General features: G+C 40.4%; 5 protein-coding genes across 5 annotated transcripts in view; 3 read left to right on the plus strand and 2 right to left on the minus strand.

Annotated features, from left to right (window-relative positions):
* Positions 1–9,141: 9,141 nt before the first annotated feature.
* Positions 9,142–10,898, plus strand: bglapl (bone gamma-carboxyglutamate (gla) protein, like). The gene is made up of 4 exons (XM_034188172.1): positions 9,142–9,324; positions 9,404–9,730; positions 10,206–10,299; positions 10,381–10,898. Exons 1-4 carry the CDS (start codon positions 9,264–9,266, stop codon positions 10,481–10,483), a joined length of 585 nt encoding a protein of 194 aa, XP_034044063.1. The 5' UTR covers positions 9,142–9,263; the 3' UTR covers positions 10,484–10,898.
* Positions 10,899–14,442: 3,544 nt separating this feature from the next.
* LOC117526617 (sodium-dependent phosphate transport protein 2B-like) lies at positions 14,443–22,022 on the minus strand. Its single transcript, XM_034188672.1, has 11 exons — positions 21,959–22,022; positions 21,412–21,540; positions 21,144–21,287; positions 20,941–21,052; positions 18,913–19,105; positions 17,549–17,644; positions 17,333–17,453; positions 15,999–16,166; positions 15,766–15,882; positions 15,402–15,526; positions 14,443–14,973 (listed from the first exon to the last, which is right to left on the minus strand). The coding sequence occupies exons 1-11, from the start codon at positions 22,020–22,022 to the stop codon at positions 14,443–14,445; spliced, it is 1,800 nt and encodes a 599-aa protein (XP_034044563.1).
* Positions 22,023–36,913: 14,891 nt separating this feature from the next.
* Positions 36,914–44,012, plus strand: LOC117526878 (OCIA domain-containing protein 1-like). Its single transcript, XM_034188954.1, has 8 exons — positions 36,914–37,084; positions 41,260–41,344; positions 41,460–41,513; positions 41,619–41,666; positions 42,334–42,463; positions 42,617–42,789; positions 43,591–43,758; positions 43,834–44,012. The coding sequence occupies exons 1-8, from the start codon at positions 37,034–37,036 to the stop codon at positions 43,869–43,871; spliced, it is 747 nt and encodes a 248-aa protein (XP_034044845.1). The 5' UTR covers positions 36,914–37,033; the 3' UTR covers positions 43,872–44,012.
* Positions 44,013–50,797: 6,785 nt separating this feature from the next.
* LOC117526618 (rhomboid domain-containing protein 2-like) lies at positions 50,798–51,489 on the minus strand. Its single transcript, XM_034188673.1, is given in 3 exon segments — positions 50,798–51,238; positions 51,241–51,291; positions 51,294–51,489. Coding segments are annotated over 3 exon segments (603 nt in total). The 3' UTR covers positions 50,798–50,882.
* A 20,288-nt stretch (positions 51,490–71,777) lies between these two features.
* LOC117526619 (OCIA domain-containing protein 1-like) overlaps positions 71,778–72,089 on the plus strand; it is a 1,699-nt gene continuing 1,387 nt past the window's right edge. Inside the window, exons 1-2 of the mRNA XM_034188674.1 lie at positions 71,778–71,926; positions 72,083–72,089. The exon at positions 72,083–72,089 is cut by the window's right edge and continues 166 nt beyond it. Of these exons, the coding sequence (XP_034044565.1) occupies positions 71,778–71,926; positions 72,083–72,089 (156 nt within the window). The remainder of the gene's footprint in view (positions 71,927–72,082) is intronic.

A 72,089-nucleotide genomic window follows, 5' to 3' on the forward strand; every position in this document is an offset into this window, starting at 1 on the left:
CGACGAGGCCGAAAACCAGCATTGAATGCTCGTGACCTTCGATCCCTCAAGTGGCACTGCATTAAAAACCGACATCATTGTGTCAAGGATCTTACTGCGTGGGCTCAGGAACACTTCAGAAAACCATTGTCAGTTAACACGGTTTATCGCTACATCTACAAGTGCAAGTTAAAATTCTACCATGCAAAGTGAAAGCCAAACATCAACAACAACCAGAAATGCTGCCACCTTCTCTGGGCCTGATGAGTCCACATTTCAAATTGTTTTTGGAAATCATGGATGTCGTGTCTTCCAGGCAAAAGAGGAAAAAGACCATCCAGATTGTTACCAGTGCAAAGTTCAAAAGCCAGCATCTGTGATGGTATGGGGGTGTGTTAGTGCCCATGGCATGGGCAACTTACACATCTGTGATGGCACCATCAATGCATCCAGGTTTTGGAGCAACACATGTTGCCATCCAAGCAATGTCTTTTTCAGGGACGTACCTGCTTATTTCAGCAAGACAATGCCAAGCCACATTCTGCACGTGTTACAACAGTGTGGCTTTGTAGTAAAAGAGTGCGGGTACTAGACTGGCCTGCCTGCAGTCCAGACCTGTCGCCCATTGAAAATGTGTGGCGCATTATGAAGTGCAAAATATGACAACGGAGACAACGGTCTGTTGAACAACTGAAGTTGTACATCAAGCAAGAATGGGAAAGAATTCCACCGATAAAGCTTCAGCAATTAGTGTCCTCAGTTCCCAAATGCTTATTGAGTGTTGTTAGAAGGAAAGGTGATGTAACACAGTGGTAAACATACCACTGTCCCAGTTTTTTTGAAACGTGTTGTAGGCATCCATTTAAAAATGAGCAATTATTTGCACAAAAACAATAAAGTTTATCAGTTTGAACATTAAATATCTTGTCTTTGTGGTGTATTCAATTGAATATAGGTTGAAGAGGATTTGCAAATCATTGTATTCTGTTTTTATTTACATTTTTCACAACGTCCCAACTTTATTGGAATTGGGGTTGTATTTGCAGGTTTTCCCACCTACAAAGAATGGAGAGGTCTGTAATTTTTATCGTAGATATGCTTCAACTGTGAGAGACAGATCTAAAAGCAAAATCCAGAAAATCACATTGTATGATTTTTAAATAATTAATTTGCATTTTATTTCATGATATAAGTATTTGATCCCCTAGAAAAATAGACCTTAACAATTGGTACAGAAACATTTGTTTGCCATTACAGAGGTCAGACCTTTCCTGTAGTTCTTGACCAAGTTTTCACACATTGCAACAGGGATTTTGGTCCACTCCTCCATACAGATCCTCTCCAGATCTTTCAGGTTTGGAGTTTCAGCTCCCTCCAAAGATTTTCTATTGAGTTCAGGTCTGGAGACTGGCTCGGCCACTCCAGGACGTTGAAATGCTTCTTATGGAGCCCCTCCTTAGTTGCCATGGCTGTGTGTTTGGGGTCATTGTCATGCTGGAGGACCCAGCCATGACCTATTTTCAGTGCTCTTACTGAGGGAAGGAGGTTGTTTGCCAAAATCTCGCAATACATGACCCCATCCATCCTCCCTTCAATACGGTGCAGTCATCCTGTCCCCTTTGCAGAAGAGCACCCCCTGAGTATGATGTTTCCACCCCCATGCTTCACGGTTGGGACGGCGTTCTTGGGGTTGTTCTCATCCTCTAAACATGGTAAGTGGAGTTGATTCCAAAAAGCTCTATTTTGGTCTCATCTGCCTCCTCTGGATCATCCAGATGGTCACTGGTGAACTTCAAACAGGCCTGGACATGTGCTGGCGTGAGAAGGGGGACCTTGCTGCCCTGCAGGATATTAAACCATGACGGCATCGTGTGTTACTAACGTAATCTTTGTGACTGGTCCCAGCTCTCTTCAGGTCATTGACCAGGTCCTCCTGTGTAGTTCTGAGCTTTCTCAGAATCATCCTTTCCCCATGAAGTGAGATCTTGCATGGAATCCCAGACCGAGGGAGATTGACAGTCATCTTGTGTTTCTTCCACTTTCTAATAATTACACCAACAGTTGTCTTCTCACTAAGCTGCTTGCCTATTGTTCCGTAGTCCATCCCAGGCTTGTGCAGGTCTACAGTTTTGTCCTTGATGTCCTTAGACAGCCCTTTGGTCTTGGCCATGGTGGACAGGTTGGAGTGTGATTGATTGAGTGTGTGCACTGGTGTCTTTTATACAGGTAAGTTTAAACAGGTGCAGTTAATACAGGTAAAGAGTGCAGAATGGAGGGCTTCTTAAAGAAAAATTAACAGTTTCTTGCTGGTTGGTAGGGGATCAAATACTTATTTCATTACTTATTTCATGCAATAAAATGCAAATCAATTATTTAAAAATCATACAATGTGATTTTCTGGATTTTTATTTATTTATTTATTTATTTAGATTCTGTCTCACAGTTGAAGTGTACCTACGATAAAAATTACAGACCTCAACATTCTTTGTAGGTGGGAAAACCTGCAAAATTGACAGTGGATCAAATACTTATTTCCTCCACTGTATATGCCTGATCATAGACGTTTATATCCAAACAATGTGAACAACAGCACATAGCTACAGATAAACTTAAAAAAACCAACAACAACAAAAAAAACAAAGGTTCCAGTATAACAGCATCTACATATAACACAACTCAACCACATTCATCTAATACATATCTACAACCCCTGGCAAAAATTATGGAATCACCAGCCTCGGAGGATGTTCATTCAGTTGTTTAATTTTGTAGAAAAAAAGCAGATCACAGACATGACACAAAACTAAAGTCATTTCAAATGGCAACTTTCTGGCTTTAAGAAACACTATAAGAAATCAAGAAAAAAAATTGTGGCAGTCAGTAACGGTTACTTTTTTAGACCAAACAGAGGGAAAAAAAATATGGAATCACTCAATTCTGAGGAAAAAATTATGGAATCATGAAAAACAAAAGAACGCCCCAACACATCACTAGTATTTTGTTGCACCACCTCTGGCTTTTATAACAGCTTGCAGTCTCTGAGGCATGAACTTAATGAGTGACAAACAGTACTCTTCATCAATCTGGCTCCAGCTTTCTCTGATTGCTGTTGCCAGATCAGCTTTACAGGTTGGAGCCTTGTCATGGACCATTTTCTTCAACTTCCACCAAAGATTTTCAATTGGATTAAGATCCGGACTATTTGCAGGCCATGACATTGACCCTATGTGTCTTTTTGCAAGGAATATTTTCACAGTTTTTGCTCTATGGCAAGATGCATTATCATCTTGAAAAATGATTTCATCATCCCCAAACATCCTTTCAATTGATGGGATAAGAAAAGTGTCCAAAATATCAACGTAAACTTGTGCATTTATTGATGATGTAATGACAGCCATCTCCCCAGTGCCTTTACCTGACATGCAGCCCCATATCATCAATGACTGTGGAAATTTACATGTTCTCTTCAGGTAGTCATCTTTATAAATCTCATTGGAAAGGCACCAAACAAAAGTTCCAGCATCATCACCTTGCCCAATGCAGATTCGAGATTCATCACTGAATATGACTTTCATCCAGTCATCCACAGTCCACAATTGCTTTTCCTTAGCCCATTGTAACCTTGTTTTTTTCTGTTTAGGTGTTAATGATGGCTTTTGTTTAGCTTTTCTGTATGTAAATCCCATTTCCTTTAGGCGGTTTCTTACAGTTCGGTCACAGACATTGATTCCAGTTTCCTCCCATTCGTTCCTCATTTGTTTTGTTGAGCATTTTTGATTTTTGAGACATATTGCTTTAAGTTTTCTGTCTTGACGCTTTGATGTCTTCCTTGGTCTACCAGTATGTTTGCCTTTAACAACCTTCCCATGTTGTTTGTATTTGGTCCAGAGTTTAGACACAGCTGACTGTGAACAACCAACATCTTTTGCAACATTGCGTGATGATTTACCCTCTTTTAAGAGTTTGATAATCCTCTCCTTTGTTTCAACTGACATCTCTCGTGTTGGAGCCATGATTCATGTCAGTCCACTTGGTTCAACAGCTCTCCAAGGTGTGATCACTTCTTTTTAGATGCAGACTAAAGAGCAGATCTGATTTTATGCAGGTGTTAGTGTTGGGGATGAAAATTTACAGGGTGATTCCATAATTTATTCTTCAGAATTGAGTGAGTCCATATTTTTTTCCCTCTGCTTGGTCTAAAAAAGTAACTGTTACTGACTGCCACAATGTTTTTTCCTGATTTCTTATAGTGTTTCTTAAAGCCAGAAAGTTGCCATTTGAAATGACTTTAGTTTTGTGTCATGTCATGTCTGTGATCTGCTTTTGTTCTACAAAATTAAACAACTGAATGAACATCCTCCGAGGCCGGTGATTCCATAATTATTGCCAGGGGTTGTAGAAAATACTATTTCTTTGTATAAATATTTTAACTGGTTGATATCTGGACATCGCTTAAGTTTCTCCTGTAAATTATTCCATTTTTAGGCCACAAATGGAGACACAGAAGCACCTCCTAGTTGTCCTAGCACCAGCAATTTTAAAATAACATGAACCCCTTAAATTATATATTCCTTCTCTCTGCGTAAAATATTCTTGAATTCTGAAAGGTAATTGTTTATTTTTTTGCTTTATGCATCAACTGAACAGTCTTAAATGAAATCATATCATAAAGTTTTAATATCATTGATTTAATAAACAACGGATTGGTATGATCCCGAAATCCTGAACTGTGAATTATTCTTAATGCTCTTTTTTATAGGATGAATAATGATTGCAATGTAGTTTTATAGTTATGATCCCAAACATTTGGATATGTATGTTTTTGGATATGTTGAATATGCGCTTTCCAGTTAATTCTATCATCAATAATCACACCTAAAAACGTATTCTCCTTGAAACAATCTGTATTTACCCCAAGTATATTTAACTGTATTTGTACATCCTGTTTAAAATTTCCAAATAACGTCATTTTAGTTTTAGACCAATTTAGTTTGTTCATGTCAAACCAGCTCTTCAATTTTATCATTTCAATTCTCAAATAAAACAATAACTGCTGCAAATTCTTTCCAGACCAAAACAGGTTTGCGTCATCAGCAATGAGAACTGCTTTAAACACATTGGAAACACATTTGGTCCCAGCACAAAGCCCTGGGGAGCCCCGCAAATGATGTCCAGATATGCAGAAAAGTAGTCTCCGATTTTAACTGCTTCTGGTTTTGCAAATAACTTTTAATAAAATTTAGAGCCACTCCTCTAATCCCATAAAGTTCCAAGTTTTGAAACAATATGTTATGACTGATTGTGTCAAAAGCCTTTCTTAAGTCAATAAATAGACCTATTACTAATTCCCTTTGGTCCACATGTTTATTGATCTATTCAATTGCATTGCACAAAGCCAAAGCAGTGGACCTTTTCTCTGTGAACCCATATTGACTGTCATCAAGCAGGTTGTGTAGTTCATTAAATCTATTTAGTCTGTTATTGTAAAACAGAAAATTGTTCAATGAAGACACAGAACTGTAATTAGTAAAAAGATGTTTGTCACCAGATTTAAATAAAAGTATCACCTTTGCCACTTTCATACCATTTGGAACAATTCCCGTTTGAAACGATTTATTAAATATATATGCTAATGGTTTAGCAATTTCTGTAATTATCTGCTTTACTAAGGTCATATGTACATCATTATGATCAGTTGACTTTTTACTTTTACATGTGCTGACTAACATAATAATTCCCCTATCATCAACCGGGCCAAGAAACATCGTATATGGATTTCTCTCAATTAATTGCTGGTTTACTTAATTACTGTTCACTACTTGGTTCATGTCATATTCATCTTTATTATTATAAGTAAAATAAGTTGGGTAATTCTTTGATTTGGGTTTATTTCTTAAAATACTATTCAGTATTTTCCATGTTTCCTTTGTGTTATTTTTATTATCGTTTCAAATTTTTCCAAAGTATGATTTTTTACAATTCCGCATAATGGTTGTTAATTTATTTTATAGTACTTATATTTAATCTCAGCTTCTCTTGATTTACTTCTAATAAACTATCTATATAACATATTACATGCCTTTTGCAGTCCCTTTGTTATCCATGGATGGCCCTTATACTTGTTATTTACACTGCAGTGTAGAACTGGACAATTTTTGTCATATATATCAAGAAATATATTTTCAAATTCAACATATGCTAAATTAGCATCGTTCTCTGTATAAATGGAATTCCATCCTTCAGTGGTAAATCATTTTTTAGGGAGGTAATAGCTTCTTCAGATTGCAAATGTTTTCGATATTGTATTGTCTCCTTCCATTTAGTATTCAAATTCAGCTCCATTGCTATAAAAAATGGTAAGTGGTCACTGATATCATTGATCGATAAACCACTTATTGTTTTGGTATTGTATCATTTGTACGAGTAAGTAAGTATTAATAAGTATATTAAATAATAATTAATATATTAATAATTAAATTAAATTAAATTAATTAATAATTAATAATTGATATATAATAATAAGTACATTATTATACTCGTAAGTATATTAATCAACAAAGTATATTACACAAAGTAGGCTGTGAAAATACCCCAGACTGTAGCCACGGAAGGCACAGCCCTGTAAATAATAATAAAATAAAATAAATAATAAAATAAATAAATAAAATTAAAATAATAAATGTCTACAGTGGTTCCATGGAGAAGGAAAAAACAGGTAGACAAGTGTGGACAGTGCACTCACTGACTTACAGAATGATGTCCAGGAGCTGTGCCTTGTCAATATTATTGACCCTGATGGATCCATAGTCCTCTCCTCCTCAGAATGACCAGTATACAGTAATCCGCTTGTATGAGCCTCCTCTCCTCAGGCGCTGGGATCCACTCAAAGTGCTCCTCAATGCACTGGAATGTCCATGTCCGTGACATTGTATGATGTCCAGCAGCAATCCGGGGGGGTGTTCTATTGATTTGATTTGATTTATTCTGCAACAACATACATGCTTTGTAAAATAAACAATGAACTATATAAAATTGCAGAGGATACCACAATAAAGCATTAAAGTTATTTACACTGTATTCCTCAATAACAATAAAATAAGAGGAAAAATCTGGATAACGCAACTTCTCAGTCATAGGACAGGTGTCATCCAAGCTGTTGACTGTACAGATACTGTAAGATTTTTCGCGCTGAAATTTTTGGTCTGTTCAAAACTCAATGCCTTGTGACTCACGCAAGGGTATAGCAACGCCCCGCGAACATCGAGCGAAAATTTGCAAAATCCCTCACAAATGTCATTTGTAAACTATCGCAGTCCGGTGAGCACCCTAACTGGTGGAGTTGCAGACTTTCCTCTGCTAACAGTATTTATCAACCACTGGGTCTCAGCTCATTAGCGAGCCATGATTTTTTCCAACCTGAACCTAATTTTAAATCTTGTACAATATTAGTAATATTTACTGTATCTTAAAATATTAATCTAATCTATGGTGGAAATTAGATGTTTTAAAAGTCATATAAAACTTATAAATAACTACTAAAATGATAAATAAACCATATGTGATTGGTTCAACTTTAAAATTCATCTACTTGACACCTACTTATGTAGGTGTAGTGACCTAGGAAGTAGGTCACTACATCAAAGCTGATGAGGATATATGGCTGAATGTTTAGACTTTTACATTTTTAATTGTGCTAGTTCAATTAGGAGCATGATTATTTTTAATAAGTTTTAAAAAAATTCAGTTTGTAAAGGCTGACTGCAGATATGAGCATGTGGATGCATTTGTCCCCTCTGTGACCCTTCTTGGAATAAGACAGTACAGGAAATGAATGAATAAATGAATGAATGAATCTGTAAAGATTGTGGTAATGGTCAAAGGTCAAATCTGTGTTTTATGCTGAAATCAGTGAGACTACGCACGTACATTTAAGTCACACCTGGTGTGCTTCTCATGCAGGCGGTGCATAAACTTTAGCACTGTTAACGTGCTATAATATAAAATCAAGACTCGTGCAGCACATCTGGTGTGAAACAACCTTTAGATCCTGAATGCTGATATTTGAGCCTGATTGCTCAACTTTCTTTGTTACTGACATGTGACCTTAATCCTGATCTTTGTTCCTGCTCACTCATCTTTTATTTCTGATCTCTTGATCCAAATTGTTGACCTGTAATCCTGATCACTGATCTTTGATTCTGTTTGCTGGCCTTTGATCCTGATTTTTGATTCTGATTACTGACCTTTGATCCTGATCACTGATCATTTATATTGTTTACTGACTTTTTAAACCTGAACCTGATTGCTGGTCTTAGGTCCTGCTTGATCATCTGTGATTGCTAAGTTTAGGTCATGATTGCAAAACACTGAGTCTGATCTTTGATCTTGATCACTTTGATCCTGAATGATGATGTTTGGATATTAGATCCTTGCCCATGTGGCTGTGTTTTCACTTCCATCTGTCTTTCATGTTAAACTAGCAATCAGCCCCTTGATCCTGATATTTTAATCCTGTAATCAAGATGAAAGGTGAGGTAAGGATCAAACAATCATGATCAAAGCTCAATGGCAAGTTCCACCCCTTGATTTGCATATGTAGTGAAATGTAATCAACTCTTCAAACCTGACCTTAACAACAAATTGAATAGAAATCTGTTCGTAACCTTCATGATATGATAAAGCTGTCTGACAATCAAACAGATGAGCCAAAAACTGCAAAACTCACCTTGATGGTGTTCAGGGAGGAAATATTTGGCCAATATTGTTCCGAACTCAGAAAACAAAAAGGTAATATCACAAAAAATTACATCAAGATCACAAGCCGACAGTGTAATTCAACATTTAACCCGAAATCCTCTGAATTACTATTTTCAGAAAAAAATGAGCAATTTTTTTTCTGTTTGCACATTACTGTCTGCGGCCACGTTGTATTTATTTTATTTTAGTCTTTGACAGGCTTTATTGCCTCACATGTGCTATACATAAAGTGTAAGTGTGTTTGTGGATGAGAAAGTTTGTGTGAGGGTGAACGGGTTTTTGGGTCCTGTGCCAGAGGCTGCGTGGGTGTTTATGGAAGCTTCACAACAAGCCAAAGCGGAAACGTTTGACATTTGATTCCCCAGCCAATCAGAGACCTGTGTCATTGTCTGGGTCTGGTTTGAATAAGGGGGTGGACTGCAGTATATATTGACCCTGAATACTGAGGAAAGGAACTGCAGGAGCCACCAAAGAAAGGACAGCATCTGATCATCAAGTCCACAGAGACGCACTGACTCCAAGGCATCATGAAGACTCTGACTCTGCTCGCCATCTGCGCTCTCCTGTCGGTGTGCTGGTCCATGGGAGGTATGGTCATGTTTGTCTCCTGATCACTTTGTGTGGAATGCATGCAAAAAACTGTACCTAATCTCTTTTCTGTGATCAGCCGTGGAACCCGAGGTTATTGTGGACTCTGACGCCGACGTGGCTGCTGAAGCTGCACCTGCTGACCCCTCCACCACCTCTGACTCAGACTCAGCACCAGCCTCTGAATCCGATTCAGCTGCATCCTCCGAATCTGATTCAGCTGCTTCTTCTGAATCCGATTCAGCCGCCTCCGACTCTGATTCTGGCTCAGACTCTTCGTCATCTGAATCCTCTGAATCAGCCGAGTCCGACGCTGCTGACTCTTCAGCATCCGACTCTGCTTCTGATTCCAGCTCATCTTCTTCCTCCTCCTCTTCATCTTCATCTGAGTCAGCCAGTGCTGAAGGTATGCTGTTATTTAAAGGGGTCACATTCTACCAAATTACATTTTGCTAACTTCTTACAATTAAATATAGTCAAGGTTTCTTGTTAAACATCCTCAAATTGCCACAATTCTACATTTATGCGTAGAGACACTCCCTGCTCTAAGCAAACTTTAGGTGTGAAACGGCTCATTTTAGTCTTTTGTAATGTATGTCACATCTACACATCTGCCCAAACGAGCCAGTTTGCATGCAACCTGTGAGGGGGAGCTGTTAATAGACACTCCAAGGGGGCGTGGCATACAGCAGCTCCTTTCCATTTAAAGTGACAGGCACAGAAAAAGGTCACTTTTCAAAAATGTCAAAATGGATGTTTGAACCATGACATGTTTCAGAACGGGCACAGAATGTGACCCTGTTAAGACAGAATGACAGATTAAATAAAATTTATGGTCTGTGCACGCTTGCTGACATGCATCTGTGATCTGTCCACCTCAGAAGCTTCTCACGTCGTCATGAAGAGAGACCTGGCCGCTGCCCTCCTTAGGAGGAGAAGAGCTGCAGGAGAACTCACCCCTCTCCAGCTGGAACGGTAGAGTCTTTTTCTTCATATTTGTCAATGCAAAAACGTAAAGCTTCTGTTAGTAATAACACTGTGTGAATTTCTCTGCAGCCTCAGAGAGGTGTGTGAGCCGAACCTGGCGTGTGACGAGCTGGCCGACACCGAGGGCATCGTCGCAGCGTACACAAAATTCTACGGCCCCGTCCCGTTCTAAGACAATTACAGACTGTTTCAAAGACTTCACAAAATGCTTTAATGCAGAAAAAAAAAAAAAATGTTGAATCATTTTTTTTAGGCATAACTCCAACTGACACAAGTTGCATGAAAAGCCTCTTCATTCATTCATTCATTCCCAGAGAGGCACATGGATACACAAGCCTGCACAAATGTAAATTATTCTCCACATATAATGGTGCTACGAGTGCAACTGTATTGTATGATAATGTATAAATAGTTTTATATGCTTTATTCTGACTACAGCAGTAGCAGCGGTTTTAAAGAGATAGTTTTAGTAGTACTGTAATCATGACAGCGGTAGTGTACAGTGTGTGAAATTCACATCAGCTATCTGTAATGACTGTAACCACAGATTGCCTCTCGATTTCAAAATAAATTATTTTTTGTTGTTGAAAATGTCACATTTCTTTCAAATGGCCCCAAAATAAATCTGACTTGTAACAGTGTAACTAGGTTTGGAAATAAGTTTGGACGTGTTGCATTATAGGATCAAAGTGTGGTAGACAAGCAGAGCATCATCGTCATCAAACACCAGTTAGGTGTTGCTGCCTGTCTAGAAGGCCCTCCATTCTACCTGGTCATCGTTTTGGGCAGTACTCTTGGCGTTGCCCAGTGACAGCCGTCTAACATCAATAACATCCCTGATCCATCCACCTCTTCCTTGGTCTTCCTCTGGGTGTCATTGCCATAGGTCTCCAGAGAGCACAGAGCAATAAAACTATAATGTCTTGGGTGGGGTTCAGAAATCACAAATCATCGTCAAAAATGGCGATTAACCATCAAGATGAGTGGCAAGGATAAAAGTTTGGCAAAGATCAAAGTCAACAGGATCAAAGGCAAGTGGCAAAATCTGGACCAGAATTTCAGGTTAGCATTCAGAATCGGCTTCCGATTCATTTCATTGGCTCCACAGTTGAACAGCAGTTAGCATGGTTGCCTCAGTGCAATAAGGACGTGAATTTGGCTTCAATACCTGTCTGTATTGGTTTCATCAAAGCACTTTGATTTCTTCCTACCATCAAAACATACACATTAGATTCAGGAGTTGATGGCAGCAGTTTCTTTAAAAACATTCACCCAGTTCAAGACCCCATGAAGGTAGAGACTGGTGTGGTGCTGAGGTGCCATCCTTGTAAGGATCTGGGAACATGAAATTGAGTCTACACTCTCTAGTCTGATCTGATCAATCACAATCCAAAAATCAGTTGCAGTTGGATTTCTATTTCCATTGTCATATGTGGGAAAATTTATTAAACAATTTAGATTTATTATTTTAGGCTATGGAAGAAGCCACAAACACCTAGATGTGATGGAACACCAAAAGCGTGAAACATGTTGATAACTGAAATTTAGACTTGCAGTTCTTGGGCAAGTTATATTCCTAAGGATTCATTTTATTGTTGAATATATGCAATGCTCTCAGTCCGTTCAAAGTGTTAATAAATCTCAAACCTGAATGTTTTTACCAAGGAAAACTAAGTTTTGCATTCTGAGGGGATCATTTACAGTGGGTAAATTAAGTATTGAACACGTCACCCTTTTTTCTCAGTAAATACATTTCTAGAGGTGCTACTGACATGAAATCTTCACATCAGTAACAACCTAAGTAATCCATCCATCCAAAGAACCCAAAACCAATAAGTAACCACAGCCTTCCAAATGCTGTTCAAAGAGGTGTATTATTTTCCCTCACTGTAAATCTCACATTTAAAAAATCCCACACGATCTTATTTGAGTTTAAGTCAGGTGAGGAAGCGGGCCATATTATCATTTTGCCATTCTTGAGACCTTTGCTGGGTAATAAGTAGTGGAGTACATGGATGCAAAGGCAGATCCAGGATTTTGTAAAGGGGGGGGAGCATGGGTTTGCGAATGAGAAAGATATGAATATGTTTTTTTAATTAATCTGAACTTGTATTGTACAATCTTGAATGTGATGCTATGACATTATTTGGAAAATTAACAGAAAACATTTGAAATGTCTGTAGATAAAAAGTATATGATAAAAAGTGAACAGCTGTGCTACACTTTGCTGAATCATGGTCTGGTATAAATGTGTGGCCTTGACCAAAATGATTGAGATTCAGTAAAAATGTTTATCATATACCTATAAATGATACGCCAATATGACTGGATAAAACACTAAAGAATAAATAGCAATACACCCTTTTTGCGGACGGGTAATACTTTTCATACCACCCAAGTAAAACCCATAAAATGAATGTCGCCTTGGTAATCAGCCAATCCGGACAGCGGAGTGGCGCCACGATGAAGAGGCGCGGTCAGAGGAACTGCGAAATACTGGTGAGTCACTATTAATTTCTTACGTGATCGTTAAAATTAAATTTGTTAGTTCTAAAAGCCATCATAATTATTTATAGGAAAATGTTCTATTTTTTTCTACTAAGGTTTGAACTTTGAGTGTTTGCACAGGAGAGAAAAGTGAGAAAATGTTAATGCCTGTTTGAGAAAAGTGTATAAAGTGTGTATTGAGGGGTTTTACAGCCTTAAAACATCTATAATAATTGTAAAAAATAACGCTGACTACTTCGCGGATTTTGCCTATTGTGGGTTATTTTTAGAATGTAACTCCCGCGATAAATGACGGACCACTGTATATGATAAAATCGTTATCAAGTTGTTCACCAATGAATATGGCTTTTTACACCCTTCAGAAAACCATACAACATTTATCATTTATAGGTATATGATAAAATCATTATCAAGTTGTTTACCAATGAATATGGCTTTTTACACCCTTCAGAAAACCATACAACATTTATCATTTATAGGTATATGATAAAATCATTATCAAGTTGTTTACCAATGAATATGGCTTTTTACACCCTTCAGAAAACCATACAACATTTATCATTTATAGGTATATGATAAAATCCTTATCAAGTTGTTTTACCAATGAATATGGCTTTTTTTCACCCTTCAGAAAACCATACAACATTGATCATTTATAGGTATATGATAAAAATCCTTATCAAGTTGTTTACCAATGAATATGGTTTTTTACACCCTTCAGAAAACCATGCAACATTTATCATTTATAGGTATATGATAAAATCCTTATCAAGTTGTTTTACCAATGAATATGGTTTTTTACACCCTTTAGAAAACCATACAACATTTATCATTTATAGGTATATGATAAAATCCTTATCAAGTTGTTTTACCAATGAATATGTTTTTTTACACCCTTCAGAAAACCATACAACATTTATCATTTATAGGCAAAAGTAAGTCCCTTCAGCTGCTCCCTCGTTTTGCACGCGGGGTCGCCACAGCAAATCCAAGGTGGATCTGCATGTTGAATTGGCACAGGTTTTACGCCGGATGCCCTTCCTGACGCAACACCACATTACATGGAGAAATGTGGCAGGGGTGGGATTTGAACCCGGAACCTTCTGAACTGAAACCAAGCGCATTAACCACCACCCCTACGTATTTATCATCATTTATCAATATGCATTTATCATTTATAGGTATATGATATAATCGTTATCAAGTTGTTTTACCAATGAATATGGCTTTTTACACCCTTCAGAAAACCATACAATATTTATCATTTATAGGTATATTCGGCCTCAGGGTGTATGGTTTTCTGAAGGGTGTATAAAGCCATATTCATTGGTGACCAACTTGATAACTAACATTGCCAGGGTAATTCCAGAACCTGCCTACGTACATGTGCCACTTTGGTGGACATGTGAGACGTAGGAGAAGGCGAACCCAATGACCTTGACCTTTTTCAAAACAAACCCATTCACATATCTAGTTTGTTAGAAGTTAGTCAAAGGACCTGGGAGGAGTCGGAGATTTCTCAAATTATAGTACACATGATTTGAAACATTTCTGTTTATTACTTCAGTGCCGTCATTCCTGTAACTGTTTCTTTGCCACATATACATATAAACACAGTAAATGTCAAAGTCGTGTTAATCTCAGAATCTTTTGTTCTATTGTTATCCCATTTTCACCCTCTTTTTCAAGGTTATCATTTGTCTCTGCTTGTAGTTTCTCAGGCTGCACTGATTCTTTGCAATGATGCTCATCAGCAGCAACCAGGCAACAGCATTTGGCAGTAATCCCACCAATCAGTCTGTCCCAGGGGGCCAGCGAACGGGTCCAGGGGGGCAGGAAGTCCCAGGAGTGCAGCGCTGCAGGCAGACACTCTGGGTTTTTTTTCTGCAACAAGTTGATCACCATTATGAGCGTCGTCATGACAATGAGCAGAGTTCCCACACTGACCAGGACCTGCCAGCCGGCCAGCGTCAAGCTGAAGATAATTAGGGGCAACAGGAAGAAGCAACCGACGATGTAGACCACAGCAAACCAGCGGTAAGTGGCTGTGGTGTTTCCCAAACCTTTAGCCAGCCAGATAGGAACGCGGGTAAAAGGGATCGGATACCACAAAATGATGCCAGAGATGTTGAACATGAAGTGAACAAGTGCAATCTGGAAAAATCGTGACCAAACATCAGTGTCATTAATGACATTAGAAAATAAGTCAGCTGTTTTGATTATTCAAAATGAGAGGTGAAAAGGTCACTTCATCTGCCTTCAATTCCACATTCATTTACAATAATACTAATATTTTCACCTGCCTCCATCCCGTTTGTCTAGCTAGCATGTGTTTCATGCAGTATTACATTACATTCCTTACCTGTGGGTGCAGCAGGTTGATAAATAATAGTATTTGAAGTATCTATATCATGAGACATTATTTATCTGTAACAGTTCTAATGCACTATAATGGTTCATTCTACTTAGATTGGTTTTATTATAGTTGTAGTAAATACAGAAAATGTGTGGTCTTAAATAAGAGTGAGGTGGCATACAATTTCTGCCAAAAGTATGCATTATTATTTGTGTGAATTGCTAACCTGTAAAGCATTAGCCAGTGTTTCTCCAGGACTACCCATAGCAGCCACGACAGCTGTGGTGGTTGTGCCAATATTTGATCCCAGTGACAAAGGGTACGCACGCTCTATGCTGATGACACCAATACCTATTCAACAAACACACCAATTTAAATACAAAACTCAAGTTAAAACTTGTACTTTCCGAGAGTTTTCCCCCCCAAATATCCTTCCACTTTCCACTGACGATTTTAATAAAAAAAACCAAAACAAATCAGAGCAATGTTATAAATATGGGTTTCAGCAGAAATATGGATGGATGGATGGATGGATGATCTGATGTATGTTGGTCTAACAGATGGACAGTTGGATGGATGGTCTATCTCACCAACAAGTGGAGTGATAGCAGATGTAAACACAGAACTGCTCTGGACAATGAAGGTCATCCCAGCACCCACTAAAATGGCAACGTAACCTGTGATCCAGCCAAGTGGAAATGGGAAATCTGCACACGTGCACACAAACATGCATACATGCAGACAAAGCACAGATATTAGCATGGAGAACGTGGCCTAATATTCAGTTTATTGCACTTGAATGTGTGATACGTAGATCTCTGACCTGTGTTGAGGGTTTTCTTGATGACTGCTGCCACCTGTCCCTTCAGCATGGAGTTGAGCAGCTTGACTATGAGGACGAGACAGGAGCAGAGCACCAGCAGAGAAAGGAGAAGCAGGATCAAACCCGCCTCCAGGTCAGACAGAGACACATCCACAAAGAGATGCTTACCTGAAGACACACGGAGACACAACTGAAGTTTCTACATTCAAATCAGAAATGACAAAATATCCATACAAGCAGGTGTTTTTATTATCACCTAGACTTTTTAGTAAAGATAAGAGGGATCAATACATGAGAGGATCATTGAATGAACGAATAAATGAAAACATAATTAAAAGCACGAGAGTGACCTTCAGCCTAGTTTTTTTTTTCTTATTATGAGAGGGTTATTCATTTATTATTTCTCTAGCGTTTTTATATCTTGATAGCTCACCTTTGGTTTTGATTTCTGACTTTTGAGCCTGATCCAGTTTTTGATCACTTAATGTTAGATTGCTCATCTTTGATCCTCATCATCTAGCATTTGGTCCTGATTAGTTACCATTTATCCTGGCCATCTTTTATCCTGATCTTTGATTTGGAGTTCTGATCATGAGTGCTGATTTTATTTTTATTATTATTATTCAAGTCACTCATATTTGGTGTTGAACTCAAATCCTGATGGCTGAATTTTTATCCTCAGCTTTGATCTTGATCTCTTTTTTTTTATCTTTGAACCTCATTGAGGTTATATTTTGTTATTCGTCTATTTTTGTCCAAAATCAAAGACAAGATCCATTGCTCCATGAAAGTCGTGTCTAAGATCTTTGATCTCTGATCAGGAATAATAGGGCAATCCTGATGTTTGATCCTGAAGACTAAACTAATTAGCAATCTTGTTTACAGAATCAAAGGAATCAAGCGTTCAAAAAGGAAAAAAAATCCACTTGTTAATCTGGAACTGCACAAAAATTGAATGAACTCTTCCTTGACTGAATGTTTACCTCAAATTTAATTTGAAATCCATTCATGTCCTTTTGAAATATCCTACTAATAAACAACAATGCAACAGCAATAAAAACACAACCACTTTGGCAGAGGTAATAAATTAATTTATCTCACAAGCTTGTGTCAAAAAAAAAAAAAAAAAAAAAAAAAAATATATATATATATATATATATATATATATTTGCAGTTATTCCAGCAATCACTGGGCAAGACACAGAGTAAACCCTGAACAGGACATTAGTCTATCGCAGGACTTAAGCCGATCATGTGATCAAATTATTACAATGATAACATATAAATTAAAATACTCTAACAAAGCACAAAAATAAAATAAAAAATTGCCATACATTTCTGGATGTTGTATGTCTCCGAAATGTTCTTCATTGTGAACGTGAGGTTGCCTTCAACCCAGCAGAAAGTCAAAGAGCTGCAGTTCTCTGGACCAGGTACTGTAACGTTAACTGAGGTCTGAAACATAGTGACAGTTTTAAAAGAAATGTTTAACTCTTTTCTGACGTTATCTGTAGAATATTTGACAATTACTTTACATGATTTGGCCTTACTGTGTTAGTGAAGGACTGGCACCATATCTTGATGAGACTCTTATTTCTAGCTTCTGGATCTCCAATGGCAACCCCACTGATGACAGACTCATCCAACTGACACAGAGAGTCAGACAGAGATGGGAATTTAATACAGACCAAAAAAAAAAAAAAATCTATAAAAAAAATACAGTACCAGGACGTACTGCACACTGTGAGAAGACAACACAACAAGCCAAACACATCAACTTCTCAAAAGGAAACACCACATCTCATCTTCTGCTATGTGCAACTGAAAACCACTTTCATCCCCTGCTGGCCAAGGGCCCGAGGGGATTATGTTGTGGTGATTTCCATCTGTCTGTCCCAAAAAGGGTATAAGCGTTCTGAAATCAACTCCTCTCACACTTTCAGGACAAATTTCTGTAAACTTGGTACACATCCTTGTTATAGGTTGGTAATACTCATATTATCATATTGTTCAAGTTGAGCCCATTTTATCAGAGTTATGGCCTTGAGTAACAAATATAGACTCTGTCAGTTTCATGAGTGTGTTCCTGCATTCTGAAATCAGCTCCTCTCACACTTTTAGGAGGGATTTCTGGAAACTTGGTACAAGTCCTTGTTATAGGTCGGTAATACTCATTATCATATCCTTCAAGTTGAGCCCATTTGACCAGAGTTATGGCCTTGAGTAACAAATCTAGACTCTGTCAGTTTCATGAGTGTGTTCCTGCATTCTGAAATCAAATCCTCTCACACTTTCAGGACAAATTTCTGTAAACTTGGTACACATCCTTGTTATAGGTTAGTAATACTCATATTATCATATCGTTCAAATTGGGCCCATTTTATCAGAGTTATGGCTTTGAGTCACAATTCTAGACTGTCAGTTTCATGAGTGGGTTCCTGCATTCTGAAATCAAATCCTTTCACACTTTCAGGACAAATTTCTGGAAACTTTGTACACATCCTTGTTATAGTTTGGTAATACTCATATTATCATATCGTTCAAGTTGGGCCCATTTTACCAGAGTTATGGCCCTTGATTTGCAAATCTAGACACTGCCAATTTCATGAGTTGGTGCCTACATACATAAAACTTGATACAAAGTCAGAATGTAGCAAATACTTGTTCCAAAGCAGCATTTACCAGTGGGTGATAGTGTCTCAGTGCACTCTTGTTACTTTTGACTGCTCTATGTTTGCACCATGATAAAAAAAACAAACAAACAAAAAACCTGACATTAGCTCCTGCATCTACATGTCTCCATATCACCATCAATATTGAACTTGTCTCACATTTTCAGTAGTCATGCTTACAATCAGACAACGTGACAGATGTCACCTCCTTGTTGACGTCACAGTGTTATGGGACAGCCTACCTGGATGACTGACTCGGTGAGGACATCAGTGATTACGTTTAAGAGATCTGGAGCCTCTCCCTGCTGAATGTTAAAGGAGTCAATGATGAACTTGGTGATCCTGTACAAATAACCCGTGGCCACCTCCAGAGGCAGCAGCACCAGCACAGAAAGCCAGTTGAAGAAGTCGTGCACTGTGGCTCCTGCAAAAGCCCTGAAAGCATTGTGGAAGGTTGCAGCATGTTAATACGCAATCAGTAAAATATCTACAACTACTCCAAGGGTGTCAGTTGATCATTTTTGCATAAAAAAAATATCATAAATCATACCATAATTTGAGAAACATTTTACTGTCAAGGCCAAGGTCAAGGTCATTGGGGTTAAATGTCAAAATTTATGTTTTCACTCTAATTTGCACCAACCTGACCCATATAAATATATCTTCTGAAATTGCCCCTGTGAGGTTAAATTTGTTGAAGCTCAATGGGTCAAGGTCATTGCGGTCAAAGTTCAAAAGTTCAGTTTTTCACTCCAATTTGTCCCTGACATGGCACACATGCGGAGCTGACTTCCAGAATAGCGCAGCAATGTCAAATTTTCCAAAGGTCAATCATTTTGGCCTATTTAGACCTTTGGACCAAGGTTATGTCTGACTGTCTGTTGCCCTACTCCTCCTTGGTCATTTTACTGATTTCTACCAAATTTGTTATGTTGGTGAAGATTAACCCCAAACTTTACAATAAGAATTAATTTTGGCAATGGTCAAGGTCAAGGAATGTAATTTTCAACAAACAGACAAGCAGACATGACCTCTATATGTGTGCTACATTTGGTGGACATCAGAGAGAAAAATATAAAAATAAAATAAATAAATACATAACCTTTTATCTCAATAACTTTGACCTTTGCAAAAAAAACAAAACAAAACAAAAGCTTTACGGTCAGTTCTTGGGTCGACCATCACCCACATAACAAGTTTGGTGGAAAGTTTCCAGAGAACCTTGGAGGAATCTGTGAAAAGACCGACCAATAGACACACAAACGTCTCTCAAATTTCAGTATAGCCCTGGTCAGACCAAATAATGAATGATGAATAATGAGCCACGTAGCATGATTTCTTTGTTCGAGTTGAGGTATTCAAGAAACGTTGGAAAATAGTGGCTCTTAGAAGCAGATTATTTGGCTAACGAGGCTCATCTCTGAGCGTGACGCTAATTTTGTAAAGTTCAAAATTTAGCAAAAATAGCATGGGGCGATTTGTGTCCGAGGTACTATGAGGAGAAACGAGGATGTTAGAGGCATGTTAGTGGTGAGTACGAGGCTGTTAGAAGTCCATTATCCGAGTACCTGGCGGCTACGAGGACAGGATAGGTTACATGCAACAGAGCAGGTTCCACTCTGAGAAAGCCCTTGTAGCCTTTTTAACATCTGTGTCCTGCAATTCCTTCAGAAGAACATCATATATATGTGGCTCATTATTCAAATAATCACTGAAATGTCTGGCAAATCCATATGTGGCTCATTATTCATGGCTTTATTATTGGGTCTAACCAAGGCTTTAGTTGCGTTTGTGCTCCTGATGTTGTGTTTCTCTAAAATTGCTGCAGTGCTTCCCTGTCCATAATGTTCTCGCAGGTTGTGGACAATAGAACCCCCCCCCCCCACCCCCCGATACTTTACAGTCAACAAAACAAATCAAAGGAAACAGACACACCAACAGTTCAGTTTGATTGATTTATCTCTGCTCTCTTCCACAGCATGTCTTTTTCCTGGTTCTCTCCCTCAGCCCCAACCAGTCCCAGCAGAAGACTGCCCCTCCCTGAGCCTGGTTCTGCTGGAGGTTTCTTCCTGTTAAAAGGGAGTTTTTCCTTCCCACTGTCGCCAAGTGCTTGCTCACAGGGGGTCGTTTTGACCGTTGGGGTTTTTCCGTAATTATTGTATGGCTTTGCCTTACAATATAAAGCGCCTTGGGGCAACTGTTTGTTGTGATTTGGCGCTATATAAATAAAATTGATTTGATTTGATTTAGTTTTAGGGCACAATGATTACCTGCGAAAGGTACTGCGGTCACCTGCCTGCATCATGGCAACGAGAGTATTGGTAACGGAGGTGCCAATATTGGTGCCCATAATAACAGGAACTGCCAGCTGGACTGATAGCACTGCCAAGGCATACACACACACCATCATCATCATGAATGCTAATGTGCGACATTTGTGTGTGTGCATGGGTGAGCAGTGTCCTGCACTCACATCCAGAGGAGACCATGCTGACAACAATAGAGGAGGACGTGGACGAGCTCTGGACCAGCAAGGTCACTAGGACACCGATGACCAGACCGGCCAGGGGGTTGGACAAAACTGTGTCATCATGAACGATATCACCTGCTGTTTTACCTGCACAACAGAGAGCAAACGGGCTGTGCGCTTTTTCAGAAACTGTATTTGCATGATCACACTGGTGTTTTGTAGCATCATTTCCTACGCATGAGAGGAGACATGCCATGTGTAATTTGCTTACCTCCAACTAGTTGGAAGGCTGAGCTGATGACATTGAGGGAGCAGATGAAAATGAACAGAAAACCCAGCAGGAGGATAAGCTTCATTGCTGACAGCACAACTGTCAGCATTTTCTCTCGACGGTCCAAACCTGAGACAGAAAAAGGAAAACCAAAAACAGACAGAGGGTCAAGTAGCTGGACTCAACTGATCATTTATTATTCATATTTATGCCGCTGAGGTGATTTTGTTCCCAGCTGTTTGTCTGCTAGTAGAATTTTGAGGAAAAAAATTAATTTCATCCATTTTGGAATAAGACTGTAACATAACAAAATGTGTAAGAAGTGTAGCGCTGTGAATATTTTCCGGATGCTCAGTATCTCAAAAGGACTAAACAGATTTCATTTCAATTTGGTCTGGAGACAGATCTTGGGCCAAGGAAGAAATTGTTAAATTTTGGTGTAACTCTGGATCAAAGTACAGATCTTGAATTTAATTATTTTATTTTATCTTTGAGTTTTGCTCTTTGATCATTATTCCTTTGGTCATTTTGTTTCTTTGATCCAAACCCAGCATTTGATCCTTGATCTTTGAGCTTTTGTTCCTTTGATCCTGGACCTGCATTTGATTCATGATAGCTAAACTTATGTTCCTTACATCCAGAACCTCCAGAATCTTGATTTTTGAGCTTTTCTTCCTTTCATCCAATCTCAACATTTGAACCTTGATCTTTGAGCTTCTGTTCCATTGATTCTGACCCTGCATTTTAACTTTGATTTTTGAGGGGGAGGGGGTTTCCCCTTTGATACTGACTCTGCATTATTTTGTTTCTATAATCCAAACCCAGTATTTGATCCTTGATCTGTGAGCTTTTGTTTCTTTGATCTCAACTTTGTATTTGATTTGAGATCTGTGAGCATTTATTCCTTTGATCCAAACCCTGTATTTGGTCCTTGATATCTGAGCTTCTGTTCATTTGATCCTTACTATGCATATGATCCTTGATCTTTGACCTTTGTTCCTGATCCTGCCTTTGATATTTCATCATGACTCCTTTGATCCTGATCAAAGATGTAACTTGCCATGATTGTTGCTCTTTGACCTTTTATCCAAATTCCTTGTATTCTGATCCTGTCTATTGGTTACTGGGCAGTACGTAAATGTATCTCAGCAAAAAATAATAAGGAAAAAAAAACCTTGACTAAATGTAATTGAGTGAGTCAGAGGAACCAAGGAGCTAGACCTAACAGCAAGATGGGTAGATGGTGATGAAATCATAACCTCCTTTAAGACGTTCAAAACTCAGTGACCAGGCACAAGTGCATAATATGACATGTTAAAGGCAGATCAAAACTGACTTGTTGCCATGTGACCCCTTTAGGGCCTTACAAGTCTTTACCTGACCAGGAGATCCCTCTGCCCTTGAGTTCTGGCAGGTCCCACAGGTTGACCTCCACAAGCTCCTGCTCTGTTAAACCCACGCTGGAATGTGCCGGACTGCCTTTAGGTAGGAAACAGTTGTGCATACGTGTCATATTCATGCAATTCTATAAGAGGTGTAGCTGTAGATTTCTGTTTGTACCCCACAGAGTATAAAAGTACCTTCACTTTGCTTTCTCTTCCTCTCACTGCAATTGTGGTGAAGAGCCATTGGCTGAAATAAACGTCAGATCTGTAGGGTTGTACTCCAAATCATCTATTGTAGAAAAAGATTTTATTTGTCAGTCTAGAAATTACACAGATTAAAAACATACATTTTTAACGGACATTTGGAAGTTGTATGGGGGGGCTGATTTTTCCAATTAAATACTCTGTAAATACATTAGACTCATGCTAAAATTATACTGTACGAGTATAAACACTACTGATGACAGTAATGATGAAAGTATCTGTTATGTAGCTGACATTTCTGAGTACATTGTCTTTAATGGTCAGTTGGCTACAGGTCAACACTCAGTCACAGGAGAAGGTATTGATTATATATCGTCACTCGGCTTCGCTGCAGTAAAATTCCATTTACACATCATCTGCACAGATGAAACAAAAACCACATGCAATATAATCTAATAACTTAATACTGTTACAATATGTTGATTAGGAATTATAACATTGTTATGTCTGTTAGCCAGTTCTTTTTCCTTTCAATGAAGTATAGTTTATTGTTATTGTTGAAAGATCTTATTTCACTATTTCAAAAATTCACCAGCAGATTTCTTTTGTCATTGCAACAGTGTTCTATATTACAGTCACATTAATAAATGGTCTGTAAGTTATTCAAACATCCAGTGCTACAGTATCTTTATATATACAGTAAGAATTGTACATCCAAAGCAATGCATTTTATTATGTCATTTATGAGAACACACAACTTTAAGACATTATGTATTACATTTAATTATAGGTTGCTTCCTTATAACGCTACATCACAATATTGTAACTGAATATGCATAAAGACTTATCTTTTATGATTACAGTCAACAGAAAATATGAATTTCAAATACCAAAAATAAAAGAAGGAATCATTAATACCATTTAAAACAGCAACAACAACAACATTATGGCCTGGGCCACATTCCATCCCTTCTCCAGTCTAGTGAACCATCCCTGTCTGAAAATATGCTCTTCAGATCCGGATCATTATCTGGAGCGGAACCAAAGTACAGCTGAGGATAGACAGTCATAGAGTTCTAAGCCTCCATCTTTCTTACTGATCTTGGGCTTTGATCCTGATTGCTCAGTTGTGTTCCTGATTAATGACCTGTAATGCAGATCATTGATCCTGACCACCTTTCTTTGGTCCTACTGATTGATTATAATCACTCTTGTTTCATCCAATTGTTGATCCTGATCTCTAATTTTGAATCCTACTCTTTGATATTGATCACTCTTTGACCATGCTGTTTGATCCTGATCACTCAGCTTTGATCCCAGTCTTTGATCCGAATCACTCACCTAAGATCCTACTGTTTGAGTCTCATCCATCATCTTAGATCCTAGTGCCACTGCTGGATCTTGATCATTAATATTTGATCCTGTCAGATCCCGAGGATATATGTTTGCTTCCACTTTTGCTTACAATCACACAGCTTTGATGTTGTCTTTGATCCTGACCACCTTTCTTTGGTCCTACTGATTGATTATACTCACTCATGTTTCATCCTATTATTGATCCTGATCTTTAATTTTGAATCCTACTCTTTGATATTGATCACTCTTTGACCATGCTGTTTGATCCTGATCACTCAGCTTTGATCCCGGTCTTTGATCCAGATCACTCATCTTAGATCCTACTGTTTGAGTCTCATCCATCATCTTAGGTCGTAGTGGCACTGTTGGACCTTGATCATTCATCTTTGATCCTACTGTCTGATCCTAAGGATGTATGTTTGCTTCGACTTTTGATTACTTTTGGGGAGGTGATGGTCTAGTGGTTAAGGTGTTGGGCTTGAGACCAGAAGATCCTCGGTTCAAATCCCCGCCTGACTGGAAAATCACTAAGGACCCTTGGGCAAGGTGTGTAGTGAGCACCATGTATGGCAGCACCCTGACATCGGGGTGAATGTGAGGCATAATTGTAAAGCGCTTTGAGCGTCTGATGCAGATGGAAAAGCGCTATATAAATGCAGTCCATTTACCATTACAATTACAGAGATTTGATGTTGCCTTTGATCCTTACTGCTGATCTTTGACCCTGTCTTTTGATCCTGATAGCAGAACTTCTGTTGTGTGGCTGGGGTGCCTGGCTGGCTTTTGTTTCTGTCTTCTGTCTTTCCTTCCAGGTGGCATGCGTTCAGGACTGAGTGGCTGATGTGTGGCTGAGTTATCAGGACCTCACCCTGATCACCTGAGGCTTGTCATGTGCAGCTCGTCAGGACTCACAGCTGTGGTGCATCTGTATGGATTGGGGCATGGTTGCATTTAAGTCTGGAGTACACAGTGTGTATTTGCCAGAGACTCGACCTTGTGACCAGACGGGTGAGATCGACGTTTGGAGAACCATCTCATCATTATGGACGCAGAGACCGTACCAGGTTTGATGCCATGGTCTGTGAAAGAGGAGGGGGTGAGGTCTCACGCTCGTCAGCACACTTCCTGAGGTACTTTAGGTTTTGTGACTAACATGAGTACAGTCAGTAGATGTGGTGTCCCTCACACCTTATTATATTGAGCTGTTATGTTAGTCGTTTAATCAGCTTCCACTGCAGTGGAGAATTGAACTGGGTGTTCCATGCCTGCAGGGTGGGAAGCTGATTGGTGATTAAGCCAGGAAGTGTTTGCTGATTATGTACACCTTTGAGTGGTCTCTCTGTGTGGAGTGGTGGACTCACATTATGGTTTCTTCTTTCACAGACTCGGTTGGTCGCGGCCACCTGGGGGGTGTCGGCGGGGTCCTTGGGTCCGAACTGTTCTGGCTCCGGACCGTTTGTGCTGCTGGGAGTGCACCGTTTTTCCACCTCGCCAGACCGCGCACTTATTTGTTATTAATTGAGCACTCACTGTTATGTCATTAAATTCTGTTATCCTTTGAACCATGCTCTGTTTCCTTTATGCTGGGTCCTACGTCAAACGCTGGTCGGTTCTCCGCCCGCGTCCGACACATAACAGTAGTCTCTGGCCAATACATCACGGACCCAGCGGTAGCAGAGGCGGTACTGTGCCGGGAAGGCGGCAGCAGACGTCAGAAGTTATCCGGATCAGTTGCGGGTGCTCTCCGCCCGGATGGTGCGTGTCGGAGAACCGATTATTGAATAGTGATTTGAGCTCTCTTGCAGCCGTGTTCCTGTGGTGTTGCCTTATCTGTGGGTTTGTTGTGGAGTGTGAATAGCATTTTGGTTATGTGTTACACGTAGCTGCGCACAGGGAAAGCAGCGTGAGTTGTTTTCTCGGTTACCAAAGGGGTTTTTTATTTTTAGCACTTTGGCTCCCCCTGTTGGTGACTGAGTCACATTACCGTCATAGCTCTTAAGGTGGAACAGGTGTGTTCCATTTGTTTGAGCTTAATGGTATAAGTCACTTATTAGTTTTGTGTTGGTTCATTTTTTGTGGGGGTTTTTTGAGTTGGTTTTTGTGTGGGATGTTCAGCACTATTAGTGTTCTGGGGTCGTGAACGTGCAGGCTGTCTGGAGCATAGAAAGGACCCAGGTGACTTTATGTTAGTCTTTCTTTTTTATTTCTTTTGGTTTCACCTCCCAGGGTTTGATGGGACGGTCCTCTGGGGGGTGATAGGGGGGTAATTGGGTTGTTTTTTCTTTTTTCTTTTTTTTTTTTTTGTTTTTGTTGTGCCCTCTCTTCTCCTCTGGCTCCAGCCGTGTGAGCCGTACGTTATCGGCGTTGCTGGAGTGGTGCAATTTGGTTATGCTGGGCGTTTCCCAGGTAACCTCTGCATCCGGGAGGGGGGGTTCGGGGTGTTTTTTTTGTTGATTCCCTGTTCCACCTCCAGCTTCAGCGCGCCTTTGAGCCGTATGCCATCGGCGTAGCTGAGGTTTGGGGCAGTGGAATATACCCGCAGCTGGTGGCTGGTATAAAAGTCGGAGGGGTGGCGCCGTTTTGTGCCGTATGCCATTACCGCTGTTCCACTCCTCCCGGTTGACTTTTGGGGTATAGTCGTGGTTGGTGACACTGGACGTACTTCCAGTTTCCACTGCGCTGAGGGGGTGGGGTTGGGGTTGTTTTGTTTGTATTTTTTTTTCTTTTGTTTTTCCCCCCAGTTTCCGCCCTCAGGGTGTGACTGTGGTGTCCTCTGGGGGGGAAAGGGCTGTGGGTCCATCTAGCCATAGACGGCCGGGGCTGGGTCTGTTAGTCATGAGGGGGGGCGTCTCCTGGGGTTTGATGGAACGGTCCTCTGGGAGGCACTGGGAGTCCCCGTGGGTGACTTTGGATCCCAGAGGGACCTCAGCTGTGGTTATTACTCCACTCCTGGAGCTGGCGGGATGTCCTCTGGGGAGTGTTGGTCCCTACATGTCGTCCGGGGGGGGGTGTTAGCGTTTTTTTGTTGTTGCAAGCTTAAGTTTGGGTTGTGTTTTTCTTTTCTCCTCTTCCCGGGGTTTGATGGGACGGTCCTCTGGGGAGGGGGGGGGGTGGTTTGGTTGTTTGTGTTTGTCTTTTTTGTTTTATGACTAAACAGACTCTAAACATGGTCGGACAAAGGCTGACCGCACAGGTTCAAGAACTCCTGGCCACACCTGTGCAAATTGAATGACAGAAACAAAGGCAAAGATGCAGTCAGAGGAGAAGACATCAACAGTTCTGGTAGATGAAGATTCAGTTGGAAGATGAATGCAGATACGGTTTCCAGCCATGGTCCCTGGAGGGGGGTGTTTTTCCTGGGCCAGGTTTGTGTGGTCGCCGGGAGGCTTCCCGTGAGGGTGGGGTGCTGTTGTGTGGCTGGGGTGGAGCTGTTATGTTAGTCATTTAATCAGCTTCCACTGCAGTGGAGAATTGAACTGGGTGTTCCATGTCTGCAGGGTGGGAAGCTGATTGGTGATTAAGCCAGGAAGTGTTTGCTGATTATGTACACCTTTGAGTGGTCTCTGTGTGTGGAGTGGTGGACTCACATTATGGTTTCTTCTTTCACAGACTCGGTTGGTCGCGGCCACCTGGGGGGTGTCGGTGGGGTCCTTGGTCCGAACTGTTCTGGCTCCGGACCGTTTGTGCTGCTGGGAGCACACCGTTTTTCCACCTCACCAGACTGCGCACTTATTTGTTATTAATTGAGCACTCACTGTTATGTCATTAAATTCTGTTATCCTTTGAACTGTGCTCTGTTTCCTTTATGCTGGGTCCTAATGTCAAACACTGGGTCGGTGCTCCGACTGCGTCCGACACATAACTTCAATATTGATTACTGATTGCTTTGATTCCTTGCCCGAGGTAGGTGATTCCATTGCCATCTGTCGTCTTGAAAAACGCACCACTTGATCTTCATCAACACCAAAATTTAGGCAACTCTTCTGTGATCCTAGGCCTACCTCTCCACCAAATTTAATTCACTGTAATTTACTACTATATCATCCTGACAGAAAGTGTAACTCCAATAAAAACATAATGAGTTCCTTGACAGCAGGACATTGAAAGAGCGTCCTCACCTGTGGTGGATGTTGTACTTCCACTTGAATGTTGCATTCACAGCAGCTCGCCTGTTCTCTGTTCTGTAGAATTCCGAAATATCCAGGGCCGAGCAGTTCTTCCTTCTCTGTTGTGAATTCCAACAGTTGCCTCTGCACTGCCAGGCTGCACATTGTGAACTCTGAGGTTATCCATATGATGACAGAGGTGAAGACCAAACAGCCCCTGGCAAAGGTTTATTCCACAGGAACACAGACCACGTGGTGCTGCTGAAGGCTGCGGGGGTTCCGGATGTGCGGCATGTGACTCATGTTGAGCCTGTGATCAATACAACTACGCACTCATCAACACTCTGCAATATTGATTCAACCGTCCATAAGACTTCACATGACAGCAAATTAGATTTGCACAGACTGACCTTGATATATGAGGTTACGAAGGGAATCGAATGGTGTCTGTAGAATGCCATCAGTCCTTCACAAACATTTCTCTCTCACACAAGCAGAATTCAGAGAATATAATTTGGTTTTTTAAGAAGTGATCTGTGTCACTGGTTGATGTTGAATGGATGACAAAGGGACCAGCATAGGAAAGGTTTCTATTTTTAACCAACCTATAAATTCCAGGCTATTGATTGTGATGTCTCTCTCTTCCATTTACTTCATTCAGACATGTTTTGTATTATGTATCACAGTTTTTCACAATTGCTAAAACACATTTTGTGAAAACCATTTACCCTTTTCTCAAAACTCTAAACACAAAACCCATTTTTCAAACCACATGCACGAAACCCTAGATTCTTGTTACAAAACTGACCAATCTCAAAACCCTTTTAACTTTTCCCAAAACAACTAATGGTCTCAGAATCATTCTCTTAGCAGTCAAAATGAAAATCCTGCTGAGCAATGATTACACAATACATCAAACAATGGAAGACACAGTGTGCAGGACATATAGCTCCTGAAGTCTTTTTATTCATTGAAATAGGGTAAATTTACAATAAAAAAATAAAATTACAATATAAAAAAAAAAAGCTCACTGAGCTTCAGCATGCCTTTGGCCTGGGTCAGGCCACAAGACTTCCTCAACATCACAAGCGATATTCTCTCTTCTGAGGCAGTGGGGGAAGAAGGCTCTTGTGTGGTGTATCCAGCCTTGGCATGACTCCTCAGTTATGTCACCACAAGATAACTCCACGGCCCGCAGGAGATCCACTCTGATATAGGGTTGCCGGTCATATACCTGCCACCTCCATCTTGAAAAAAAACTCCTCTATGGGGTTCAGGAAAGGCGAGTATGGTGGGAGGTACAGTAGTGCTATGTGACTAAAAAGACTTAATCCAGGTTTTGAGTATATTTCTTATTGTTACATGGAAACAAGGTACCAGTAGATTCACACAAATCCAACAAGACCAACCCATTCATGATATGCACACTCTTAAGGCTATGAATTTGGGCTATTAGTAAAAAAAAAAAAAAAAGTAGAAAAAGGGGGTGTTCACAATAATAGTAGTGTGGCATTCAGTCAGTGAGTTTGTCAAATTTTGTGGTACAAACAGGTGTGAATCAGGTGTCCCCTATTTAAGGATGAAGCCAGCACCTGTTGAACATGCTTTTCTCTTTGAAAGCCTGAGGAAAATGGGACATTCAAGACATTGTTCAGAAGAACAGCGTAGTTATTGATTAAAAGTTGATTGGAGAGGGGAAAATGTATATGCAGGTGCAAAAAAAATTATAGGCTGTTCATCTACAATGATCTCCAATGCTTTAAAATGGACAAAAAAAAAAAAAACAGAGACGCATGGAAGAAAACGGAAAAACCACCATCAAAATGGATAGAATAACCAGAATGGCAAAGGCTTACCCATTGATCAGCTCCAGGATGATCAAAGACAGTCTGGAGTTACCTGTAAGTGCTGTGACAGTTAGAAGACGCCTGTGTGAAACTAATTTATTTGCAAGAGTCCCCCACAAAGTCCCTCTGTTAAATAAAAGACGTGCAGAAGAGGTTACAATTTGCCAAATCAAATTAATTTTATTTATATAGCGCCAAATCACAACAAACAGTTGCCCCAAGGCGCTTTATATTGTAAGGCAAGCCATACAATAATTACGTAAAAACCCCAACGGTCAAAACGACCCCCTGTGAGCAAGCACTTGGCAACAGTGGGAAGGAAAAACTCCCTTTTAACAGGAAGAAACCTCCAGCAGAACCAGGCTCAGGGAGGGGCAGTCTTCTGCTGGGACTGGTTGGGGCTGAGGGAGAGAACCAGGAAAAAGACATGCTGTGGAAGAGAGCAGAGATCAATCACTAATGATTAAATGCAGAGTGGTGCATACAGAGCAAAAAGAGAAAGAAACACTCAGTGCATCATGGGAACCCCCCAGCAGTCTAAGTCTATAGCAGCATAACTAAGGGATGGTTCAGGGTCACCTGATCCAGCCTTAACTATAAGCTTTAGCAAAAAGGAAAGTTTTAAGCCTAATCTTAAAAGTAGAGAGGGTGTCTCCCTGATCTGAGGAGCCTGAAAGCTGAAGGCTCTGCCTCCCATTCTACTCTTACAAACCCTAGGAACTACAAGTAAGCCTGCAGTCTAAGAGCTCTATTGGGGTGATATGGTACTATGAGGTCCCTAAGATAAGATGGGACCCGATTATTCAAAACCTTATAAGAAGAAGAATTTTAAATTTTATTCTAGAATCAACAGGAAGTCAATGAAGAGAGGCCAATATGGGTGAGATATGCTCTCTCCTTCTGCCAAAGAACACATCAACTGGCCTAAAAAGAAATGGAGGAATATTTTGTGGACTGATGAGAGTAAAATTGTTCTTTTTGGGTCCGAGGGCCGCAGACAGTTTGAGAGACGACCCCCAAACTCTGAATTCAAGCCACAGTTCACAGTGAAGACAGTGAAGCATGGTGGTGCAAGCATCATGATATGGGCATGTTTCTCCTACTATGGTGTTGGGCCTATATATCGCATACCAAGTATCATGGATCAGTTTGGATATGTCAAAATACCTGAAGAGGTCATGTTGCCTTATGCTGAAGAGGACATGCCCTTGAAATGGGTGTTTCAACAAGACAATGACCCCAAGCACACTAGTAAACGAACAAAATCTTGGTTCCAAACCAACAAAATTAATGCCTCGCAGATGTGAAGAAATCATGAAAACCTGTGGTTATACAACTAAATATTAGTTACTGATTCACAGGATTGCAAAAAAAGCAGTTTGAACATAATAGTTTTGAGGTTGTAGCATCAACAGCAGATGCTACTATTATTGTGAACACCCCCTTTTCTACTTTTTTTTTTTTTTACTAATAGCCCAATTTCATAGCCTTAAGAGTATGCATATCATAAATGCTTGGTCTTGTTGGATTTGTGAGAATCTACTGAATCTACTGGTACCTTGTTTCCCATGTAACAATAAGAAATATACTCAAACCTTGGATTAATCTTTTTAGTCACATAGCACTACTATTATTCTGAACACCACTGTACATATTGATGAATTGCTCATTGATGTTAAACCATTCTCTAATTTGAGCAGCACGATGGAAGCTTACATTGTCCCATATGATCACATATGTGTACTGGTCATTCATCTCATGCTGCCGAGCCACCAAAACATCCCAGAGACCTGCTAGAAATGTCTGTCCATTGCTGCAATGAAACTCCAACCAGCCTGTTTCAACTCTGTTAACAGTTTTGACTAGTAGTGTCTAATTGGTGACATCTGTGCTTTAATTGTGTTTATCTTCTGCTTTGTTTGGTTAGTAATATAATTAAGTGAATTATGCAGAATGTGTTTTATAGTATGAGAATGTGATTAGAGTTTTGCAAAAAGAGTGAAGGAGTTTAGCTAAATGTGTCTACCTATGTGAAAGTTGTCTACGGTTTTGCCAAAATGGAGATTAATTCAATAACTGTGTAAAGGCATTTGAGAATTTTATTTAGGGAATAGGGTTTTGTGTTTTAGCAACTGAGAAAAACTGTAATGATTATATTATTTTGACGAATAGATTTTAAAGTCATTCGTTTGTTTATTGTCTAACAAACAACCAGTGGTCATCTAACATTGCGTAAACGTAAACATAACAGCGCCATCTTTGTGCCATGCAGGGATATTACAATACTATTTGATTGTACATGTAAAGAGGGGTGGTAGAAGAATTAAGTCCTGTATAGGCCCTGAGGCCTGTTGGCAGCGGTGCTCATCTCCAGATTCCATGGCAACAAATAGAGGAGAGTCTACGACTCCCCGTGGATGGGATGCCAGTCCAACACAAGTTACTTCCCCAGTGCAGTTGGGTGAACTGAGACACTGTAGCTTAAGCATATTATCCAAGGACACAGACAGCTGGCATGAACGGGTTTTGAACCAAGGTATACATTTTGGCAGGCCAGGTTCTTATCCAATCAGCCACCTGCTGTACAAGAGGGGCACTGTTCAAAAAAAAAATTTCTATCTATATATATGCTGTGTATAATACTTGTGTGGGTGCCACACAAGTATTGAAATTCATTGCTTAGCTCTACCACAGGTGTCACCATTGGGAACAGCCATATTTGGTTTTGGCGCCGAGATTTCACCCCATGAGGATTCCCCAAAATGTTAAGATACTCCCCACACATGGAAGAGTTCATTGGGGCTACATGCTACGGAAATGATATAGCACAGAAAATATGTTTTTGGACTACCCTACATACTTCAGTGGCTATCTGTATGTAGCTGTATTCATATAGTAGAATTCTATTCATATGTAGTGTCTCTCTCTCTCTCTCTCATTGGTCAAATATAGGTCACGTAATTAAATACTACATACTTGCACATGTACTTGCTATTGATATGGATCTCTAAACTACATTATGGAAGCAGCTACGTATCCTTAACCACAATCCGTAACTCTAACCATAACCCTAACCTACAACCATAACATGGCTGTGCTATGTACAAAAATAATTTTGAATTATTAATATGGCTATACTATGTACAAATGGCCATTTTGTACTTCAATTTGCACACCAACAGAGTGGACTCACATAACACTAGATACCAGAAAAATGGGTTTCTGGTTACAGGGCAACGGTAAAGGTCTAATCTATGCTCATTCCAACAGGTGGCGGTAAATTGCCTAGAAGCTGTGGTTGTTGGTCAACTGCCATTAAACAAATATGTGAAAGAGGAAGAATTCAGTGCTAGCGTACTGGGTCAATTTACAAGGGCATTAGGCTACACATCCTCCAAAGCAGGTGTTAGAGGATTGCTGGGAATATGGGCGCACTGTGACTTATAGTTTTGGATGGAACAGCAATAAAGAGGCGGATGATATGGGAATCAGTACAATACCATGCAACAAAACTGTTAACGTCCACCTTGGTTCTTCTGCTCACCTATCAACCTAGACACTAAAAACATAGCCAAGACAACCTCTTCTGTTCAACAGTATTTAGATATCTTGTATGATGATATGGTACACAATGTACACGGATGCATCCAAAGACCCATCAGGTAAAACAGGGTTCGCTGTTTACATTCCAAAATATGATATTTCGATTTAGAAAAGGACCTCAGATCACCTTTCAATATTCTCTGCAGAAATGATGGCCATTATTATGGCGCTACAGTGGCTGGGGGAAGTTAAGCCATGTAAGTCTGATTTGTACAGATTCTATGTTCTCTTTAATGAGCATCCAGACTGGGAATTCTGCATGTACAACCCCTGGCAAAAATTATGGAATCACCGGCCTCGGAGGATGTTCATTCAGTTGTTTAATTTTGTAGAAAAAAAAGCAGATCACAGACATGACATGAAACTAAAGTCAATTCAAATGGCAACTTTCTGGCTTTAAGAAACACTATAAGAAATCAAGAAAAAAAGATTGTGGCAGTCAGTAACGGTTACTTTTTTAGACCAAGCAGAGGAAAAAAAATTATGGAATCACCCTGTAAATTTTCATCCCCAAAACTAACACCTGCATCATATCAGATCTGCTCGTTAGTCTGCATCTAAAAAGGAGTGATCACACCTTGGAGAGCTGTTGAACCAAGTGGACTGACATGAATCATGGCTCCAACACGAGAGATGTCAGTTGAAACAAAGGAGAGGATTATCAAACTCTTAAAAGAGAGTAAATCATCACGCAATGTTGTAAAAGATGTTGGTTGTTCACAGTCAGCTGTGTCTAAACTCTGGACCAAATACAAACAACATGGGAAGGTTGTTAAAGGCAAACATACTGGTAGACCAAGGAAGACAAAGCATCAAGACAGAAAACTTAAAGCAATATGTCTCAAAAATCGAAAAATGTACAACAAAACAAATGAGGAACGAATGGGAGGAAACTGGAGTCAATGTCTGTGACCGAACTGTAAGAAACCGCCTAAAGGAAATGCGATTTACATACAGAAAAGCTAAACGAAAGCCATCATTAACACCTAAACAGAAAAAAACAAGGTTACAATGGGCTAAGGAAAAGCAATTGTGGACTGTGGATGACAGTCATATTCAGTGATGAATCTCGAATCTGCATTGGGCAAGGTGATGATGCTGGAACTTTTGTTTGTTGCCATTCCAATGAGATTTATAAAGATGACTGCCTGAAGAGAACATGTAAATTTCCACAGTCATTGATGATATGGGGCTGCATGTCAGGTAAAGGCACTGGGGAGATGGCTGTCATTACATCATCAATAAATGCACACGTTTACGTTGATATTTTGGACAATTGAAAGGATGTTTGGGGATGATGAAATCATTTTTCAAGATGATAATGCATCTTGCCATAGAGCAAAAACTGCAAAAACATTCCTTGCAAAAAGACACATAGGGTCAATGTGCAGATCTGATTTGATGCAGGTGTTAATTTGGGGGATGAAAATTTACAGGGTGATTCCATAATTTTTTCCTCAGAATTGAGTGATTCGATATTTTTTTCCTCTGCTTGGTCTAAAAAAGTAACCGTTACTGACTGCCACAATCTTTTTCTTGATTTCTTATAGTGTTTCTTAAAGCCAGAAAGCTGCCATTTGAAATGACTTTAGTTTTGTGTCATGTCTGTGATCTGCTTTTTTTTTTTCTACAAAATGAAACAACTGAATGAACATCCTCTGAGGCTGGTGATTCCATAATTTTTGCCAGGGGTTGTAGACAGGATCTTCTAGATGAAGTTCTTCAGTTGATTTTTAGATTGACTCAGTTAAAACTCATTTTACTTGGGTTCCAGCACATATCGGCATTGAGGGCAATGAGAAGGCAGACAAGTTGGCAAAACAGGCACTTAAGGCAGAGAGAGTAGAGGTACCGGTCCCACTTAGTAAGTCAGAATTCAAAGCAATAATCAAAGACGGCACTCAGAAGCTTTGGCAAGACAAATGGGATAAGGGGGAGAAGGGCAGGCATCTATACAGTATTAAACAAACGTTAGCAGTTGAAAGAGTCAGTTCATTCACATGCCAGGAGGACACCTGGTTCACCAGGTTAAGAACAGGCCACACGGCACTGAACAGCGGTCTACACACAATAGGAAAGCATGAGACGGGGATGTGCCCGAATTGCGGAGAGGCAGAAACAGTACAGCATGTACTCCTGACATGTAGCCAGTACTCTGCAGAGAGAGGGGAACAAAGAACTCTGTTTCATTCCACAGCCAAAGCAGTTATAGATTTTCTGAAAAGAACTCAGCTTGCGAGGAGACTTTACTTTTGTTTGCTTGTTTTACTTTGTATTTTCTTTTTTTTTTTTTAGTTTAGTCGTCCATTGCCATCCCAAAGTTATCACACCTCAGTCCAGGAGATGGCGGTAGTGCACTCAGATTGCAAGCCGCCAATAAAAGTCACAGAAGAAGAAGTAATGAAATTGTGGATCAAGTTGCAAAGAATGCTTTAAGACATGACACTGTAGATCTTGAGGTGGCTCAAAGCAGCTCTGAACATAAAGCCATGATTAAAAAGTAGTGTGGGCTCAATGGCAGAAGGATTGGGACAATGGAAATAAGGGTAGACATTTTTATAGTGTGCAGAAGTCTGTTTTTGGTGACTGCCCAACCCGGGGGAATAACAGAAGGGAGCAAGTACTTTTAACAAGACTGGGGTTGGGACACTGTGGACTGGCGGCTGACCTATGTCTAATTGGTAAACACCACAATGGATTGTGTGAAACCTGCACAAAGAAAGAGACTATCCCTCATGTTCTGATGGAGTGTAAAAGATTTTCTGAGCAAAGGAGAGTTCTTTTCTCACATCTTTTTGATCTTGGGCTTGAGTCTGTTTCTATTAAAGTGCTGCTTGATCCGTCTGCACGTCAGAAAGAGGTCTACAAAGCCCTGATGGATTTTGTGTTTAGTTCTGGCTTGCAGCATAGTCTGTGAGTAGAGTGCAGTAGTCATGGTCTGCCAGTGAAAGGCAGCAATGCGCTGACTGGCGCGCAGCCTGCCGGAAATCCATAAGAAGAAGAAGAATTCAGCGCATTACTTCCGGGTTATGCGAGTATTAAATGGGCGCAATGACATTGTAGTAAGTGTTATAATATTACATGTTTTGACCGTTTTGTCACCGCTGATATTGCCGTCAATATGACATCAACCTCCAGCGGTCTTACGGAGGAGCAGCGTCGCAGACCACAGGTGAAGATTAAACCCACAGTTGCTGGCCAGAAGCTGTGTTAGCTTTAGCTAGTTACCCTGGTTACCTGTGGCCACTAGTTACAGTGAGGAAAATAAGTATTTGAACATCCTGCGATTTTGCAAGTTCTCCCACTTAAAAATCATGGAGGGGGTCAGAAATTTTCATCTTAGGTGCATGTCCACTGTGAGAGACATAATCTTATATATATATATATATATATATCGGAAAAAATGTATGATTTTTAATAATTTGTATGTTACTGCTGCAAATAAGTATTTGAACACCTGTGAAAATCAATGTTAATATTTGGTACAGTAGCCTTTGTTTGCAATTACAGAGGTAAAACGTTTCCTGTAGTTTGTCACCAGGTTTGCACACACTGCAGCAGGGATTTTGGACCACTCCTCCATACAGAGCTCTAGATCTTTCAGGTTTGGAGTTTCAGCACCCGCCAAAGATTTTCTATTGAGTTCAGGTCTGGAGACTGGCCAGGCCACTCCAGGACCTTGAAATGCTTCTTACGGAGCTCCTCCTTAGGTGCCCTGGCTGTGTGTTTGGGATCATTGTCATGCTGGAAGACCCAGCCATGACCCATCTTCAATGGTCTTACTGAGGGAAGGAGGTTGTTTGCCAAAATCTGGCAATACATGACCCCATGGTGCAGTTGTCCTGTCCCCTTTGCAGAAGAGCACCCCCTGAGTATGATGTTTCCACCCCCATGCTTCACGGTTGGGACCGTGTTCTTGGGGTTGTTCTCATCCTCTAAACTTGGCAAGTGGAGTTGATTCCAAAAAGCTCTGTTTTGATCTCATCTGACCACATGACCTTCTCCCATGCCTCCTCTGGATCATCCAGATGTTCACTGGTGAACTTCAAACGGGCCTGGACATGTGCTGGCTTGAGCAGGGGGACCTTGCTGCCCTGCAGGATTTAAACCATGACAGCATCATGTGTTACTAATGTAATCTTTGTGACTGTGGTCCCAGCTCTCTTCAGGTCATTGACCAGGTCCTCCTGTGTAGTTATGAGCTTTCTCAGAATCATCCTTACCCATAAAGTGAGATCTTGCATGGAATCCCAGGCCGAGGGAGATTGACAGTCATCTTGTGTTTCTTCCACTTTCCAATAAATAACACTATGTAACAAATTTTTATTTTGTTCCTGGGTACACAGTGTGTTTTTCTAACCTGTTATACCTTAAATAAATAGAAAATAGCTGTTATTCCACAGAAACTTGCTTCTGTGATCAGGACAATGATATTTTGAAATTTGTCTGTTTTCAAGAATATTCTTGATTCGCCTTCACTACTACTGAGTAGTCTTCCTTTCTTTAAACTGCTAAAACTGCCAGAATTTTCTAGAAGTTTCCAGAATTATCTAGAAATTTCAAGAAACTTTTAGAACTTTCTAGAACGTAAAATAAAATCAAAGTTTGTGCTGAATGTAGTCATTTTTCCATAGACTTTAGACATAACAGTTGAAATATAACACTTAGAAGCCAAGAACAAAAATTGTGTTACATAGTATAATCATAGCAGTTGTTGTCTTCTACCAAGCTGCTTGCCTGTTGTCCTGTAGTCCATCCCAGCCTTGTGTAGGTCTACAGTTTTGTCCCTGGTGTCCTTAGACAGCTCTTGGTCTTGGCTATGGTGGACAGGTTGGAGTGTGATTGATTGAGTGTGTGAACAGGTGTCTTTTATACAGGTAACAAGTTCAAACAGGTGCAATTAATACAGGTAAAGAGTGCAGAATAAGAGGGCTTCTTAAAGAAAATTAATAGGTCTGTGTGAGGCAGAATTCTTGCTGGTTGGTAGGTGTTCAAATACTTATTTGCAGCAGTAATATACAAATAGATTATTAAAAAAAATCATACATTGTGATTTCCAGATTTTTTTTTTTTTTTTTTTAGATTATGTCTCTCACGGTGGACCATCCCTGGTTCTCGAGACCAGGCACCTAAGTGGCTCTACGCTACTCTTTTCTACTCTCCTATTTTACTCTTCCTTTTTAGATATTTAGATATACCTTTGTATACTGGCATAGTTCCACCTTAGAATTGGAATATAATATATAAGATTTACCTTACTGAATTTTCATGCACCTAAGATGAACATTTCAGACCCCTCCATGATTTCTAATGAGCTCCAATGAAAACTATTAACTTTTCATTATGAAAATGAGTGAAGCCCTCCTCCTGCCCTCTCTCTCTCACCGAGCAAACGGAGCATTTTGGAAACACGAAGCATTTACAATACATTTCTGAATGAATCAGCATCTACAGGACACATAAGTAACTGGATTATATAATGAAAGATTCTGATGGGAGCTTTTTTTTTCCTTTCAACTCAGAGCGGAAAGCAACGCTTCACTTTGTTGATTGAAGTTACGACAGTAATGCAGCTCACGCAGTGTTTTCCTAGGCCACTTTTTGCTGGTGGGTAGTGTGATGAGTAAAACAAATGCAGCGAAAGCGTAACCAGTTAATGCCATTTCTACGTGTTTCTTGCCTTTTAATTAGTACGCAAATGGAATATATTAAATAATTTTTCCGAAATACTTGGTTAATGGAAGCCGTGATGCGTCTCGCTCAGTGTATTCCTATGCCAGCCTTCGCTGGTGTCTGACGGGACGACCACCGCAGCAACGGCGGTAACCCGGTAACAGCGTTCTCCTATCATGCACCTCGGTTTCTCCCATCATGCTTCTTGTGTACTTCTGTTTTAAACTTCCTGTTTGCGATAGCGAAAGTGTACTTCCCGTTTGCGGTCATGGCGGAAACTGAGTTGGATGGACTATGACATTGACGTCACGCCCTTCTGTCAACATCCTCGCTTCACTCTCACGCTGCTTGGTATTAACTGTGGCCTCCTGTGTGCCTCCTGGCAAACTAGCTGAAATTTCACTTCTTTTTGTGAAAATCCACCTGTGACACTCCACCATCCAGCTGTATAAATATCCATGGAACAGATAGAAGTTGCACTTTATACATTTCTCCCATCAGAACCACATAAGCTCATCATGGGTCGCTTCCCTCATCAGTCTCCTTCTTGCAGGGCCGGTCAGTTCTTGAGAACTGCGTACTCTACACAGATTTACTACACAGTACCATACTGTTTGTATAATTCCAAACACCACCAATTTGGGGAGGTGATAGTCTAGTGGTTAAGCGTTGGGCTTGAGACCAGAGGATCTTCGGTTCAAATCCCAGTCTGACTGGGAAATCACTAAGGGCCCTTGACTGCTCCCGGAGTGTATTGAGTACCTTGTATGGCAGCACCCTGACACGTAAGGGCATTATTGTAAAGCATTTTGAGCAGATGGAAAAGCACTATGTAAATGCAGTCCATTTAATATATGGCTGCAATGCTACGTGCACTCTGATTGGCTGATTTCCGGTCTGATATTTTCCCATATCACACCGGTTAATATGATAATCAGTCCGAAATGTGTATCACTTTCGTTACAAACCAGAAAGCTAAAAACAACTAGAAAAACCAAGTCAGACGTGAACATACTCCATAAATATCTAAACAGCATTGGAAAAAAAGTGATTGTTGAGATTTCTGTTAGCTTGTCGAGTTACTTAGAGCCTCTGAATATGGAGGGACTGTTAGGATTGCTTAGTTTTTGGACTCATATGTCACAGGGGAAGAATTACATTTTGGGATTCATATCAAATAACAGTGTACTCTATAGGCACTTTTTTGTTGCTTTGTGGTGATTGTTGTGGGGACTGTAAATGTAGAATCTTATACTCACAACTCTGACCCTCAATAAAAAAATTGTGAAATTATTTGTGCATTACGCAAGGCATCTTTTTCAAATATAAATAAATTGGAATGTTTCAAGGCATTTGTTTTAAATCAGTTGGTGATGGTTTGAGATCATATTCAGTGCAGTGCCCCAAAAAAAAAAAAAAAAAAAAAAAACCTGCATTTTGTGTGCTGCATTAACATTTCTGGCTATGCATGGACACAGAGAGACAAACTCATGACCAGGGCACCATGGCAACACAGACTCTTGTGTGATGTATTTTGTCAGTCTGTGAAAACTAAAAATCTTATCTGTTTACCTAATTTGTATTTTCTCGACTTTATAATTGTCTTGATTCAGAAGTACAAATTTAGAATTTGAAAATAGTTGCTCTTTCACACAAAGTTGTGTTTATGTGCAGTTTCAGTTGGGTGCTAATTACATCCCCACAGATGAGGAGAAGAGAGTCTTGAGAGAATGCAATGATGAGAGTTTCTGGTACAGGTGTAAGTTTACATCTTACATTTAAAAGTTGAACTACTTTCTTGTGGTATTGCTAAAAATTTGGAACATCTGTGCTGAATCTGACTTGATCTGACCAGCCACATGTTTTCTTCTCAGCGGTACCTTCGGCTGCAGTGAGTATGGCTATCACTCAAGCTCTGATTGCTAGAGGTACTAGTATACTTTATGAAAGCAAATCTGCAAATAACACATGACTTTTACTACACATTGTAAACCTACTAGTGTAACAGTCTTGCATTCTGTTTGTATCAACAGGAACTCTGAGTTCATCGCCAAGATTTGGATCGCTACCCAAAGTGGCCTGTACGTTGATGGACATAAAAATGAGCTTTGTGGCATATGTAACAATGGATGGGATTCTGGGATTCTTTAATGAGATGTGGAAAAAATGTATATTTTTGAACTTAGTTATTTATTTTTGAGGCGAGTCTGGTGACACAACAATTCCAAAGCCTCAAATTTAATTTTTCTGTTGACCCACGAATGGAGGAAACAACATCAACACTACAATTAAAGTATTTTAGAAGAAGATAATTACTGGACAAAACAATGGATTTTTCTAAGTCATTATTTATTTTTAATTCTGTTTCATATTTAGTAAAGAGTGTGTGTTGGAGGCAGGGAGGGGCGGTCCATCTCAAAAACTGGAATATTGTGAAAACAGTTTGGGGGGTGGTCATATTTCAGAAACTCATTACAAATAAACTACACTGTTTCAAGCATTTTGTTTTTTTTTTATTTAGATAATTACAGCATACAGCTCCAAAAAATGCATTTCAAAATATTAGAATATTTCATTTAAAGTTTTAGTAACCCACTTTTTACCATAAATCTAGTTCAGTACACACAAGCACAATCATGGGGAAGACTGACAGTTGTCCAGAAGACACTCGTTGACACCCTCCACAATGACGGTAAGCCACAGATGGTCCTTGCTGAAAGGCCTAACAATGAATGTTTGTTCCTCCAGTTGCTTGTTTTGTTGGTTACCTGGCTGGCAAGATTTCATACACAAAGACATGTCAGGAAAAGCTGAAGCGGTTGGAGAATTCCCCTATTGCTGAGGCGCTCCGAATGAGGACAGGACAGTATCCCTCATCGTCAGTACCACACTTTTTGTTTTTATTGTTTTTTTTTTGTTTTTTAAACTTCCTTAAGGCTGTTTTTATGTATTGTGTGGTTACAATTTATCTTTTCTCATTTATGGTCACTCTGATCAGTCGAGCAACAATTCTTTTTGTTCTCTTCCTCAGTTTCCAAAGGTCTCAGTCAGAGCCAAGCAGCTCAGACAGCCAGTCAGGCGAGTTGGTGTTTCAGCCAACAGAATCACAAAGCCAAACACCAGATCTCTCCAGGGATTATGGATACGGGTACAATGACGAGTCACCGATGCAGATTGAGAGACCAGATGACTTCAGCGGTCCAGGTACCACAGAGCACCTGTGTGAGCTTTTGTTTAATTTATATATGTGTGTGTGTGTGTGTGTGTGTGTATATATACGCCCAGCGAGGATGAAACTGTACGAATGTAGCATCTGTTCTCATTAAAATAAAATAAAAAAACAGGCTACATGGTCTTACAGATCGAAATTATCTAAACCTTGTATGGTTCTGTTGAAGTCAGATTTTATATTAACCGCTCAACACATTTGATGTCATCATATTGAGGGATTTCCCCAATTCTAAGTAACACAATTATAAATAAGTAAAATTCTTAAAAGTATGTGTGTAAATGGTGAGCTAGATATGCTCTTCTTCAGATGTAATGCAGAATTTTGTAAATTTATTAAGATGATTTCCACTGTAAACACAGCAGCATAGTTTGTTTATTTTTAGCTTGTCAAAAATAATAATAATCCAAAGTGCTTCTTTTGATGATGAAAACAGCAAGTGGAAGCTCTAGGGGGTTTGTAAGGTTAGACCTTACTTGTGTGAAGCAACATGAGGCAGCTTTGTTGTGATTTGGCGCTATATAAATTAAATAAATTGAATTTATATTGAATTGAGGAACAATAGATGAACCTTATAACTTTCTGATTCAGCTTTTATGCACTATTTCTTGTATAGTTGCACACAATGGGACAGCCATGAAAAATGGATCATAATGAGGAAATTGATAAATCTTTATATAATCTGACATTTCATTTTTTTTTGTGGAAATATCCATGAGGGCAAGCTTCTATAATACCCGCTGTCAAGCATCTCCCTCATCTGTCATCCTCATCAGCTTCTTACCCACCGTATGTTGAAGAGGAGGTGCCCAAAAAGAAGACCATCCTTTATGAGGACCTTCGGCAGAAGAACCGAGAGAACTACGAGGTGATCCTTAACCAGAGGGCTGACACACACCTCAGAACCCTGCCTGAGAAAGTCTCAGAAAGACCTAAGAAAGAAGGTAAAGTGTCACCGCAGAGATCTATAAACCGCCTGGCACTTAATAAAATGTTAATTATGTCTTCCTCTCTTCTAGAGAAGAAGAATATCTACGGAGACGCGTGGGAGGAGTGATTGTGGCTAACCTTAAGGTTGTATTACTGATGCTTCAGGAAGCTGTAGACAACTCTGTGCTGATTTAGCCTCAAGTTATCAACAGGAAATTGTAATGGTCTGTGTGAGTGAGTTAATAAAACTTTGTTGTGGTTTTCTGTGTGATGATGTTGGTTTTATTTATTTATTTTTTTACAGCCTTTTCTATCATCAACCAAAGGAAAATTAAGGGATAGTCACTTTTTATGTACACTTTTCACCAGCCATATTAAAACATTAACAATCATGCCTCTGTGTCTCTACTCACCTTTGACAATTGTTTTGTTTTCTGAGAAATTTTTTTTTTTATTGGAAAATTTTTGTTTAGATAGAAATATTGAGACTCAGTGGGACAATTGTACAGGGAAATAAAAATTCACAGTGTGCTCAAATGGCATCTAAATAACACCAACAACCTACTTGGTAATCTTTGGAATGTCAGTGGTTCAACAATGTCTGAGAAATGTGGAGCACAGGATAATTGTGGAGTCCTCCTGTCTCTGCGCAACATTTGGTCAGCTTGAAAATCAAATTCCTTTACCTTTTGCCAAAATGAATTATTTAGGGGCAATTTTGGTGGTCAACCATCTTAAAGCAGGTAGAGGAGCGGATAAGGAGCTGGCCCACCAAGATGTAGACCTGGGTTTGAATCCTGTTCATCCTACCTGTCTCAGTCCACTCAGCTGTAAATGTGTACCGGCCTTGGCTAGAAAGGTAACCTGCATCAGACTGTTGTCCTGTCCTGTGCAAACCATGGACTCTGATCCGCTTGATACTATGGAATCTGGTGATAAACACCAGCAGGGATCAGGGGCTACATAGGACTTATTTCTAAAATATTTTGGGGTCAACCATCATTCACATGTCCAGTTGTGTAGAAATCAGCAACAGGACCAAGGAGAGTAGGACAGGAATGGACAGACAGATGCTATCTTGATCCTAGTGATTGACCTTTTGTAAATTTGGTGTCGAGGCAATTCCAAAATCCATCTACATACAGTAGTGTTCAGAATAATAGTGCTATGTGACTAAAAAGATTAATCCAGGTTTTGAGTATATTTCTTATTGTTACATGGGAAACAAGGTACCAGTAGATTCTCACAAATCCAACAAGACCAAGCATTCATGATATGCACACTCTTAAGGCTATGAAATTGGGCTATTAGTTAAAAAAAAAGTAGAAAAGGGGGTGTTCACAGTAAGTAGCATCTGCTGTTGACGCTACAAACTCAAAACTATTATGTTCAAACTGCTTTTTTTTTTTTTGCAATCCTGTGAATCATTAAACTAGTATTTAGTTGTATAACCACAGTTTTTCATGATTTCTTCACATCTGTGAGGCATTAATTTTGGTGGTTTGGAACCAAGATTTTGCTCGTTTACTAGTGTGCTTGGGGTCACTGTCTTGTTAAAACACCCATTTCAAGGGCATGTCCTCTACAGCATAAGGCAACATGACCTTTTCAAGTATTTTGACATATCCAAACTGATCCATACCTGGTATAGGCCCAACACCATAGTAGGAGAAACATGCCCATATCATGATGCTTGCACCACCATGCTTCACTGTCTTCACTGTGAACTGTGACTTGAATTCAGAGTTTGGGGGTCGTCTCACAAACTGTCTGCGGCCCTTGGACCCAAAAAGAACAATTTTGCTCTCATCAGTCCACAAAATATTCCTCCATTTCTCTTTAGGCCAGCTGATGTGTTCTTTGGCAAATTATAACCTCCTCTGCATGTCTTTTATTTAACAGAGGGACTTTGCGGGGGATTCTTGCAAATAAATTAGCTTCACACAGACGTCTTCTGTCACAGCACTTACAGGTAACTCCAGACTGTCTTTGATCATCCTGGAGCTGATCAATGGGTGAGCCTTTGCCATTCTGGTTATTCTTCTATCCATTTTGATGGTTGTTTTCAGTTTTCTTCCACACGTCTCTGGTTTTTTGTCCATTTTAAAGCACTGGAGATCATTGTAGATGAACAGCCTATAATTTTTTGCACCTGTGTATAAGTTTTCCCCTCTCCAACTTTTTAATCAAACTACGCTGTTCTTCTGAACAATGTCTTGAACGTCCCATTTTCCTCAGGCTTTCAAAGAGAAAAGCATGTTCAACAGGTGCTGGCTTCATCCTTAAATAGGGGACACCTGATTCACACCTGTTTGTTCCAAAAAACTGACGAACTCACTGTCTGAATGCCACACTGCTATTATTGTGAACACCCCCTTTTCTCCTTTTTTTTACTAATAGCCCAATTTCTTAGCCTTAAGAGTGTGCATATCATGAATGCTTGGTCTTGTTGGATTTGTGAGAATCTACTGGTACCTTGTTTCCCATGTAACATTAAGAAATATACTCAAAACCTGGATTAATCTTTTTAGTCACATAGCACTACTATTATTCTGAACACTACTGTATGTGTGACAAGCAGTGGTGGAAGGGACTTAAATTTCCATCTTTGACCCCATTGCTTGACTTTTTCAAAATTTGATGTCTCCTAGGCAATTCCACTGTCAACATTTTTACCCTTGACCCCAATGTTGACCTTCAAAAAAGCTTGACCTTGCCTGGCCAATTCCAGAACCAGTCTTCATATCGCTTCCAAATTGACCTTTTTGTTATTTGACATTCATTATTATTTATTTTTATTATAAATAACCTTTATTTAACCAAATAAAAAGCCCATTGAGATCAAACCTCTTTTGCAAGGCCTGGCCAAGAAAAGCAGCAGCACACATCATAAGAAACAAGTTAACATCAAGAGAACCATTAAAATAATCTGATTAAGACCTCGTGGTACATCTCTGGGGCAGCCTTTCCCTCACTGCAGGACATTTACCAGAGTCCTACATAGCACACAACCTCATCAGGGACAGTACACACCCCCAACAATCACTCTTCACACTCCTACCATCAGGCAGATGCTACAGGAGTCTGAAGTCCAGGACTACTAGGCTGGCGAACAGCCATTAGGCTTCTCAATAACTTTCTTACACACTGATCCCTCCACCACCTCAGTGACTTATTTCATTGTCATTCTCATCATCATTATTAACATCATTCTCTAAGCATTTATTATAATAGCTCTGTTTACTATTTATGCATCCATGCACCTTACAACTCCTGCACAGCAAGAAATGCTGCTAAATAACATTTCACAAAATTGCCAATACAGCATTAAAAAGGGCATGTGCACATCATAAAAACTGTACAACCCTTAAACAGTGTCTACAATACATTCTTTGGTCTATTCTGTATTTTAATCATCTGATGTGAACTTCCTACATGCAAATTTTCTAGGAAGAATGAACAGTAAATTTCATTGTGTGGTAAAAATGCCTGTTTTCACTGCACATGACAAATGGTAAATGAACTGCATTTATTAGCGCTTTTCCATCTGCATCAGATGCTCAAAGCGCTTTACAATAATGCCTCACATTCACCTCGATGTCAGGGTGCTGCCATACAAGGCGCTCACTACACACTAGGAGCAATAAGGGATTAAAAACCTTGCCAAAGGGCACTTAGTGATTTTCCAGTCAGGCTGGGATTTGAACGGAGGATCTTCTGGTCTCAAGCCCAATGCCTTAACCACTAGACCATCACCTCCCCCAGTAAAACAAAAACTATTAATATAAATAAGATCCAACCAGTTTACAAGTAAAACAAACAGTTTGGTCATAGTAACAATAAGTTAAAACAATTTAAAATTTAAAAACAGAGGCACTGTTCAAAAGATTTCCATTCTCTGTCTCTTAAAATAGAGCGGAAAGTGTTCAGGGCAATCAACCTAAACAGTTTCAATTCAGATTGGAGGACATTCCAATCAGAGAACACAAAAACGAAAAGCTTTCTTTCCCTTTTCAGTGCAAACGCGGGCTACACAAAAGCACAGCTTGTCATTTGAACGCAAAGCATAAGGGCTTTCAGATCTCTGAAGGAAACTGGATAAATAAGTCGGAACCAACCCAATAAGAGCCTTGTAAACCAGTCATCCAATATGTATACCTTTCATTTACAGAAGGCATGCCAGCATCAGCATACAACTCACAATGATGGGTCACAGAGCACAATGGTACACCGGAGTTGAGTACTGTAGACAACTGGCTGAAGTGCACATATACACAACATCTCCCTAATCCAGTACAGGCAAGAAGGTCGCAGTTATCAGGAGCTTCCTAACTCCTAAGGAAAAAAAAAATAACTTGTTTGTATAAAAGAAACCTAGCTTCACCCTTCATTTGGAGATCAAATGTTGAGACCTTTGGCAAATTTCACCTTGCCTGGACAATTATAAATCCCATACTATCTACCAGAAATACAAGAACACTGGCGAGGCTCCTGATTTTAAACAAGAAGACCTGGATAATCTGGATAAATGGTCAGATAAATGGCTCTTAAGATTGCATCCAGACAAGCGTCATCAACTGAATATTAATAGCCTAACCCAACTGCAGCTACTACTATTCGTCCCACATATGGTGAAAATCAGACTGAATTGACCTTTGGCCCCAATGACCTAGACCTTTGCATAAAGCAAATTGTTTCAGGGCAATTCTGAGTTTGACTTTCACATACATACAGTGAGGAAAATAAGTATTTGAACACCCTGCGGTTTTGCAAGTTCTCCCACTTAGAAATCATGGAGGGGTCTGAAACTTTCATCTTAGGTGCATGTCCACTGTGAGAGACATAATCTAAAAAAAAAAAAAAAAAAAAATCCAGAAATCACAATGTATGATTTTTTTAAACAATTTTTTTGTATGTTACTGCTGCAAATAAGTATTTGAACACCTACCAACCAGCAAGAATTCTGGCTCACACAGACCTGTTAATTTTTCTTTAAGAAGCCCTCTTATTCTGCACACTTTACCTGTATTAATTGCACCTGTTTGAACTTGTTACCTGTATAAAAGACACCTGTTCACACACTCAATCAATCACACTGCAACCTGTCCACCATAGCCAAGACCAAAGAGCTGTCTAAGGACACCAGGGACAAAACTGTAGACCTGCACAAGGCTGGGATGGACTACAGGACAACAGGCAAGCAGCTTGGTAGAAGACAACAGCTGTTATGATTATTTATTAGAAAGTGGAAGAAACACAAGATGACTGTCAATCTCCCTCGGTCTGGGATTCCATACAAGATCTCACTTTGTGGGGTAAGGATGATTCTGAGAAAGCTCAGAACTACACAGGAGGACCTGGTCAATGACCAGAAGAGAGCTGGGACCACAGTCACAAAGATTACATTAGTAACACATGATGCTGTCATGGTTTAAAATCCTGCAGGGCAGCAAGGTCCCCCTGCTCAAGCCAGCACATGTCCAGGCCCATTTGAAGTTCACCAGTGACCATCTGGATGATCCAGAGAAGGCATGGGAGAAGGTCATGTGGTCAGATGAGACCACAATAGAGCTTTTTGGAATAAACTCCACTTACCATGTTTAGAGGATGAGAACAACCCCAAGAAAACCATCCCAACCGTAAAGCATGGGGGTGGAAACATCAATTCTGGGGGTGCTCTTCTGCAAAAGGGACAGGACGACTGCACCGTATTGAAGGGAGGATGGATGGGGTCATGTATTGTGAGATTTTGGCAAACAACCTCCTTCCCTCAGTAAGAGCACTGAAGATGAGTCATGACTGGGTCTTCCAGCATGACAATGACCCCAAACACACAGCCACGGCAACTAAGGAGGGGCTCCGTAAGAAGCATTTCAAGGTCCTGGAGTGGCCTGGCCAGCCTCCAGACCGCAACTCAATAGAAAATCTTTGGAGGGAGCTGAAACTCCAAACCTGAAAGATCTAGAGAAGATCTGTATGGAGGAGTGGACCAAAATCCCTGCTGCAGTGTGTGCAAACCCGGTGAAAAACTACAGGAACCATTTGACCTCTGTAATTGCAAACAAAGGCTACTGTACCAAATATTAACATTGATTTTCACAGGTGTTCAATACTTATTTGCAACAGTAACATACAAATAAATTATTAAAAAAATCATACATTGTGATTTCTGGATTTTTTTTTTTTTTTTTTAGATTATGTCTCTCACAGTGGACATGCACCTAAGATGAAAATTTCAGACCCCTCCATGGTTTCTAAGTGGGAGAACTTGCAAAATCGCAGGGTGTTCAAATACTTATTTTCCTCACTGTACCAAGTTGGTGGAAATTGGTTGAAGGACCTGGGAGGAGTAGTGAAACATGCAAATGTAAATCTAATTACAGTATTTGTGGAAATGGCAAAATAAAATGTAGAATTTTTTTATTCAAAAATCATTTGTAACAAACATTAGCAGACAGTGTGCACACATTTCTTTAGGCTATTCCTGTTTGCTCGGGTCACCACAGTGAGATCTACAGATGTGCATTTTGATTTGGCATAAGTTCTTCACCAGATACATCCTGAGACAACTGTAGATGCACGCTTTAGATGGGAATGGCGACTTTTGAACCCACCACCTTCTTGCTGGGAAGCTCACAGATTGCGGATTATTAAAATGAAAGGCATCAGGGGGCTGATGCACACCCTGTGTGCTTGACACACCATGATACAAATGTACAAGTAAATATACATATGTCTGTAATGGTGTTTAGACTTCTCGGTTGATGAGATAAAGAAGATTTTAAAAAAATGTTTATCTGACCATGTTTTCCTTGACCTTTAAACTACTCCAAAATGTAATTACCTCCACCACTGATATCTATCTAAGTAATATTCCCACCAAGCTTGATCCATCTAGGCTTCTTGGTTGTTGAAATATATTAAAACAAAGATGTTTTTCAGACCATGTTTTCCATAATCTTGACTTTTGACCAAACTAGTTAAAAATTTAATCACCACTAGATATCTAGCCAAATAATATTCCCATCAGGTTTGAAGAAATCTGTCCAGTTATCTTGTCCACAGACACACGCTGGTAAAAACGACACCGATTCGGCAATTTCTACAACATCGGAATGACTCAGATTAATGACAAAAACTACCGGCTGTCGTGGTTGCAGCATTGCCCCACACTCTGCTGTGGACCAGGACTGTGGCTTGGCTCACAGCAGGGCACTGAGTCGTGGCTGTGAGGAGGGAGAGGTGCGCCGGCAGTCGGATTTGGCCAGCCTTCGTAAGTCTCGCCTGTGGCATCGCTTCTGTTCATGCTGGACACTGGGGCGTACGCTTGGACCGGGTAGGATCCAGGGGTCGGGTTGATGAGTGGAAGGAGAGTTTTCCTCCGCTCTTCTACGGAAGCAGGTACAAACAGAACGCCACCGATTCTCCTCAACACCCTGAAAGGCATTGTCTTCTCCAGAAGACATGCCTCAGCCTCGGACGTGTCCAGGAGGAAAACCATCCTCTCCCAAACATCCAGCCAATCAGGACACCAATGATGTTACAGGGAGCACACTGTGAGGGACGATGACTGTGGTGATGACGAGAAAGAGCCACGGGAGGGCCACGATGGGCAGACTGAGTCCACACAAGAAGGCTTTGGCTGATCTCGAGTGGGACGATGTCAGAGCCGGATCCAAACCCAGCATTTGATCCTTGATCTTTGAGCTTTTGTTCCTTTGATCCTGGACCTGCATTTGATTCATGATAGCTAAACTTATGTTCCTTACATCCAGAACCTCCAGAATCTTGATTTTTGAGCTTTTCTTCCTTTCATCCAATCTCAACATTTGAACCTTGATCTTTGAGCTTCTGTTCCATTGATTCTGACCCTGCATTTTAACTTTGATTTTTGAGGGGGAGGGGGTTTCCCCTTTGATACTGACTCTGCATTATTTTGTTTTATAATCCAAACCCAGTATTTGATCCTTGATCTGTGAGCTTTTGTTTCTTTGATCTCAACTTTGTATTTGATTTGAGATCTGTGAGCATTTATTCCTTTGATCCAAACCCTGTATTTGGTCCTTGATATCTGAGCTTCTGTTCATTTGATCCTTACTATGCATATGATCCTTGATCTTTGACCTTTGTTCCTGATCCTGCCTTTGATATTTCATCATGACTCCTTTGATCCTGATCAAAGATGTAACTTGCCATGATTGTTGCTCTTTGACCTTTTATCCAAATTCCTTGTATTCTGATCCTGTCTATTGGTTACTGGGCAGTACGTAAATGTATCTCAGCAAAAAATAATAAGGAAAAAAAAACCTTGACTAAATGTAATTGAGTGAGTCAGAGGAACCAAGGAGCTAGACCTAACAGCAAGATGGGTAGATGGTGATGAAATCATAACCTCCTTTAAGACGTTCAAAACTCAGTGACCAGGCACAAGTGCATAATATGACATGTTTAAAGGCAGATCAAAACTGACTTGTTGCCATGTGACCCCTTTAGGGCCTTACAAGTCTTTACCTGACCAGGAGATCCCTCTGCCCTTGAGTTCTGGCAGGTCCCACAGGTTGACCTCCACAAGCTCCTGCTCTGTTAAACCCACGCTGGAATGTGCCGGACTGCCTTTAGGTAGGAAACAGTTGTGCATACGTGTCATATTCATGCAATTCTATAAGAGGTGTAGCTGTAGATTTCTGTTTGTACCCCACAGAGTATAAAAGTACCTTCACTTTGCTTTCTCTTCCTCTCACTGCAATTGTGGTGAAGAGCCATTGGCTGAAATAAACGTCAGATCTGTAGGGTTGTACTCCAAATCATCTATTGTAGAAAAAGATTTTATTTGTCAGTCTAGAAATTACACAGATTAAAAACATACATTTTTAACGGACATTTGGAAGTTGTATGGGGGGGCTGATTTTTCCAATTAAATACTCTGTAAATACATTAGACTCATGCTAAAATTATACTGTACGAGTATAAACACTACTGATGACAGTAATGATGAAAGTATCTGTTATGTAGCTGACATTTCTGAGTACATTGTCTTTAATGGTCAGTTGGCTACAGGTCAACACTCAGTCACAGGAGAAGGTATTGATTATATATCGTCACTCGGCTTCGCTGCAGTAAAATTCCATTTACACATCATCTGCACAGATGAAACAAAAACCACATGCAATATAATCTAATAACTTAATACTGTTACAATTGTTGATTAGGAATTATAACATTGTTATGTCTGTTAGCCAGTTCTTTTTCCTTTCAATGAAGTATAGTTTATTGTTATTGTTGAAAGATCTTATTTCACTATTTCAAAAATTCACCAGCAGATTTCTTTTGTCATTGCAACAGTGTTCTATATTACAGTCACATTAATAAATGGTCTGTAAGTTATTCAAACATCCAGTGCTACAGTATCTTTATATATACAGTAAGAATTGTACATCCAAAGCAATGCATTTTATTATGTCATTTATGAGAACACACACACTTTAAGACATTATGTATTACATTTAATTATAGGTTGCTTCCTTATAACGCTACATCACAATATTGTAACTGAATATGCATAAAGACTTATCTTTTATGATTACAGTCAACAGAAAATATGAATTTCAAATACCAAAAATAAAAGAAGGAATCATTAATACCATTTAAAACAGCAACAACAACAACATTAATGGCCTGGGCCACATTCCATCCCTTCTCCAGTCTAGTGAACCATCCCTGTCTGAAAATATGCTCTTCAGATCCGGATCATTATCTGGAGCGGAACCAAAGTACAGCTGAGGATAGACAGTCATAGAGTTCTAAGCCTCCATCTTTCTTACTGATCTTGGGCTTTGATCCTGATTGCTCAGTTGTGTTCCTGATTAATGACCTGTAATGCAGATCATTGATCCTGACCACCTTTCTTTGGTCCTACTGATTGATTATAATCACTCTTGTTTCATCCAATTGTTGATCCTGATCTCTAATTTTGAATCCTACTCTTTGATATTGATCACTCTTTGACCATGCTGTTTGATCCTGATCACTCAGCTTTGATCCCAGTCTTTGATCCGAATCACTCACCTAAGATCCTACTGTTTGAGTCTCATCCATCATCTTAGATCCTAGTGCCACTGCTGGATCTTGATCATTAATATTTGATCCTGTCAGATCCCGAGGATATGTTTGCTTCCACTTTTGCTTACAATCACACAGCTTTGATGTTGTCTTTGATCCTGACCACCTTTCTTTGGTCCTACTGATTGATTATACTCACTCATGTTTCATCCTATTATTGATCCTGATCTTTAATTTTGAATCCTACTCTTTGATATTGATCACTCTTTGACCATGCTGTTTGATCCTGATCACTCAGCTTTGATCCCGTCTTTGATCCAGATCACTCATCTTAGATCCTACTGTTTGAGTCTCATCCATCATCTTAGGTCGTAGTGGCACTGTTGGACCTTGATCATTCATCTTTGATCCTACTGTCTGATCCTAAGGATGTATGTTTGCTTCGACTTTTGATTACTTTTGGGGAGGTGATGGTCTAGTGGTTAAGGTGTTGGGCTTGAGACCAGAAGATCCTCGGTTCAAATCCCCGCCTGACTGGAAAATCACTAAGGACCCTTGGGCAAGGTGTGTAGTGAGCACCATGTATGGCAGCACCCTGACATCGGGGTGAATGTGAGGCATAATTGTAAAGCGCTTTGAGCGTCTGATGCAGATGGAAAAGCGCTATATAAATGCAGTCCATTTACCATTACAATTACAGAGATTTGATGTTGCCTTTGATCCTTACTGCTGATCTTTGACCCTGTCTTTTGATCCTGATAGCAGAACTTCTGTTGTGTGGCTGGGGTGCCTGGCTGGCTTTTGTTTCTGTCTTCTGTCTTTCCTTCCAGGTGGCATGCGTTCAGGACTGAGTGGCTGATGTGTGGCTGAGTTATCAGGACCTCACCCTGATCACCTGAGGCTTGTCATGTGCAGCTCGTCAGGACTCACAGCTGTGGTGCATCTGTATGGATTGGGGCATGGTTGCATTTAAGTCTGGAGTACACAGTGTGTATTTGCCAGAGACTCGACCTTGTGACCAGACGGGTGAGATCGACGTTTGGAGAACCATCTCATCATTATGGACGCAGAGACCGTACCAGGTTTGATGCCATGGTCTGTGAAAGAGGAGGGGGTGAGGTCTCACGCTCGTCAGCACACTTCCTGAGGTACTTTAGGTTTTGTGACTAACATGAGTACAGTCAGTAGATGTGGTGTCCCTCACACCTTATTATATTGAGCTGTTATGTTAGTCGTTTAATCAGCTTCCACTGCAGTGGAGAATTGAACTGGGTGTTCCATGCCTGCAGGGTGGGAAGCTGATTGGTGATTAAGCCAGGAAGTGTTTGCTGATTATGTACACCTTTGAGTGGTCTCTCTGTGTGGAGTGGTGGACTCACATTATGGTTTCTTCTTTCACAGACTCGGTTGGTCGCGGCCACCTGGGGGGTGTCGGCGGGGTCCTTGGGTCCAACTGTTCTGGCTCCGGACCGTTTGTGCTGCTGGGAGTGCACCGTTTTTCCACCTCGCCAGACCGCGCACTTATTTGTTATTAATTGAGCACTCACTGTTATGTCATTAAATTCTGTTATCCTTTGAACCATGCTCTGTTTCCTTTATGCTGGGTCCTACGTCAAACGCTGGTCGGTTCTCCGCCCGCGTCCGACACATAACAGTAGTCTCTGGCCAATACATCACGGACCCAGCGGTAGCAGAGGCGGTACTGTGCCGGGAAGGCGGCAGCAGACGTCAGAAGTTATCCGGATCAGTTGCGGGTGCTCTCCGCCCGGATGGTGCGTGTCGGAGAACCGATTATTGAATAGTGATTTGAGCTCTCTTGCAGCCGTGTTCCTGTGGTGTTGCCTTATCTGTGGGTTTGTTGTGGAGTGTGAATAGCATTTTGGTTATGTGTTACACGTAGCTGCGCACAGGGAAAGCAGCGTGAGTTGTTTTCTCGGTTACCAAAGGGGTTTTTTTATTTTTAGCACTTTGGCTCCCCCTGTTGGTGACTGAGTCACATTACCGTCATAGCTCTTAAGGTGGAACAGGTGTGTTCCATTTGTTTGAGCTTAATGGTATAAGTCACTTATTAGTTTTGTGTTGGTTCATTTTTTGGGGTTTTTTGAGTTGGTTTTTGTGTGGGATGTTCAGCACTATTAGTGTTCTGGGGTCGTGAACGTGCAGGCTGTCTGGAGCATAGAAAGGACCCAGGTGACTTTATGTTAGTCTTTCTTTTTTATTTCTTTTGGTTTCACCTCCCAGGGTTTGATGGGACGGTCCTCTGGGGGGTGATAGGGGGGTAATTGGGTTGTTTTTTCTTTTTTCTTTTTTTTTTTTTTTTTTTGTTGTGCCCTCTCTTCTCCTCTGGCTCCAGCCGTGTGAGCCGTACGTTATCGGCGTTGCTGGAGTGGTGCAATTTGGTTATGCTGGGCGTTTCCCAGGTAACCTCTGCATCCGGGAGGGGGGGTTCGGGGTGTTTTTTTTGTTGATTCCCTGTTCCACCTCCAGCTTCAGCGCGCCTTTGAGCCGTATGCCATCGGCGTAGCTGAGGTTTGGGGCAGTGGAATATACCCGCAGCTGGTGGCTGGTATAAAAGTCGGAGGGGTGGCGCCGTTTTGTGCCGTATGCCATTACCGCTGTTCCACTCCTCCCGGTTGACTTTTGGGGTATAGTCGTGGTTGGTGACACTGGACGTACTTCCAGTTTCCACTGCGCTGAGGGGGTGGGGTTGGGGTTGTTTTGTTTGTATTTTTTTTTCTTTTGTTTTCCCCCCCAGTTTCCGCCCTCAGGGTGTGACTGTGGTGTCCTCTGGGGGGGAAAGGGCTGTGGGTCCATCTAGCCATAGACGGCCGGGGCTGGGTCTGTTAGTCATGAGGGGGGGGCGTCTCCTGGGGTTTGATGGAACGGTCCTCTGGGAGGCACTGGGAGTCCCCGTGGGTGACTTTGGATCCCAGAGGGACCTCAGCTGTGGTTATTACTCCACTCCTGGAGCTGGCGGGATGTCCTCTGGGGAGTGTTGGTCCCTACATGTCGTCCGGGGGGGGTGTTAGCGTTTTTTGTTGTTTGCAAGCTTAAGTTTGGGTTGTGTTTTTCTTTTCTCCTCTTCCCGGGGTTTGATGGGACGGTCCTCTGGGGAGGGGGGGGGTGGTTTGGTTGTTTGTGTTTGTCTTTTTGTTTTATGACTAAACAGACTCTAAACATGGTCGGACAAAGGCTGACCGCACAGGTTCAAGAACTCCTGGCCACACCTGTGCAAATTGAATGACAGAAACAAAGGCAAAGATGCAGTCAGAGGAGAAGACATCAACAGTTCTGGTAGATGAAGATTCAGTTGGAAGATGAATGCAGATACGGTTTCCAGCCATGGTCCCTGGAGGGGGGTGTTTTTCCTGGGCCAGGTTTGTGTGGTCGCCGGGAGGCTTCCCGTGAGGGTGGGGTGCTGTTGTGTGGCTGGGGTGGAGCTGTTATGTTAGTCATTTAATCAGCTTCCACTGCAGTGGAGAATTGAACTGGGTGTTCCATGTCTGCAGGGTGGGAAGCTGATTGGTGATTAAGCCAGGAAGTGTTTGCTGATTATGTACACCTTTGAGTGGTCTCTGTGTGTGGAGTGGTGGACTCACATTATGGTTTCTTCTTTCACAGACTCGGTTGGTCGCGGCCACCTGGGGGGTGTCGGTGGGGTCCTTGGGTCCGAACTGTTCTGGCTCCGGACCGTTTGTGCTGCTGGGAGCACACCGTTTTTCCACCTCACCAGACTGCGCACTTATTTGTTATTAATTGAGCACTCACTGTTATGTCATTAAATTCTGTTATCCTTTGAACTGTGCTCTGTTTCCTTTATGCTGGGTCCTAATGTCAAACACTGGGTCGGTGCTCCGACTGCGTCCGACACATAACTTCAATATTGATTACTGATTGCTTTGATTCCTTGCCCGAGGTAGGTGATTCCATTGCCATCTGTCTGTCTTGAAAAACGCACCACTTGATCTTCATCAACACCAAAATTTAGGCAACTCTTCTGTGATCCTAGGCCTACCTCTCCACCAAATTTAATTCACTGTAATTTACTACTATATCATCCTGACAGAAAGTGTAACTCCAATAAAAACATAATGAGTTCCTTGACAGCAGGACATTGAAAGAGCGTCCTCACCTGTGGTGGATGTTGTACTTCCACTTGAATGTTGCATTCACAGCAGCTCGCCTGTTCTCTGTTCTGTAGAATTCCGAAATATCCAGGCCGAGCAGTTCTTCCTTCTCTGTTGTGAATTCCAACAGTTGCCTCTGCACTGGCCAGGCTGCACATTGTGAACTCTGAGGTTATCCATATGATGACAGAGGTGAAGACCAAACAGCCCCTGGCAAAGGTTTATTCCACAGGAACACAGACCACGTGGTGCTGCTGAAGGCTGCGGGGGTTCCGGATGTGCGGCATGTGACTCATGTTGAGCCTGTGATCAATACAACTACGCACTCATCAACACTCTGCAATATTGATTCAACCGTCCATAAGACTTCACATGACAGCAAATTAGATTTGCACAGACTGACCTTGATATATGAGGTTACGAAGGGAATCGAATGGTGTCTGTAGAATGCCATCAGTCCTTCACAAACATTTCTCTCTCACACAAGCAGAATTCAGAGAATATAATTTGGTTTTTAAGAAGTGATCTGTGTCACTGGTTGATGTTGAATGGATGACAAAGGGACCAGCATAGGAAAGGTTTCTATTTTTAACCAACCTATAAATCCAGGCTATTGATTGTGATGTCTCTCTCTTCCATTTACTTCATTCAGACATGTTTTGTATTATGTATCACAGTTTTTCACAATTGCTAAAACACATTTTGTGAAACCATTTACCCTTTTCTCAAAACTCTAAACACAAAACCCATTTTTCAAACCACATGCACGAAACCCTAGATTCTTGTTACAAAACTGACCAATCTCAAAACCCTTTTAACTTTTCCCAAAACCAACTAATGGTCTCAGAATCATTCTCTTAGCAGTCAAAATGAAAATCCTGCTGAGCAATGATTACACAATACATCAAACAATGGAAGACACAGTGTGCAGGACATATAGCTCCTGAAGTCTTTTTATTCATTGAAATAGGGTAAATTTACAATAAAAAAATAAATTACAATATAAAAAAAAAAAGCTCACTGAGCTTCAGCATGCCTTTGGCCTGGGTCAGGCCACAAGACTTCCTCAACATCACAAGCGATATTCTCTCTTCTGAGGCAGTGGGGGAAGAAGGCTCTTGTGTGGTGTATCCAGCCTTGGCATGACTCCTCAGTTATGTCACCACAAGATAACTCCACGGCCCGCAGGAGATCCACTCTGATATAGGGTTGCCGGTCATATACCTGCCACCTCCATCTTGAAAAAAAACTCCTCTATGGGGTTCAGGAAAGGCGAGTATGGTGGGAGGTACAGTAGTGCTATGTGACTAAAAAGATTAATCCAGGTTTTGAGTATATTTCTTATTGTTACATGGAAACAAGGTACCAGTAGATTCACACAAATCCAACAAGACCAACCATTCATGATATGCACACTCTTAAGGCTATGAAATTGGGCTATTAGTAAAAAAAAAAAAAAAAGTAGAAAAGGGGGTGTTCACAATAATAGTAGTGTGGCATTCAGTCAGTGAGTTTGTCAATTTTGTGGTACAAACAGGTGTGAATCAGGTGTCCCCTATTTAAGGATGAAGCCAGCACCTGTTGAACATGCTTTCTCTTTGAAAGCCTGAGGAAAAATGGGACATTCAAGACATTGTTCAGAAGAACAGCGTAGTTTGATTAAAAAGTTGATGGAGAGGGGAAAATGTATATGCAGGTGCAAAAAAATTATAGTGCTGTTCATCTACAATGATCTCCAATGCTTTAAAATGGACAAAAAAAAAAAAAAAACAGAGACGCATGGAAGAAGAAAACGGAAAAAAACCACCATCAAAATGGATAGAATAACCAGAATGGCAAAGGCTTACCCCATTGATCAGCTCCAGGATGATCAAAGACAGTCTGGAGTTACCTGTAAGTGCTGTGACAGTTAGAAGACGCCTGTGTGAAACTAATTTATTTGCAAGAGTCCCCCACAAAGTCCTCTGTTAATAAAAGACGTGCAGAAGAGGTTACAATTTGCCAAATCAATTAATTTTATTTATATAGCGCCAAATCACAACAACAGTTGCCCCAAGGCGCTTTATATTGTAAGGCAAAGCCATACAATAATTACGTTAAAACCCCCAACGGTCAAAACGACCCCCTGTGAGCAAGCACTTGGCAACAGTGGGAAGGAAAAAACTCCCTTTTAACAGGAAGAAACCTCCCAGCAGAACCAGGCTCAGGGAGGGGCAGTCTTCTGCTGGGACTGGTTGGGGCTGAGGGGAGAGAACCAGGAAAAAGACATGCTGTGGAATAGAGAGCAGAGATCAATCACTAATGATTAAATGCAGAGTGGTGCATACAGAGCAAAAAGAGAAAGAAACACTCAGTGCATCATGGGAACCCCCCAGCAGTCTAAGTCTCTAGCAGCATAACTAAGGGATGGTTCAGGGTCACCTGATCCAGCCTTAACTATAAGCTTTAGCAAAAAGGAAAGTTTTAAGCCTAATCTTAAAAGTAGAGAGGGTTGTCTCCTGATCTGAGGAGGCCTGAAAGCTGAAGGCTCTGCCTCCCATTCTACTCTTACAACCCTAGGAACTACAAGTAAGCCTGCAGTTCTAAGAGCTCTATTGGGGTGATATAGGTACTATGAGGTCCCTAAGATAAGATGGGACCCGATTATTCAAAACCTTATAAGAAGAAGAATTTTAAATTTTATTCTAGAATCACAGGAAGTCAATGAAGAGAGGCCAATATGGGTGAGATATGCTCTCTCCTTCTGCCAAAGAACACATCAACTGGCCTAAAAGAAATGGAGGAATATTTTGTGGACTGATGAGAGTAAAATTGTTCTTTTTGGGTCCGAGGGCCGCAGGACAGTTTGAGAGACGACCCCCCGAACTCTGAATTCAAGCCACAGTTCACAGTGAAGACAGTGAAGCATGGTGGTGCAAGCATCATGATATGGGAATGTTTCTCCTACTATGGTGTTGGGCCTAATATCGCATACCAAGTATCATGGATCAGTTTGGATATGTCAAAATACCTGAAGAGGTCATGTTGCCTTATGCTGAAGAGGACATGCCCTTGAAATGGGTGTTTCAACCAAGACAATGACCCCAAGCACACTAGTAATACGAACAAAATCTTGGTTCCAACCAACAAAATTAATGCCTCGCAGATGTGAAGAAATCATGAAAACCTGTGGTTATACAACTAAATATTAGTTACTGATTCACAGGATTGCAAAAAAAGCAGTTTGAACATAATAGTTTTGAGGTTTGTTAGCATCACAGCAGATGCTACTATTATTGTGAACACCCCCTTTTCTACTTTTTTTTTTTTTTACTAATAGCCCAATTTCATAGCCTTAAGAGTATGCATATCATAAATGCTTGGTCTTGTTGGATTTGTGAGAATCTACTGAATCTACTGGTACCTTGTTTCCCATGTAACAATAAGAAATATACTCAAACCTTGGATTAATCTTTTTAGTCACATAGCACTACTATTATTCTGAACACCACTGTACATATTGATGAATTGCTCATTGATGTTAAACCATTCTCTAATTTGAGCAGCACGATGGAAGCTTACATTGTCCCATATGATCACATATGTGTACTGGTCATTCATCTCATGCTGCCGAGCCACCAAAACATCCCAGAGACCTGCTAGAAATGTCTGTCCATTGCTGCAATGAAACTCCAACCAGCCTGTTTCAACTCTGTTAACAGTTTTGACTAGTAGTGTCTAATTGGTGACATCTGTGCTTTAATTGTGTTTATCTTCTGCTTTGTTTGGTTAGTAATATAATTAGTGAATTATGCAGAATGTGTTTTATAGTATGAGAATGTGATTAGAGTTTTGCAAAAAGAGTGAAGGAGTTTAGCTAAATGTGTCTACCTATGTGAAAGTTGTCTACGGTTTTGCCAAAATGGAGATTAATTCAATAACTGTGTAAAGGCATTTGAGAAATTTTATTTAGGGCATAGGGTTTTGTGTTTTAGCAACTGAGAAAAACTGTAATGATTATATTATTTTGACGAATAGATTTTAAAGTCATTCGTTTGTTTATTGTCTAACAAACAAACCAGTGGTCATCTAACATTGCGTAAACGTAACATAACAGCGCCATCTTTGTGCCATGCAGGGATATTACAATACTATTTGATTGTACATGTAAAGAGGGGTGGTAGAAGAATTAAGTCCTGTATAGGCCCTGAGGGCCTGTTGGCAGCGGGTGCTCCATCTCCAGATCCATGGCACAAATAGAGGAGAGTCTACGACTCCCCCTGTGGATGGATGCCAGTCCAACACAAGTTACTTCCCCAGTGCAGTTGGGTGAACTGAGACACTGTAGCTTAAGCATATTATCCAAGGACACAGACAGCTGGCATGAACGGGTTTTGAACCAAGGTATACATTTGGCAGGCCAGGTTCTTATCCAATCAGCCACCTGCTGTACAAGAGGGGCACTGTTCAATAAAAAAAATTTCTATCTATATATATGCTGTGTATAATACTTGTGTGGGTGCCACACAAGTATTGAAATTCATTGCTTAGCTCTACCACAGGTGTCACCATTGGGAACAGCCATATTTGGTTTTGGCGCCGAGATTTCACCCCATGAGGATTCCCCAAATGTTAAGATACTCCCCACACATGGAAGAGTTCATTGGGGCTACATGCTACGGAAATGATATAGCACAGAAAATATGTTTTTGGACTACCCTACATACTTCAGTGGCTATCTGATGTAGCTGTATTCATATAGTAGAATTCTATTCATATGTAGTGTCTCTCTCTCTCTCTCTCATTGGTCAAATATAGGTCACGTAATTAAATACTACATACTTGCACATGTACTTGCTATTGATATGGATCTCTAAACTACATTATGGAAGCAGCTACGTATCCTTAACCACAATCCGTAACTCTAACCATAACCCTAACCTACAACCATAACATGGCTGTGCTATGTACAAAAATAATTTTGAATTATTAATATGGCTATACTATGTACAAATGGCCATTTTGTACTTCAATTTGCACACCAACAGAGTGGACTCACATAACACTAGATACCAGAAAAATGGGTTTCTGGTTACAGGGCAACGGTAAAGGTCTAATCTATGCTCATCCAACAGGTGGCGGGTAAATTGCCTAGAAGCTGTGGTTGTTGGTCAACTGCCATTAAACAAATATGTGAAAGAGGAAGAATTCAGTGCTAGCGTACTGGGTCAATTTACAAGGGCATTAGGCTACACATCCTCCAAAGCAGGTGTTAGAGGATTGCTGGGAATATGGGCGCACTGTGACTTATAGTTTTGGATGGAACAGCAATAAAGAGGCGGATGATATGGGAATCAGTACAATACCATGCAACAAAACTGTTAACGTCCACCTTGGTTCTTCTGCTCACCTATCAACCTAGACACTAAAAACATAGCCAAGACAACCTCTTCTGTTCAACAGTATTTAGATATCTTGTATGATGATATGGTACACAATGTACACGGATGCATCCAAAGACCCATCAGGTAAAACAGGGTTCGCTGTTTACATTCCAAAATATGATATTTCGATTTAGAAAAGGACCTCAGATCACCTTTCAATATTCTCTGCAGAAATGATGGCCATATTATGGCGCTACAGTGGCTGGGGGAAGTTAAGCCATGTAAGTCTGATTTGTACAGATTCTATGTTCTCTTTAATGAGCATCCAGACTGGGACATTCTGCATGTACAACCCCTGGCAAAAATTATGGAATCACCGGCCTCGGAGGATGTTCTTCAGTTGTTTAATTTTGTAGAAAAAAAAGCAGATCACAGACATGACATGAAACTAAAGTCAATTCAAATGGCAACTTTCTGGCTTTAAGAAACACTATAAGAAATCAAGAAAAAAAGATTTGTGGCAGTCAGTAACGGTTACTTTTTTAGACCAAGCAGAGGAAAAAAAATTATGGAATCACCCTGTAAATTTTCATCCCCAAACTAACACCTGCATCATATCAGATCTGCTCGTTAGTCTGCATCTAAAAAGGAGTGATCACACCTTGGAGAGCTGTTGAACCAAGTGACTGACATGAATCATGGCTCCAACACGAGAGATGTCAGTTGAAACAAAGAGAGGATTATCAAAACTCTTAAAAGAGAGTAAATCATCACGCAATGTTGTAAAAAGATGTTGGTTGTTCACAGTCAGCTGTGTCTAAACTCTGGACCAAATACAAACAACATGGGAAGGTTGTTAAAGGCAAACCATACTGGTAGACCAAGGAAGACAAAGCATCAAGACAGAAACTTAAAGCAATATGTCTCAAAAATCGAAAATGTACAACAAACAAATGAGGAACGAAATGGGAGGAAACTGGAGTCAATGTCTGTGACCGAACTGTAAGAAACCGCCTAAAGGAAATGCGAATTTACATACAGAAAAGCTAAACGAAAGCCACATTAACACCTAAACAGAAAAAAAACAAGGTTACAATGGGCTAAGGAAAGCAATTGTGAATGTGGATTGACAGTCATATTCAGTGATGAATCTCGAATCTGCATTGGGCAAGGTGATGATGCTGGAACTTTTGTTTGTTTGCCATTCCAATGAGATTTATAAAGATGACTGCCTGAAGAGAACATGTAAATTTCCACAGTCATTGATGATATGGGGCTGCATGTCAGGTAAAGGGCACTGGGGAGATGGCTGTCATTACATCATCAATAATGCACACGTTTACGTTGATATTTTGGACAATTGAAAGGATGTTTGGGGATGATGAAATCATTTTTCAAGATGATAATGCATCTTGCCATAGAGCAAAAACTGCAAAAACATTCCTTGCAAAAAGACACATAGGGTCAATGTGCAGATCTGATTTGATGCAGGTGTTAATTTGGGGGATGAAAATTTACAGGGTGATTCCATAATTTTTTCCTCAGAATTGAGTGATTCGATATTTTTTTCCTCTGCTTGGTCTAAAAAAGTAACCGTTACTGACTGCCACAATCTTTTTCTTGATTTCTTATAGTGTTTCTTAAAGCCAGAAAGCTGCCATTTGAAATGACTTTAGTTTTGTGTCATGTCTGTGATCTGCTTTTTTTTTTTTCTACAAAATGAAACAACTGAATGAACATCCTCTGAGGCTGGTGATTCCATAATTTTTGCCAGGGGTTGTAGACAGGATCTTCTAGATGAAGTTCTTCAGTTGATTTTTAGATTGACTCAGTTAAAAGTCATTTTACTTGGGTTCCAGCACATATCGGCATTGAGGGCAATGAGAAGGCAGACAAGTTGGCAAAACAGGCACTTAAGGCAGAGAGAGTAGAGGTACCGGTCCCACTTAGTAAGTCAGAATTCAAAGCAATAATCAAAGACGGCACTCAGAAGCTTTGGCAAGACAAATGGGATAAGGGGGAGAAGGGCAGGCATCTATACAGTATTAAACAAACGTTAGCAGTTGAAAGAGTCAGTTCATTCACATGCCAGGAGGACACCTGGTTCACCAGGTTAAGAACAGGCCACACGGCACTGAACAGCGGTCTACACACAATAGGAAAGCATGAGACGGGGATGTGCCCGAATTGCGGAGAGGCAGAAACAGTACAGCATGTACTCCTGACATGTAGCCAGTACTCTGCAGAGAGAGGGGAACAAAGAACTCTGTTTCATTCCACAGCCAAAGCAGTTATAGATTTTCTGAAAAGAACTCAGCTTGCGAGGAGACTTTACTTTTGTTTGCTTGTTTTACTTTGTATTTTCTTTTTTTTTTTTAGTTTAGTCGTCCATTGCCATCCCAAAGTTATCACACCTCAGTCCAGGAGATGGCGTAGTGCACTCAGATTGCAAGCCGCCAACTAAAATCACAGCAGAAGAAGTAATAGAAATTGTGGATCAAGTTGCAAAGAATGCTTTACAGACATGACACTGTAGATCTTGAGGTGGCTCAAAGCAGCTCTGAAACATAATAGCCATGATTAAAAAGTAGTGTGGGCTCAATGGCAGAAGGATTGGGACAATGGAAATAAGGGTAGCATATTTTATAGTGTGCAGAAGTCTGTTTTTGGTGACTGCCCAACCCGGGGGAATAACAGAAGGTAGCAAGTACTTTTAACAAGACTGGGGTTGGGACACTGTGGACTTGGCGGCTGACCTATTGTCTAATTGGTAAACACCACCAATGGATTGTGTGAAACTGCCAAAGGAAAGAGACTATCCTCATGTTCTGATGGAGTGTAAAAGATTTTCTGAGCAAAGGAGAGTTCTTTTCTCACATCTTTTTGATCTTGGGCTTGAGTCTGTTTCTATTAAAGTGCTGCTTGATCCGTCTGCACGTCGAACGAGGTCTACAAAGCCCTGATGGATTTTGTGTTTAGTTCTGGCTTGCAGCATAGTCTGTGAGTAGAGTGCAGTAGTCATGGTCTGCCATGTGAAAGGCAGCAATGCGCTGACTGGACTGCGCAGCCTTCCGGAAATCCATAAGAAGAAGAAGAATTCAGCGCATACTTCCGGGTTATGCGAGTATTAAATGGGCGCAATGACATTGTAGTAAGTGTTAATATTACATGTTTTGACCGTTTTGTCACCGCTGATATTGCCGTCAATATGACATCAACCTCCAGCGGTCTTACGGAGGAGCAGCGTCGCAGACCACAGGTGAAGATTAAACCCACAGTTGCTGGCCAGAAGCTGTGTTAGCTTTAGCTAGTTACCCTGGTTACCTGTGGCCACTAGTTACAGTGAGGAAAATAAGTATTTGAACATCCTGCGATTTTGCAAGTTCTCCCACTTAAAAATCATGGAGGGGGTCAGAAATTTTCATCTTAGGTGCATGTCCACTGTGAGAGACATAATCTTATATATATATATATATATATCGGAAAAAATGTATGATTTTTAATAATTTGTATGTTACTGCTGCAAATAAGTATTTGAACACCTGTGAAAATCAATGTTAATATTTGGTACAGTAGCCTTTGTTTGCAATTACAGAGGTAAAACGTTTCCTGTAGTTTTTCACCAGGTTTGCACACACTGCAGCAGGGATTTTGGACCACTCCTCCATACAGAGCTCTAGATCTTTCAGGTTTGGAGTTTCAGCACCCGCCAAAGATTTTCTATTGAGTTCAGGTCTGGAGACTGGCCAGGCCACTCCAGGACCTTGAAATGCTTCTTACGGAGCTCCTCCTTAGGTGCCCTGGCTGTGTGTTTGGGATCATTGTCATGCTGGAAGACCCAGCCATGACCCATCTTCAATGGTCTTACTGAGGGAAGGAGGTTGTTTGCCAAAATCTGGCAATACATGACCCCATGGTGCAGTTGTCCTGTCCCCTTTGCAGAAGAGCACCCCCTGAGTATGATGTTTCCACCCCCATGCTTCACGGTTGGGACCGTGTTCTTGGGGTTGTTCTCATCCTCTAAACTTGGCAAGTGGAGTTGATTCCAAAAAGCTCTGTTTTGATCTCATCTGACCACATGACCTTCTCCCATGCCTCCTCTGGATCATCCAGATGTTCACTGGTGAACTTCAAACGGGCCTGGACATGTGCTGGCTTGAGCAGGGGGACCTTGCTGCCCTGCAGGATTTTAAACCATGACAGCATCATGTGTTACTAATGTAATCTTTGTGACTGTGGTCCCAGCTCTCTTCAGGTCATTGACCAGGTCCTCCTGTGTAGTTATGAGCTTTCTCAGAATCATCCTTACCCCATAAAGTGAGATCTTGCATGGAATCCCAGGCCGAGGGAGATTGACAGTCATCTTGTGTTTCTTCCACTTTCCAATAAATAACACTATGTAACAAATTTTTATTTTGTTCCTGGGTACACAGTGTGTTTTCCTAACCTGTTATACCTTAAATAAATAGAAAATAGCTGTTATTCCACAGAAACTTTGCTTCTGTGATCAGGACAATGATATTTTGAAATTTGTCTGTTTTCAAGAATATTCTTGATTCGCCTTCACTACTACTGAGTAGTCTTCCTTTCTTTAACTGCTAAAACTGGCCAGAATTTTCTAGAAGTTTCCAGAATTATCTAGAAATTTCAAGAAACTTTTAGAACTTTCTAGAACGTAAAATAAAATCAAAGTTTGTGCTGAATGTAGTCATTTTTCCATAGACTTTAGACATAAACAGTTGAAATATAACACTTAGAAGCCAAGAACAAAAATTGTGTTACATAGTATAATCATAGCAGTTGTTGTCTTCTACCAAGCTGCTTGCCTGTTGTCCTGTAGTCCATCCCAGCCTTGTGTAGGTCTACAGTTTTGTCCCTGGTGTCCTTAGACAGCTCTTTGGTCTTGGCTATGGTGGACAGGTTGGAGTGTGATTGATTGAGTGTGTGAACAGGTGTCTTTTATACAGGTAACAAGTTCAAACAGGTGCAATTAATACAGGTAAAGAGTGCAGAATAAGAGGGCTTCTTAAAGAAAAATTAATAGGTCTGTGTGAGGCAGAATTCTTGCTGGTTGGTAGGTGTTCAAATACTTATTTGCAGCAGTAATATACAAATAGATTATTAAAAAAAATCATACATTGTGATTTCCAGATTTTTTTTTTTTTTTTTTTTAGATTATGTCTCTCACGGTGGACCATCCCTGGTTCTCGAGACCAGGCACCTAAGTGGCTCTACGCTACTCTTTTCTACTCTCCTATTTTACTCTTCCTTTTTAGATATTTAGATATACCTTTGTATACTGGCATAGTTCCACCTTAGAATTGGAATATATAATAAGATTTACCTTACTGAATTTTCATGCACCTAAGATGAACATTTCAGACCCCTCCATGATTTCTAATGAGCTCCAATGAAAACTATTAACTTTTCATTATGAAAATGAGTGAAGCCCTCCTCCTGCCCTCTCTCTCACCGAGCAAACGGAGCATTTTGGAAACACGAAGCATTTACAATACATTTCTGAATGAATCAGCATCTACAGGACACATAAGTAACTGGATTATATAATGAAAGATTCTGATGGGAGCTTTTTTTTTCCTTTCAACTCAGAGCGGAAAGCAACGCTTCACTTTGTTGATTGAAGTTACGACAGTAATGCAGCTCACGCAGTGTTTTCCTAGGCCAGCTTTTTGCTGGTGTGTAGTGTGATGAGTAAAACAAATGCAGCGAAAGCGGTAACCAGTTAATGCCATTTCTACGTGTTTCTTGCCTTTTAATTAGTACGCAAATGGAATATATTAAATAATTTTTCCGAAATACTTGGTTAATGGAAGCCGTGATGCGTCTCGCTCAGTGTATTCCTATGCCAGCCTTCGCTGGTGTCTGACGGGACGACCACCGCAGCAACGGCGGTAACCCGGTAACAGCGTTCTCCTATCATGCACCTCGGTTTTCCTCCATCATGCTTCTTGTGTACTTCTGTTTTAACTTCCTGTTTGCGATAGCGAAAGTGTACTTCCCGTTTGCGGTCATGGCGGAAACTGAGTTGGATGGACTATGACATTGACGTCACGCCCTTCTGTCAACATCCTCGCTTCACTCTCACGCTGCTTGGTATTAACTGTGGCCTCCTGTGTGCCTCCTGGCAAACTAGCTGAAATTTCACTTCTTTTTGTGAAAATCCACCTGTGACACTCCACCATCCAGCTGTATAAATATCCATGGAACAGATAGAAGTTGCACTTTATACATTTCTCCCATCAGAACCACATAAGCTCATCATGGGTCGCTTCCCTCATCAGTCTCCTTCTTGCAGGGCCGGTCAGTTCTTGAGAACTGCGTACTCTACACAGATTTACTACACAGTACCATACTGTTTGTATAATTCCAAACACCACCATTTGGGGAGGTGATAGTCTAGTGGTTAAGCGTTGGGCTTGAGACCAGAGGATCTTCGGTTCAAATCCCAGTCTGACTGGGAAATCACTAAGGGCCCTTGACTGCTCCCGGAGTGTATTGAGTACCTTGTATGGCAGCACCCTGACACGTAAGGCATTATTGTAAAGCATTTTGAGCAGATGGAAAAGCACTATGTAAATGCAGTCCATTTAATATATGGCTGCAATGCTACGTGCACTCTGATTGGCTGATTTCCGGTCTGATATTTTCCCATATCACACCGGTTAATATGATAATCAGTCCGAAATGTGTATCACTTTCGTTACAAACCAGAAAGCTAAAAACAACTAGAAAAACCAAGTCAGACGTGAACATACTCCATAAATATCTAAACAGCATTGGAAAAAAGTGATGTGTTGAGATTTCTGTTAGCTTGTCGAGTTACTTAGAGCCTCTGAATATGGAGGGACGTTAGGATTGCTTAGTTTTTGGACTCATATGTCACAGGGGAAGAATTACATTTTGGGATTCATATCAAATAACAGTGTACTCTATAGGCACTTTTTTGTTGCTTTGTGGTGATTGTTGTGGGGACTGTAACATGTAGAATCTTATACTCACAACTCTGACCCTCAAATAAAAAAATTGTGAAATTATTTGTGCATTACGCAAGGCATCTTTTTCAAATACTAAATAAATTGGAATGTTTCAAGGCATTTGTTTTAAATCAGTTGGTGATGGTTTGAGATCATATTCAGTGCAGTGCCCCAAAAAAAAAAAAAAAAAAAACCTGCATTTTGTGTGCTGCATTAACATTTCTGGCTATGCATGGACACAGAGAGACAAACTCATGACCAGGGCACCATGGCAACACAGACTCTTGTGTGATGTATTTTGTCAGTCTGTGAAAACTAAAAATCTTATCTGTTTACCTAATTTGTATTTTCTCGACTTTATAATTGTCTTGATTCAGAAGTACAAATTTAGAATTTGAAAAATAGTTGCTCTTTCACACAAGTTGTGTTTATGTGCAGTTTCAGTTGGGTGCTAATTACATCCCCACAGATGGAGGAGGAAGAGAGTCTTGAGGAGAATGCAATGATGAGAGTTTCTGGTACAGGTGTAAGTTTACATCTTACATTTAAAAGTTGAACTACTTTCTTGTGGTATTGCTAAAAATTTGGAACATCTGTGCTGAATCTGACTTGATCTGACCAGCCACATGTTTTCTTCTCAGCGGTACCTTCGGCTGCAGTGAGTATGGCTATCACCAGCTCTGATTGCTAGAGGGTATAGTATACTTTATGAAAGCAAATCTGCAAATACACATGACTTTTACTACACATTGTAAACCTACTAGTGTAACAGTCTTGCATTCTGTTTGTATCAACAGGAACTCTGAGTTCATCGCCAAGATTTGGATCGCTACCCAAAGTGGCCTGTACGTTGATGGACATAAAAATGAGCTTTGTGGCATATGTAACAATGGATGGGATTCTGGGATTCTTTAATGAGATGTGGAAAAAATGTATATTTTTGAGACTTAGTATTTATTTTTGAGGGCTGAGTCTGGTGACACAACAATTCCAAGCCTCAAATTTAATTTTTCTGTTGACCCACGATGGAGGAAACAACATCAAACCTACAATTAAAGTATTTTAGAAGAAGATAATTACTGGACAAAACAATGATTTTTCTAAGTCATTATTTATTTTTAATTCTGTTTCATATTAGTAAAGAGTGTGTGTTGGAGGCAGGGAGGGGCGGTCCATCTCAAAAACTGGAATATTGTGAAAACAGTTTGGGGGGTGGTCATATTTCAGAACTCATTACAAATAAACTACACTGTTTCAAGCATTTTGTTTTTTTTTATTTAGATAATTACAGCATACAGCTCCAAAAAATGCATTTCAAAATATTAGAATATTTCATTTAAAGTTTTAGTAACCCACTTTTTACCATAAATCTAGTTCAGTACACACAAGCACAATCATGGGGAAGACTGACAGTTGTCCAGAAGACACTCGTTGACACCCTCCACAATGACGGTAAGCCACAGATGGTCCCTTGCTGAAAGGCCTAACAATGAATGTTTGTTCCTCCAGTTGCTTGTTTTGTTGGTACCTGGCTGGCAAGATTTCATACACAAAGACATGTCAGGAAAAGCTGAAGCGGTTGGAGAATTCCCCTATTGCTGAGGCGCTCCGAATGAGGACAGGACAGTATCCCTCATCGTCAGTACCACACTTTTGTTTTTATTGTTTGTTTTTTTGTTTGTTTTTAAACTTCCTTAAGGCTGTTTTTATGTATTGTGTGGTTACAATTTATCTTTTCTCATTTATGGTCACTCTGATCAGTCGAGCAACAATTCTTTTTGTTCTCTTCCTCAGTTTCCAA

Source organism: Thalassophryne amazonica, chromosome 15, assembly GCF_902500255.1.
Source record: "Thalassophryne amazonica chromosome 15, fThaAma1.1, whole genome shotgun sequence".
NCBI classification, from domain to species: domain Eukaryota; kingdom Metazoa; phylum Chordata; class Actinopteri; order Batrachoidiformes; family Batrachoididae; genus Thalassophryne; species Thalassophryne amazonica.

Excerpts from the sequence above, each read along its gene's own strand:
- bglapl (XM_034188172.1), top strand. The coding sequence starts at position 9,264 with ATGAAGACTCTGACTCTGCTCGCCATCTGCGCTCTCCTGTCGGTGTGC. Across the intron at positions 9,325-9,403 it reads GGTGTGCTGGTCCATGGGAG|CCGTGGAACCCGAGGTTATT; the intron begins GTATGGTCATGT and ends TTCTGTGATCAG. Across the intron at positions 9,731-10,205 it reads TGAGTCAGCCAGTGCTGAAG|AAGCTTCTCACGTCGTCATG; the intron begins GTATGCTGTTAT and ends TGTCCACCTCAG.
- LOC117526617 (XM_034188672.1), bottom strand. The coding sequence starts at position 22,022 with ATGAATCAAATGCAGGTCCAGGATCAAAGGAACAAAAGCTCAAAGATC. Across the intron at positions 21,053-21,143 it reads CAGCATGGTCTCCTCTGGAT|TGCTATCAGTCCAGCTGGCA; the intron begins GTGAGTGCAGGA and ends ATGCCTTGGCAG. Across the intron at positions 19,106-20,940 it reads GACCGCAGTACCTTTCGCAG|GGCTTTTGCAGGAGCCACAG; the intron begins GTAATCATTGTG and ends CAATGCTTTCAG.
- LOC117526878 (XM_034188954.1), top strand. The coding sequence starts at position 37,034 with ATGACATCAACCTCCAGCGGTCTTACGGAGGAGCAGCGTCGCAGACCA. Across the intron at positions 37,085-41,259 it reads AGCAGCGTCGCAGACCACAG|TTTCAGTTGGGTGCTAATTA; the intron begins GTGAAGATTAAA and ends GTTTATGTGCAG. Across the intron at positions 41,345-41,459 it reads TGAGAGTTTCTGGTACAGGT|CGGTACCTTCGGCTGCAGTG; the intron begins GTAAGTTTACAT and ends TTTTCTTCTCAG.